Source organism: Parambassis ranga, chromosome 8 (genome assembly GCF_900634625.1).
Source record: "Parambassis ranga chromosome 8, fParRan2.1, whole genome shotgun sequence".
NCBI lineage: Eukaryota > Metazoa > Chordata > Actinopteri > Ambassidae > Parambassis > Parambassis ranga.
In genome coordinates this window covers 8543936-8616024 of record NC_041029.1, presented here as the reverse complement: position 1 = coordinate 8616024, position 72089 = coordinate 8543936, and the positions used below count along the sequence as shown (strand labels likewise).

The 72089-nt window shown below is 41.6% G+C and overlaps 1 protein-coding gene across 4 annotated transcripts; it reads left to right on the top strand.

The window, feature by feature from the left end:
* Positions 1-24889: 24889 nt before the first annotated feature.
* LOC114440228 (shisa family member 6) lies at positions 24890-70503 on the top strand. 4 transcript variants are annotated; one of them, XM_028412556.1, is made up of 8 exons: positions 24890-25449; positions 29235-29392; positions 32934-33029; positions 33389-33457; positions 63019-63081; positions 63940-63960; positions 65021-65149; positions 69829-70503. In XM_028412556.1, exons 1-8 carry the CDS (start codon positions 24890-24892, stop codon positions 70449-70451), a joined length of 1719 nt encoding a protein of 572 aa, XP_028268357.1. In that variant the 3' UTR covers positions 70452-70503. The 4 variants fall into 4 exon arrangements, with proteins under 4 accessions (XP_028268357.1, XP_028268356.1, XP_028268358.1 ...); XM_028412555.1 differs by having other exon boundaries at positions 65021-65173; XM_028412557.1 differs by lacking the exons at positions 33389-33457; positions 63019-63081; positions 63940-63960 and having other exon boundaries at positions 24893-25449; positions 65021-65173.
* The last annotated feature ends 1586 nt before the right edge of the window (positions 70504-72089 follow it).

The window sequence follows — 72089 nt, the reverse complement described above, 5'->3', positions numbered from 1 at the left end:
TGGCCCTTCTCTCCTGCACTTCGGTCCACATCAAAGTGCCGTATCAGTGTGGAATCTGGGGCTGAAGGAATTATTGATCACACTGAGAGCCCAGGCCTCCATATTTACTGCTTCTGCACTGTGGGAGAGAGGGTATTATGGAGCCAAAAGCTGTGCTTTCAGAGTAAGAAGACAATAGTTGTACACTGTATGGGGTTTTATTTATTATATATATATATATATATATATATTATTTCAAATAAACAGCAGGGTGCATGAAAGTGGCTCCAAAACTGCTGAGCAGTAAGCTATAATGGTATTTATTTTGCTATAATAGGTTCTGTCTGTGAAGAGAATAAAAGTGACATTGAGATCTTAAGATTTGCAAATGATGTATATGTTTGTACTGATTTCACAATTGTGTCAGAGGATGCAAGACTTATGTAGTCTCAGAAGTATTATGATCTATATATTCATGAATTCTGGCCAGGCTGGAGTGTATACATGCCAAAGAAGCACACACTGATTGATTTACAAGTTCAATATAACCCATTTTAATTGCATTTTTAATGCAGGTCTCTATGCAACATCTTGATTTAATCATTTTTACAAATTGTGTTTTCACATGCAATTTGTGCTATGTGTAATTTACAGTTCAAATTCTCTGTAAATCAGTGCTTTTATTTTGAAGGATCTATAGGCAATACAATATATTACAGTGTGAAAAGAGTGTGGCACTATTTAACACTTTTAATTACTCTAGGGTATATAAGAAGAATCAGCCATCACTGAGCTGTTAATGAAGAGCTGAGGACAACAGCAGACATTTAATGCAGAAATCAATATTAACATTTACCCGCACGCCTGTGCGCTGTGAAAGGCTGTAGATCTGTAATCCTATATAGTTCTACAGCCTTCATTGATCAATGATTTGTACTAAAAATATTAAGCATATATTGAGCCAACAGACCTCATCTAATCAACAGCAGGTATCCTCTGCTCCTTTTACATGGAGCAGGTGTGTATAACATCCAGATGTGGTCTGGGATGGAACTGTCAAATGACCACACTGCAGAGTTCACAGTTATTTTTTATTCATTTGCTCTTCTAGATTCTCTTCACTCAACATGCCCGACAGCGTCAACACCAGGGTCAGCAATCTGTCCACACACTCACCCACTATACTTATAATGAGGCGGACTGATGCTTCCGGTGTTTTCTGTTCATAAGTGGAGATTTACAGAAGAGGCCCTTGACACCTAACAGAGTAATGAAAATGTAAATCTGTACATGATTCGCCATATTGCAGGATGACAAGGTATTATAGCAGCATTTGGAACATAATGAGGTTATGTTAATAGACCTCATATAGCAACAATGGCACGGGTATGTCTTTCTCTGCTGTATATAACAAACCATATCAAACAAAGCTGTGAAATGCAGTTATAAAGATTTAATGAGAGGCTGTGATTGATCAGGCTGATTCCATCTTTTCAAAATAAGAGTCTATGATGTTTTAAGGCTGATATATTTTGATTTATTTATGAAGGCAGTTCTTTGTGTTTCTAGTGTTTTATTATTTATGTATTCACCTCGATATCTATTTATTTGTTACAGCAATTATTGACTCAATCAGCAACTTTTGCGTGCACTTTGTGTTGAGTTTAAAGATACCTCTCGAACCCAGTGTCTCCACTATTTCACTCTCAATGCCAAACCTCTACCTGCCCCCCCACCCCCGCCCCCCGCTCGCCGTGCCGTTTCTCACTTTCTGTGGACAGAACATGTATTTGCATTTTAAAGATATGCTTATTCCATAAAACATTTATGAGTCCAGACGGACTGTTCACACAGAATTCAGAAGGACTTTCAGTCCGACATTAACACTCCCAGACATTTTGTCTTTTTTTTTTAATAGGGATTGAAAACAGAGAATAGCACATTGTTAGAAAATAATATTCAGACAAAGTCATACAGTACCTTCTCTACTGTGCAGAAGGGTTTTATTTATGTGCACTCTGGGCTAGAGAAAAAAAATACAGCCTCATTCATTACCTGTAAAAAGTTGAGAAATGTCCCCTCCATGCTGCAGAATTACTTAAAGGAAACCCCACTGAGCATGAACGGTTTCAGACTCTTTCTCACACACAGCATTTTTAAAGCACTCTATCTTCTTTTATTGATTTACAATAAGACAAATCATTAGATGATCAACCTGCATTTCCTCCGCCTTCATGCTTCGTGTACTCAACAGGACAAACGTCTCATCTATCCACATAATAGTCAGAACCCCCCCCCCCCCTGTAACTCACTTTCAGATTATTTTCTTCCTTTGGAGATAAAACAGGGAGGCATGAGCATTCTCTCAAGCACATGTCAGCAAACATGGCAGCGAACTTTAAAAGTAATTTATTCAGCAGACGGTAGGCTGAGAAAGATTGATGTTCATATTTCATCCATCAATGGTTTTCATAATTCACTAGCCTGGTGGACGGGTTCTAGTCAGAGCTTGTCAAGCAAGCTATGGCAAGTACATTCCCAATTCAGCTGGCTTATTGATAATCAAATCTTGCCAGTGAGCATGTCTTGTGGTACATTATGATGAGTGCAAACGCTGGTATCTGGGGACTGCAGAAGGAAAAGGCAGCGGTGCCAACCCTGCAGTCAGGGACTCTACTAAAGTCCTAGAGAAAGGCTGAAAGCTCCAACTCTACAAACCATCGCTGCATCCGTCACGTTCTACAGGTGAGAAATACCACGAATGATTAGTCCAAAGTTTTAATTAGGAAACTGTTCAAATTAGTTCAACTCTAATTAATAATTTTTCTTATTTGGCATATTGAGTTTGAATTGAATTGAATTTGTGACCTGATAGGACTTTGAGTCCAGGACAAATCTTTTAAAGAGAAGTACAGGGTGCGTTTCAGTAGTTTTGGTAATAAGTAATACATCATCATCATTGGCAGATATCAGCTTTCAAATATAATTAAATATGAAAACCTCACTAAATAATGTTCACTGTGTCCTCGGTGTATGCACCAAAACTGATGCCAGTAAGGACAAGTATGTCTGAGGTGTGGCAGTTTCTAGTGTGGAGGCATCGTTGTTGTCTGTTAGCGTTGGTGCCTCTGCATTCCTTTAGCACAACAAGGTTAATTACCCAGTGTGATAAGTTACAACATCAACATCAATATCATGCATCCCTACCGTATTTGGATGTACAGTTGTGTGAATATGCTTTATTTTCAGTTAAAGCCAACGTAAACATCAGAATGGCAAAAAAGTTAGCGTGATCCCGATGACTTGAGCTCAGAGATGATGGGATTGAGGGTGCCAGACGGACTGGCTTGAGTGTTTCTAAAACTGTTAATCCAGGAGATTTTTACACACACACACACACACACACACACACACACACACACACTCACACACACATACAATCTGTATTAGAATTCTGTGGATAGAAACCATTGACACAACATAAAGCAGGAAATATAATGAAACGAAGAAATGCTGTTTAGGGAAATAGAATTATAATATATGATAATTTATTCAATCTATTATTTATGTAATTAATTTATACATTTGACTAATCCGACTGGCAATCAGTATCACTTCCTGGACTCCAGTTCTGGTCTAGAGTCAGAAATAAGTTATTTCAGGGGAATTATAAAGCAGTTATAATTCAGAAAAACATCTGATTGTTCTTTTTCAGCTTTTTCAATTTGCATCAATTGAAACGCTCTTATTGAAATTCTCTCGACTCGTCTTAACCTGTCAGCCATAAATAATTATATAAAAAAGAAAAACAATCAAAATGCAAGGAAGCGTAGGCCTGTCAGTTAATATTTAATGAGCAATATGCAGTTTGCAAAGAGGAAAATGGAATTACTGATGGAATTGTCCCCCCCTCCCCCAGCCCTCCCCGACCCCCACTCTTAATTTCATAAAGGGCAAAGAAAGTAGGTGAGAGATGGTTCTCCTCAGCTAAACCTGGATTTGGGGGAAAAGAAGAAGAAGTAGAAGAGAGAAAACTTTGCAGGGAAAAGTTTGTCAGAGAGGTCGCCATTCAGACCCGAGCTGTCACTGTTTTGGCGATGTCACCACGGGAACAGCCTGGACTAGAGCCTCATATGTTCACCGGCAGCCTGTTGGTAACAAGCAGCTACCCGGGGATTCTCCCACATAAAGCTGCATTGATGCAATTCTCCTTGACGTTACATGACTAATTGCTTCCCAAATGTTCTGCCTAGACGCTTGTTTCGATTTGTTACAGAGGCCGGTAAATTCTCACTCTCTCTCTCTCTCTCTCTCTCTCTGTGGCCGGCTCAGACAGTGCACTGCCTATGGGTGACCATGGCTGACAGCTTATCATGGCCCACAAGTTTTGTCTTCCTCATTGTTGAGAGTTTTGACAGGGATGGATGTCTCAGTAAGGCATGGAAGACAAATGATGACAAATCCTGCACACAACACTGAACATCCTGGAAACTGCAGAGGATTCTTTGGATTTCCTACTGAGGTGTTTTATTCTGCAGAGGACATTTTGTCTCCTTGCTTCGTCTTACTTTACTTTTACTGTGATACATGCTTATATGTCAGTTCAACTCTGCTGGAAGTTTTTTTAGTATCATAATCTGAAAGGAAAGGTTCCTGCACCACCTCTTCTCAGGGCTTTATTTGCAGTTGTTTCAAGTTGTTATCAAAATATTAAACACACACACAAAGTACAACAACCTACTTATGTATGTTTGCGTGTTTACACTACATACCATCTTTTTTCGTCTTCAGCCATAAATCTCCTTTGGGTAAGTTGTGATAACAGAACAGTTGAGGCTGACGGCGGGATGACTTCCAGCTGCAGTGTGATTGTGCTTGTTATGGATGGAGAGCCTCTGTTTCAGTGCAACACAAGACCTGTGAAAGAGGCCCACAGCGACTTCTCAAAGCTTAATTTGCACATTAATTCTTGCTGACAAGCGTACAGATAAGCTGGCGAGTAATGTTTCAGAAAACCTGCTGGATTTTCTAATTGACCGCTAGCATGTTAATGAAAATGTAAATATTACGAGTACATGGAACATTCATGCAACCTCAAATCATCAGTTCAAATATATATGTATAAATATGTTTCCACCTTAAACCAGCCAGCAAAACAATAAAAAAATGGCCCCACGTGTTGTCTTTTTTCTTTTAAAAAGCCAATGATTTATACACACTGTGCAGCGAGTCATTGTATTAGCTGTGCCTATTACGCCCACACGTAGCTCATTCATAATTAAGCCGCATATCTTAATAGCTCCAGTTGAACTGTCTCACTTTACTGTGTGTGTTTTTTAATGATGGGTGGAAAGGAAAGGGGGGGGGCTTCCTTCATGTTTCATCAATATTAGCCTGTAACCTGGCTGTAGAATTAATAGAAGTAGAGGCTAATAGAGTTACAAAAATAAATTAAAATGTACATGTCAGAACATGACGAATAAATTATTTTACTTACTCAAAACAAGAGCTGCTATAAAATCCCTCGGCTTGTTGACTGCACCGCTGCTAAATAAATCAAGGTGTTTTCCTGCTGAATACTGTGCTGCATGCTAAAACAAAACCTCCATTGTAAACAGGAAGCCTTTGAGACCTCCTCTGTCATTTCCCCGTGCTTAAAAAAGCTTCCAAAGCTTGTTTATGTGTCTACCTGCAGAATCGCACCACTCTTCTTCGGCCTGGCAGCTGCAGATGCATGAAGGTGCAGCATTCCAGTGCATGAATACCATGAATGAAGCTGGGAATGGAGTAATGGTGTAAGGGCGGGTGGGGAGTTGGGGCTGGCCCGGGGCCTTTGTCGCGACGTTCATCTGTCTGCTATCAGTCTAAGAGAAGTTGCCCTTCAAAGCTCTCAGAGGGTGAAGCTGAGAAGACATGCCGATGGATAAAGCCAGCAGCTCTACTGCGCCTGTCATCAGACGCCCATCACCGCGTGCTTCCTGGAGCAGCGATAAAGATGGATGAGGTTGCCACGCCAAGATCCCAGCCAGGCAAATCACACGTCGGAGTGACGCTGATGGAGAGCTTGTTGAAGAAGATGGGAGTGAACTCCAATGTGTGTTTACTTCCTCTGTTCTCTCTATATATCCTTTACTGCACTGACACCACTAGTTTGCAGCTGCTCTTTGGTGCCAAGGCTTTGAATGTCTGGTGTCTTCTAAACTGGCAAACCTTGTACCTCTGTGGGTACCAGTATGGTGTGATTTTACGTTGTCACTATTTGTAGCCTTATCTGTGAAAGTGCATCATCCAAATAACATGAAATGAGATGTAGCTCTCTGGTGCAGCTTCAATTTCAGGTGTAATTTCACATAAATATCCTGCCTACTGCACCTGTAATTGACCACGCAGCTTTTAAAGGAGGTCATAAGGATGACATATCAATCACTAATCCAGTACACAGAAGGGTATATAGTTTGTCAAAGTCTTTGAAAGGCAGGACAGTGGCTACAAAACATCTTTCACACAGTGTTACCATGGTAACAAAACAGTGGCTAGTGTAGGCAATAAGGCTGTCTAAGCATGCAATTTGTTATCCATGTTGTGTTTGTAGTGAGTTTACAAGCTGCAGCACACTACAGTCCGTGCATTTTTAGAATTTTCGCCTTCTCCATAGTGTGGTATTAGTATGGAGGTGGAAACTCTGCATTCAAAACTCTCAGGCCCCGTTCACACTGGGGGAAAAAATGTGGCTTAAGCAGGATTTGGCCGCATCCAGATCAATCCAGATGTGTTTTTTTCCGAGTGTGAACACCTCCAATCCGGCTGAATCCAGTTTGATTTCAAGCCGGCTAGATCCACCCTCGAGAGGTGGATCTAGCAGGATTGGCTCAAATGTTTGGAGAACAGCAAACATGCTGGATGAAGCCGGATTGAGTGTGGACACAACTGTGTGCTAGCCAGATTTGAAAATAGGTCTGAACGCATCCAGCTTAAAGGCTGTCTGGGCTCAATCCTACTCTAGCTGGAATGACTTTCTCCAGTGTGAACGGGGCCTAAGACTCCAAATGTTCAGCATCCAAATTTGTTTTGGTGTGGCCCATGTTTACAAACCAGCCAATCAGATTACAGCTTCCTGTCTGTCATGACACACACCTTAATTCCAACATCACCTATGGCTCACACAGAAGCCCTTTTTCCAGATTATAGTCCATTCCAGTCATTTTTTTATTATGTGACCAACCCACCATATTAACCTGGTGACAACTGAGGCATCACTGTAATGCATAGATGTCTGTTCTTAATGTCAAAACATCCTTAAAGTAATGCTGAATATGGAAAGTGTTCCACTAATTGATGGTGTTACCTGTGTGTACACACACACCTGTGTTCACACACAGCTCAGCCTCTGGGTTTAATTGCAAGGCAGTGGATGTGAATGATATAAACTCCCGTAGAATCAGGTTCTTTTTATTTTTGTGCCATTCTGTTTATGACAGTGCCATGGGACTCATTTTCTACAAACTGGTTCTAACCTGAAGCACCAAATGGAGGCTGTTGAGCGGGTTGAAATGTCCTCTGACAGAGATCATTAAAACTGTTGTTTCGAAGCATTACTTTTATAGCATTTTCCTTGCAGGGGAAAAAAGGGGATTCATGAGGAAAATTGAATCTTTATTTCGAGTTTATAGTCAGATTTTTGTTGTGCACACACTAACACTACTTTTTTAAGGTTGGAAGAAGAAACTAACTTACAATCATCATGAAAGACTCATAAATGGTTTTTTTATGCATAAATGTCAGACTTTTTCCTGTAAGTTGGTGAAAAAACACTAGTGGAATCATCTCTGAGCACATTCCTGCCTAATAATGAGAATGCAACACTATTGAAAAGCTGCTTTCTGTCCACACAACATCTGGCCTGACCTTGTGTGCGCAGAGTCGACCAAATAAAACCCAATGATAATGGTGTTTTTACTGGCCCCCTGTATCCACATTAATCTCTGTGAGCAGGTGTTCACACAGACAGGCCCGTGTTTACCTTCGCTTTGTTAGCATTGTGCTATAGTCATCTAACTGCTGTCTTGGGGGAAGCGTTGTTTATTCTGCTCACATAATATACTGTGTGTGTAAGCTGCACTGTGGCACTCTGCAACAAGCAGAATTACAGAACTTGAGGGAGTTAGCAGTCAGACGTCATTACTTCCTGTCAGGCAGTAGGACCTCAGTTTAAATAGATCATGTGTTACATTTGCATAAAAATGACACGTGTGCACATTTAATAACTATAATAATAAATAAATAAATAAATAATAAATGTAATAATTTTCTGTCATTTGTGATATGTTTATCTGGCATATATGGAAATCCAGCTTTGTACACCTTTTCAATAACTTTACATGCACGTTCAGACTGGCTTCATTTGTAGTGCTCAGTCCTTGATCATCCACATCACCCACGCTGCAGCCTTTTAAGACTGCAGTGACCCTTGAGCTGCGAGATATACTCCTGTTTAACAAGGCATTCTTTAATAGACAGCTGGTTACATCTATGAACACCATTTCCCATCAGCCTCTATCTTTCTGACTAACAGCCTAACAGAGGAGGCACGTCCACAGGTCAAGGTGTGACTGTTTTATTGACATGTGTGTAATAGGAGCAACCAGCTGTTTAGATCTCGATTTGCTGTTAATAAAATGTAAAAAAAACATTGCTATCAGTCCTTGAACAGCCTCTAATGTTGCGACAGTAACACACAGTAGTATACAGAGTGTGGCATGTGAATGTCAAACTGTTTTAATAAATCTGTCTCATCTACTGTAACTACATTCTCTCTACAGCTGATCTAGACGTTGTCATTCATGTTTTTATTCCTGTTGTCATGGCGACTACAAAAAAAATGAGAGAGACAGAAGCTTACAGCTGCCAGAGCAAGCAAGAGCCGGGTGGAAATGTGTGCCTGTCCTGGATCTGCCAGCTCACTGTGACAAGGAGCCACATTAATCAACCCCATCCAAGCAGACAAGGGGAGAGTCCAAAATTAACATGTCACCAAATTTAGCCCATTTTGACGACAGAGGGGTCCTAACCCCCCCGCCTCCGCAGGAATACCCTGGCCTAAATATCCCCTCCCTGGGATGTTGAAGTTCAAAGAATTGTGCATTGGTTCAGTCAAATAATTAACGGAAAGCTAATTAAATACATCTATTGTGGTCGGGTTTATCAGCTAATTGCAGTCACCTCTTTAGAACAGCACTTCTTTTCATACAAAGGAGCTCACTGTATTGATCTGGTATTGATTCAAGGTTGAAGAAATGGGAGGTTCTCCATCCAGAGCTTTATTTCCTGGGAGAGCATTGTAGCAAATCAGATAGCGCTGTTAGAGAGTGAGACGGGACGATAACCCAGTTAAGATGCAGCAGGGAGGGATTTTTTTGTTTGTTTTTGTACTGGTGATGCTGTGATTTCATCTGCTCTCATCCTGCCAGGCTTATACCAGATGTAATTTGGTCACACCGGATTGAGCACCTTTCCACCGACCCCGTCGGCCACCGGCACTCTGTTAGATACCGTGACAGAGAGAGTGCAGCTATTTATCAGCCCAGGCGATTCCTTAAATGAGGCCATATTGGCAGGTGCCCAAGCAACATGAAGGAGCGAAGGGAGTGAGGGCTTCATGTCGGCTGAGAGTGCTGAGGTGACAGCGGGAGCCTTATCCGGCTTTAACGGAAGTTCAATGTTGGCGGTCGCAGACATGAATTTGCATTTGGAGTCTTGCATGCTGAATGCTATTTTAATTGGAGAAAAGAAACAAAAAAAAAAACACACAGGGTAGAAAAACAAATGATAAACAAGGACTGTCTTGTAGAAATATTTCAGAGACACACTGTTTAAATATGATAACAAGACATTTTTGTCTGTGTAAATCAATAAAGTTGGCCTGTTATCAATTATAATCCTTTTTGCAAAGGATGCAGTATATCTGCAGGAAGACACCAGCACCTCGACCACATAATGAGAGATGGGACAAGCTCAGTGATTAATTTATAACAAAAGAGTCAACAAAGGAAAGAGTATTGTATATCACCTGCCGCAGACAAGATAAGTGCAGGGTCTAAATTATATTTGTTGAGATACAAACATAGATGGATTACCTCTGCTCCCAAACAGTAAATTAAAATGCAGTATATTCACCTCAGCAGGCGCCTCCTCCTTCTCCCGCTGTGGATAAAAAAAAAAACGTTTCTTTTTTTAAATTTATTTGCTTATTTATTTATTTGTTTATTTCTCATTTAAGCAGGCAGGAGGATGGAATAATAAATAGGTCTCTTTGGTGGTCAGTTAAGACTCATTAAAAATCCTCTATAAAAGCGTCGGAGTCAACAGAGGCCATGTACCATGTGAATAGCTTGGAAAGTAAATATTGCGCCACTGCCATATTTTCTTTCAGGGATTTACATTAATAAGATAGTGGGTGTGCAGTAATCAGCTAATGGGCAAGCCCGGGCCACGCGGAGGGGGCTAGCAGCTCCGGGGTTGTGCTACAATTAGCTGGTGATTGCGGGCAGCAGCTAAACAGACACCGAAGGAGGATCAAGATGTTGGCTTAATGAGAAACCATTTCTGTTTTGCTTGAAATTGTTTCCCCAATTTGTAAGGATGCAGCCAAAAAGATGTAATTTGCATGTGGTGTGATCGGTTACTCTTTATTTTCCCTTGGTCTCATTCTTCCTCCCCTTTCAGGAAGTAGATTAGGTCGTCAGTCAGAAGATCTTCAGCTGTTCAGGTGGAGAACTGTTAAAGCTGCTCAGTCTCTCTCTGCCATATTTGTCTTTGATTCAGTCGATCAATTTGTCCAGAATAAAATATTTCATGCCCGATCTTTCCGGCATCTTGATTTCGCCATATAAATGCAATACACTCCAGATAAGTAGACCATACATTGCTTGCTGGCATGCTAACATGCTAAACAAAGTTGGCAGGCATGTTTAATTTTGATGCGTCTTAAGCGCTAATTGACATGCTTTTATTGTGAAAGAAGGAAACAGGCCTCAAAAGCTGAGGTCAATGTGAGTGCTTGACGTGTGTAGCAGATCAGATCAGGCTGAAAAGAGGCATTAAAAATAAGCATCTGTTTCCTCTGCCTTCCTAACGTGGTGTGCAGCCTGGTTCTGCTTCCTCCTGTCAGCAGGGCGGAAGGCTGATTTGCAGCTTTTCAAATCTTCAGATTGGCTTCCAAAAGACCTTTTGGACCTGACCTCTGTAGACCTCCACATTAATGCTGATCAGGAAGATGACTTCAAAACCTTTCTCAGGTATGCGGTCACGCTTTGGATTTGGCCATTAATACAAAGAGTGCATAAGAGCGTGACTTAATGACAATCTGGGCCAAGAGTTATAGATTATACAAATTTATAACCTGGGTGTCTGCGTCACTTTGGCTCTGATTCGGTGATCTTTATTCCCAGCTGTAATTGAGGGCAAGACAAAGTCATTTAGTGCCAGACCTCTAACTCGCTAGAGCCGAAGCTCGAAGGGAATTAAATTGTATTAGTTTTGCATATATGAATTATTGAAAGGGGAAGTTCACTTTCTAATGTTTTAGTGTGCATCATGTGTTTTTTGTAAAATTTTCTCTTCTTGCAATAAATACAGTTGGATCAACTTCCACTGATGAATAAAACAAAGCCGGGTTGAACCTGTTCAGTTTTGCCCTCTTTCTCCTTGGAAAGCCATTTTTACATTTTTCCTCCAGACCATATTTTCTACTTTTTCTCCATCTCCAGAGGGCCACACTGAGGTGGCAGACCTACAAGCTGCAGAGCCATACATCCGCCGCACATTCAAAGACAGGGAGTCGTTGCCTTTCCTGTACCAGTTTCCTTTTATGGTGGATTAATGATTTATTGCTCTGACTTCTCGCTTCTTCTCATCTTGCTTTTTGGGGTGGGTGGGGTTTGGTGAGGAGGGAGACAGTTTAACAAGCATGCTCATTTTCGTCTCCTGGCCTTCAGAAAGTCCTCACTCACACAGAAATGTGCCATGGTGCCACTGTGTGTGTGTGTGTGTGTGTGTGTGCAGCACAGCTGTGACCCAGTTCAGACACTTTTTTGCCACAACAGCCTCAATGGGCAGAGCAATAAAACCAAACCTGATGGACACAGCTCACACTCCAAATCCTCACACATGCTTCCTGCCATTTTGGTCCAGCAGGTTCAGCCCAGACCAGCGCACACACACACCAGACAGACTTAATAATGAACACTAATGTCTGAGTTTAATTTAACCAATTATAAGATTTGGCACAAAATCTCTTCAGACATCTTTGTGGATGACCTCTTCAAGCTTTTGCCAGCTTAGCTCTCTTTATATGACTTATTTTATTTTATTTTTAGTTTTACTACTTTGGAGAAAACTTTTTTTTTAACAGCAGAGACTTTTTTTTTTTTGCTGCCATTGTATTAAAGCTGCAATAACCTTCGGGATGTTATGGGTGCTTTGGTGCTGCACCAGCATCATAGCCATAATCCCAGAGAAGAACACCCTCCTGGGTATTTTTGCTAGAGGCAATAACAAACTCATAATCAATACAGTTTGAGTTTACACCACTTAGTTGCCTGCCAGGCGATAATGGAAGCATATGCATCAACTTTCAGATATGGTGACTATGCCTCTGTTTGGGTTGTGCTGCCAAGTTTGCCATATTTAGGGTCCAAAATGCAGTTTAATACATCTGTGGAGTGACTCTTAGAAAGTTTATTTATTTTTTATAAATAAAATTGGTCTTTAAATCGCAATCTACACCTGAGACCTGACAATGAGTTTATAATGAACCACAGTGGGTGGTTTTACTCTCCTGGATGTTGAACCTGATTGTTAGTTAGGTAGGTGTGTTTGTGTTGTAAATGCAGAGCGATAATCCAGATTGAACATCAGTGCAGCTAGCTGCCACACACCGTTTTGGACTCGGCCTGGTGGCGCTGAAACCATTCTAGATGTACAAAACAAACAAATGCCTAGAATGCATAAAGATATAAGTTAATAGTCTGAAAAGCAGACATGAAACGAAAAGTTGTAAGGCTCATTCTTTTTAAGACTCTGACACATGGATCTTTGAATCTTGTGTCGAGGCTGATGATGTGCATGTTGATGTCTCCATTGGAAGAGCAGTTCAAAGGCAGCGTCAAGTGTGTTTGTGTGTGTGTGCATGAGAGACTTATTGGTACAACATCCTTTTTTCTGGTATCCTGCATACGCAGTCCCAGAGTTACGACCAATCATGTATTACTATTATTTATGTTGATTAAACAGTACCATATACGTTTGCTTTCACTAACTTCACTCTGAACCACATGTCACTGTTGTAGTTGCACAGATCACTTTAGTCAATCATCATGATCAGAAATCAGCAGCTTGTTAGAGCTTCATATTTATAGAAAATGCTCTTTTTTACCACAAATCAGGCCTGGTCAGCTGGTTTTTACTTTAAATGGCATGTCACGTGAGTTCTTCTCATCAGTAGACGTGCCTGTGTTCATGCTGACGTCCTGGTATGCTGGAACCAAACGTGGTCATTGCTGCCTCTAAACTTTTTCTGTTTTGTCTCCTCAGCATCCTCCTCCATCTTTTCTCCTCCCCTTCTCAGATGGTTGTGTTTCATTGTGAACACTGTATCAGTGTCTATCATGTCTGGGGCCTTTTATTGGAGAACTCTTGATGGGGGTTGGCTTTTTTTTTGCCCTCTGGACGTCTGGATTATCTATGTTTTCCAGCGGGTACAGAAAAGCTCTAATGTTGTCACATTGTTTATGCAATCAAATGTTTGTAGGGGGCTCAACCCTTCTTAAATGCGAGAGAGGGGAAAAAGTAATAGGTGAGTACACACGTGGTTGAAATATTAAAATATGGACTCCTTTGTACACAAAAATCAGAATTTTCTTTTGATTGACTGTCATGTCGGAGCCATTTTTGGCATGAAGAAGTCCCACCAGGGATGGTAGCTCAGGTTTAATCAAGCTGGTCAAATACAGGGGTAACAAAAACACACACACACACAACAGACCTGTCACATGTAGCCAGCCCACCTGGGAATGATGCCATCGGCGTGGGATGTCCCGGCTAGGATACTTGTTCAATCACTGCTCTCGGCTGCTGGCCGTGTTGCCCGTGGCATTTTGATTGAATGTTTTCTATTCACACCCAGAGCTCCTCTTAATGGCCCTGTTCATGTGACAGTGATCTATATGCAGGTAATTACAATTGGCTATGATGGATAGTGCTGTCACATTTACCATGATTATCCTGAGATTAAACATGTTTCAGAAATTCCAAATGTCAGAAACTATTACAAGGTCACACAGGAAGAGTCGGCTCTCCAGTTCTTCAGATAATTTATTTCAAGTGATATAATTGCAGGAGTGAATGCTTCAGGTAGGGAATTCTCTACTTTTCATACAGTTTGGATTCCCTTCATGTGAAGCTGCACGCGGCGTGTCATGAAATCTGACAGTACGTGTCTCACAAAGCATGTGTGCCTTGTTTACGATGATTAAATCTCTTAGCATGGCTGTCACACTGCCGAGTGTGAAAACACACTCATCTGATGTTTAGTCAAACAGGTTTCCTGTCTGACTGACTGAAGACTGCCAGGACGGCGACGGATACTTGACAAAACCATTCATGTACCACGATTTGAAGACTTCAGTTTATGTGAAGGCGACAAAAGGCTGAAAATTAAGAAAATATTTGTAGGTCTTTTCCTTAAGTGGTTTCTTTTTTTGGCATTTGCTGTACCGTGTGCTCTAAAATTCTCTTTACAACTCCCCAGAAGGCATCTATCTTGACTGTCGTCATAAGAATTTGTACTTAATTGACCTCCCCTCTTAAATAAAGGTTATGCAGAGTATAAATATTAAAACAAATGCTCAAGGTTGTTCTGTGGAAGCTTTGCTGGGCCTCTGCCAGCAGCTTCCTCAACTATAAGAGGACATTTGCCAGCAAGACAAGGCCTGAAAGTCTAATTGGTCTGATTAGAGGGAGTCCTAAGCTAGCACTTCTGATTAAGTGGAGTGATGGAGGTGATAAAGGCCAACTGGCAGGTGGCGCTGGACCATTAAGTGTGCAAAATGAAGCAAAGTTCCCACCAGACTGGATGGGGATCCTGTCTTATATTTTATCCTTTTGTGAGCAGTGATATGCGACCATATCAGTCATCATCTTAGGCCTGCGCCTCCTTCCATGCATCTCCCTGCTGCAGCCATTCACAGCCTGACACATGCTCGGTGTGTGAACAAAAGCAAGAGCGCAGGCAGGAACATTTCTGCTCCAAGAGTTTCACATTTTTGTCCTCAGTCGAGCTTTAATCATCTCATTCTTTTTCATTCTCCTATGTTTATGCTGCTGGACCCAACCCCCCCCTGCAATGTGCACAATTCAATATTTGTACTTACTGCGTAGATATATAATAGGCAGATTAGATTTCACTTTTCCCCTGGAGACACAACAACAAGTTAAAATTCAGTTTAAAAACAATAAAAGGAGAAAGCAAAACCAGCCGTGTAGCTCTGCAGGGAATGTGCCGTAACTCACTTTACCAACCGCAGGAAAAAAGCAGCTCTTTTCTTCCATTTCTGGTGACTTATGGCTGTTTTGTACTCTGCGGCTTTGGCAGATTTGCCTCAGTGTGTTCACATTGGTATCTTGAATGAACACACTTTAGCACTGTCAACACTTCAGAGAGTACACACAACGGAGGAGCAAAAGTAGATGTGCTCAGTTTTACACAAAGAGAGGAAACCTATGTGATAATAAATATTTATTGCATTTTGCTCTGATTGGCTAATTATTGTAGATCAAGATCTAAACTTCCAGCAAACACACAGCAGCAGTCATGGAAGACACACACTCATGTATGAGCGTATATTGACTGTATGGTATAGGCTAAAATCCAGCAATAATCTCACAAACCTCTGAAATGCCTGCAGTCCCAAGCCAATTGATTTATTGATAGCTGTGAGTGCTTATACTATACGTTTTAAGCAGCAGCAATGTTTGCAGAAAAAGGTTAGAGAGCAGTGACAGCTCAAAGCAGGCTCACATGTTTGTTTTTTCATGATTAAAAATTGAAAAAAAAATAATGCTAATAATGCAAAGCACAGCCGTATAAGCAGTGCACAGCTGTGACAGGAGATACTGTGCATGCATTCAAAGGCTCACACAATCTACTGGCCTATAGCGACACGCTACAGTGAGACAATATCACATAAACCAGGTTAGCCAGCTTTGCAGGCTGAGTCTAGCTATAATATCTTTGAATAAAGTCAAAAGAAATGATCTATCTTTAGCATGAGTCGCTCATTTTCTTTTTCTTTTTTTTAACAAACACTGCCCACTAACCATGTCAGGAAGGAGGCTTAAGAGATTCCTCCTCTCATATACACACACACACGTCAAGTCCTTATTGCCTCGAGGTTATTAAAAGTAAATGTTATATTGACATTTCAATCACTCAGCCTTATTGCTTTCTCCAAGACACTGACAGTGAACTGAGGAAATATTCTTTTGGACTTTTGTTTCAGGTTACAGAGCTTATGTTTTCTGAGCAAAAGGTTGTCTGTAGGACCGCTGAACTGGCTGATTGTGGTCATTAATAGAGTCTTTGTGAATATGCTGTTAAATCCAACACAACAGTGTGCTTTTTATTTCCTATTTTCTGACTTTGCACCTCACATCTAAGTGTGAAGTGATCATTTTATTGGAAATATGTCATCTTTTTTCACTTACAGTGTGTGTGTGTGTGTGTGTGTGTGTGTGTGTGTGTGTTTATGAAAACCCTGAGAATTCTTAATAAACCACTGGTTCCTCTCAGTCTCTGCCCAGTGACAGTTTCCAAAGCTGTGACATTTATATCCAAATGGTAATTGATTCAGAGGAAGCTGTTAGTATGCAGCTACAATTTAACAACTCTCCTCTTGGGGAGGTGGAGGACGGATCAAGCTCTGGAAAGAAGAGCAAGTATATGTATTTTTATTTAAGCTGCTGCTGCTAGTTGTTGTTGTTTTTAGCCCCCTCCATCCACCCCCCACCCTCCGCCTCCTCTCCTCGAGCAGACTGGATAAAGAGAGATGGCTTGTTTTCCAGCTTTTGCAGTTGGAATGCTGCTGAGGCTGTTATTGATTGGATGCCACCGACTGAATGGACTTTGTCACAGGCAGCACTCTCCGATCAGGCTGCAGGCTGTGTTTACTGGTGCGTCTCACCTGCGAAGCTCTGGTACCACAACAACAACAACAACAGCAACGCAAGGGACACACACAAGCCACAAGTAATCCTCCCCAGATACTGTAAAGCCTGCTGAACAGAAATAATGGCCTCGCGTCCAACGCGCTGACCGCACGCAGGCCCTGCAAAATTGCCCGAGTTGTCACTCATGATTACCACTCGTGAGCTCCAGCCACGGATGCTTACAATTATGACACACTTAACGAGAACAAATGAAGCAATGATTGGCCATATAATGTGACCTCTAGCGAGCTCATTGTGTGTTTCCTTCAGCATCTGCTAACACAGATGAAGGTAATCACTTATCGCTGAAAGGCTGTTAACAGCAAACAACAAAAAATTGCAAAAAAAAAGAACAAAAAGGGGAAAAAAAGCCTTTTGAGCTCAATGATTACTCGTTTATACTGCAACTTGAAAACAAGCGACGCTCAGCCTGACGTTTGGGTTAGAGCAGGGGTGAAATGAGTTTAGCTTCACACTACTAGCTGAACATGAGGAATACACAGTGTTCCACAGTTCATTTAGCCCATTTCAGTCATTAGTGATGAAAAGGAATATATCAGCTCCCTCTGTTGTAAGGCTTCTTCTTCTTCTCTTCTCCCTCACAGTCGTGCAAACCAACATTCTCATGATGCAACACTTAACTTTTCTTAAATTATTTGTAAGACTGTCAGTTTAAACATAGTGCTCCAAACATTCATTATGTGGAGATATAACAGTAAGAATGCTAAGTCAATGACATATTGTGTTATAGCTTACACTTGCATCACATGAGACAATGGGACATAGTTTATGCACAGTCCAACATGTCTTTGGGCACCGCACAGAGAGCTAATGGCTCGCCATTCATATTAGACATATGACTGAATGAACAAATAAATGAATGAACGAATGAATGAATGAATGAATGAAAGAACGAATGAATGATTATCCAAGCACAAAATTCGTCTTGCTGCACTTCTACTTTGCATGATGAGTTGAGGTCAGGAGTCTGGTCCTGACAGCAGGCATAAAGACCTGTAGGTATTTAGGAAATAATTGTTGTTGAGTGAGGACACACACACACACACACAAACATCTACAAAATCTACACAAGAAAAACCTCAACATCGCTTTTCTGCGATGTTGAGGTTTTTCTTGTGTAGATTTTCATTCATTCAAACTTGAGACTTTAGTTCATCTTTTAGCCTCTAGGGGGGGGGGGGTTCATTCTTTTTATCTTGGCTTACCCTTTGACCCCTGTAAGCGGCCATCTTGTTTACAATGGATTTGAATAGAAGGCACATGGTGGACCTGTGTAGTCATTCACTTCCATCCTCAGTTTGGAATCACTGATTAAAGCATTTAGTGTGTAAGTATGACTTCATAAGAAACCTGGATTAGTATGAATGCTTATATTTTGTGTTTTTGTACGTCATATAATAATATCCAACCAATGGTTGTTTGTGTATGTTGCCCTTCAATGGACTGTAGATAACAGGTGACCTGTAGATAGTTGGGATAGGCTTCAGGCCCCCTGCACTGCAGGATAGAGCGGGTTCAGATAATGGATGGATGGATCTGCATAGTAATAGCGGTTATAATATTTTTGTATGTGTTTTACTCTATTTTAACAAGTGGTGGTGCTCAATAAAGTCGGAGCAGAAATATACTAGAGGCCACAATGTTCCTCTTTAAAACTGGAGAGCTCACTCTTTAAACAGCTTTTCATTCGTCTACAAACTGACGGCCAGATGTCTCCTCATAACAGCGTGTTTGTTCATATCAGAACATCTGTGATGGTGTTATGCGCTCTCTGTCACACACAAACACTCGGCTTACTTCTATTTACTTTGCAATCATTGCTGTAGTCTGAGAAAATCTCCTCACTTTCTGTTGCAAACTTTGTTTCTTTACCTTAAATCCATTCCCTGCTTTTATAAAAAAAAAAACACACACACATAGAAGCTGAAGGTTTTAATTTCCCTGGACCCTACTTTGCATTCTTAAGAAATTCATTAAGTATTCTTAAAGGTGCAACTCATCCGGTCATGGAGGTCCAAATTAGAAGTTTTAGTGTAGCTTTTAATCCTCTTCTATGCATCACAGAGCAGTGAGGTGTGTCAAATTGAAACAAATTACAGGAATCCAAATGGTAAAAATTCTCTCTGGCCACGCAGATTTACAGACAGGCGCAGCTTCTGGAACTTTCTTCTTATTTATCCAGTCTGATGGTTGCTTCTGGTCTCATGTCGGTCTCAGACTCGGCATCTTTACAGAAGTTTAATCAACCGTAGCGCAAATGTTTTCCATTTAATTTAGTTTGTTCCCATCATCACAACATCATTTAACCTTTGATCAATATGTACTGACGGAACAGAAGCTGGCATTCACCCAAACAACATTAAGTCCTACCAAAATAATTTTTTGTATGCATATTGTTTTCATTAGCGTATAAATACATGTAACAATGAATAGATGTGCTTTATTGAGTAAGAATGAGCCCTTCATAAGCTTACAGAGCCTTTTTTTCTTATGTCTTAGAGGGATTCAGCTGATTGTAATCTACAACTTCACCACTAGATGTCAGTAGATTCAACACACTGGACCTTTAAGTATTCAAAGGCGATTTGGTTCTAATGACTCTTGTTTTTTTTTTCCTTTGGTTCTTCTCAAGCTCACCTCAAACACAAAAGACATGTGGTGGGTATGCATTTCAATGACTTCCTGTACATTGTGTTGGACATTACAATCTGGATCAATGATCAATATATGTATGTCACCAGTGAAACCTGTCACCAGTGAGATGTTTAAACTCCATTTTAACATCTGCATAACATTGGTGTGAAGGGGGAGTGTTGGTCAGTCATTATCTGACATTATTGAAAGGTGTGATTGGAAAGTATTGAACAATCATTTGTGACCGACTGTACTAATACTTTAACACCTGTTACTATTGATTTTCCTCAGAGCCTAATCCCCCTTTTACTCAGAAGCATCACTGTATTCTAATGAAGGGAAGGAGTCTACATCTGAGAAGATGGAGGTCAGTAGGTTGGTGTCACACTAGTATTGGTGGAGATGGTGAACTGAGGAAATTAGTGTTCTCTTGACCAGTCTGTTCTCATGCTTGTAATTCTAGTTCATCCTACGCACAAAATCAAATGTAATGAATTAACCCTTCAAGTTATTCCTCGTGTTTACACGAACAAGTATACAAGCAAGTGTAAGAAAGTGTTTTTTAATTCCCTGCAATGCACAAGCTCTTCATGAAAAAAGGGCAACAAATCGGAAATTTTTTCTCATTTGAATAATATTTGGTAAATAATTCATCAGATCATCAGGAGCTCTCTCACAAGAGAATAAAAGTCTTGGTGACAGGTGGCTTGAACAAGCTCAGAGTGCAGCAGCACACTGTCATCATGTAAAATATTGCGTTTACTGCACTCTTTTGTTCCACCTCAAAATAAAAGTCCAATTAATAACATTTTGCATGTAACTTTGTCAGTGTAAGATGTTTTCTTGTCTTTCTATGGCGTGCATGTTTCATCAAATATAGCATCAGTAAAATGTGTTTTTTTTAAACTGATAAATAAAAAAAATAAAAATCTCAAAAACAACCACTGAAAATTGGCATTTAAAAAAAAACACTTTACCAATTTAACCAAGCATTTAAGCTCTGTTGTGGATCTGACAAGCAAGGTGGACAGATATGAGCAGCAGGCCCTCATTAGTGACACCAAACCAGTGCTGAGCTTCTCTTTGCATTCGGTCTTCAGCTGCTGAAACATGTTGCAGCTGCCTGGCTCATTAACAAAGGCGACAGAACGAACCCTTGAACAGGGCCGGTGTCAAAGGAGAGCAATTCCCTCCTGCACTGTGCGGAACTGGGGCAGACATTTTGGTTGGTGCTTTCAGCTAAGCCAAATCAAGACCCACATAACATCCCTGATTGAAAGGCAAAATATAGACCAGCTAGACAGAGAATGTGGGGCAAATTTCTGTGATACTAATCAACATGACAATTACAAGGCGAATGCTTTCAAGAGCCTCCCTCCTGTGGCAAAGGGGGCTGCATTGCTTTCCCTGTGTGATTGTTTAGTGCTTTTGGCAGAAGACGACTCCACATTCTGAGATCACTTTGGTGTCATTTATTATTTCATTCCTCTGTTGAAAATATGGTCTCATTATTCTTCAGCCAATGCCGACCCCGTCGTTACCTGTCAGCGCTTTTTGCTGAGACTAGCTTTGCACGCTGTAAGCTGTTTAACACTAATGGACAATCCCTCTTCCTTTTGTGCTCAACATGCCATCTGATCTGCCATTTTGACTGACAGAGGAATGGAGGTCCAATTTGCAAATGCTGTCTTTCGATGCATCCACTGTGGAAAGACATTCATCAAATGCACTGTGCCCCTTTTCTTGTCTCCTTGTCATATTATCTGTACTGTGCTGTCAGGGGTGCTGTGGAGTTGATCACACTTTATCTAGAAGGCCTGCATGGTGCAGATCACTTGAATGATGAGAAGTGGGGGGTGAGCAATTAACGTCCACCTTCTCTTCTTCTTCTCTCCAGGATTTAAAATTAGCAGTGTGCGATAAAGTGCTTTAGACATGAGTCAAGTAAGCAGGAATCCCTAGTTGCAGAAAAATTGTGCATGTGTTTAATGTTATGATGCTGCCTAACTGTTTTTTAAATGTCTGTTGGAATTGTCAATCTCGCTTTCATATGACACCTCGTTTGTTTGTGTAGGATGAAGTATCAGAGCACTAACAATAAAAATGTGGCAAGTGGGTTGGCTTTTAAACCTGACTTTAATTTTGATATTTAAATTGTTTAGTATTGGAGTTGTGTTTGGTGTGTGTAAATATGGCTTATATGTGCTTGTAGTGGAGTTTCTTCTGTTTAATTTGATATGCAATATCTTATTGCAATATATGATATGATATGCAATATCAATATTTTTTGCACAATTAGTGCAATATTTTAGATTAGATTTTTTAGGAGTGACTCCAAAATTCGGGGACTCTGGAGTAGAACAGGTTAGCCAACACTTTTTTTATGCGAAGTTCAGATTAGAAATCAAATTTAAGAATGAGCAAAAACAGAATCGCTGGCAGTGTTCAGGAACTCGAACCTAAGACTCCTGAATAAATACCCACCACTTAGAATCCACCATCCGCCATCCAACTCCATAATCTGACTTTTGCACCTCCAGTGACCCAAACATAACACTATATGTTAAAAAACATGTCCATTATTTGTGTTAGCAGAAACATAACCATGAGTTGTATCTGGCGGGTATACTATTGACCAAATGTGGTGTTTCTCCATTAGGACATGTTGCAAAACATTGTATATCATTCTGCATTCCCAGTGCTGGACTTTGAATTCTGTGCTGACAGAGTCCCTCTCCTCTTTAGCCTAGATGACCTAGCATCTATAACTTTCAACATGAACCACATGACACATTTCAGGATAATTCCATATCCGTATGTTGTAGTGCTGCAATCACACAGACGAGTGCTGTGTGTATGTGTTTCCTCTTGTAACAGAACAAGTGATACTTGATTCCCTAAAGCAGCAGCAGCAATCCTTATTGTTGTCACCACTCTAACTAAATATCCTCACTGATGGAGGCTACGTGAAACCTCTCTACTATAAAAGCAATGGCATCAGACCTTGGTCAAACAGTATTCACCTTGATCAAATAGCACTCAAGCTGGCTAAAACAAATAAATCCTGGCAGTGGTTCGAGTGTGCACACCAGATGGATGAGTTTTGACACGCAGGATAATAAGTGAGTGAATGAGGACAGCGGACTTCAGGCAATGACAGCAAAATATTTGAAAGTCAATTTGATATGGCTCCCTTTCGCTGTCAGATCACCTGTCTGGGTGTTTTAATGTGGTAATTTTCACCATCTGCCGTGCAAGATTTTACCAGATTAAAGCATGTTTGTGAATATGATTAAACCTCCAGCAGAATGGAAGAAGACTTTTTCTTCATTAATGCTCTCAATTTCTCCTTGGCATGTCTTTGGAAGAGATGCTTCAATAAATTCAGTGCTATAATTACTGAAAAATACAACATGCTTAACAGGTTAATTTTTGTTACAGGGAGTTTTCCGTAGAAGATTCAGCAGCCATTTAATGAAAGAAAAGCAAAAGAACCGAACTTTTAAGTCACAAGAGTGAAATATTCAGGTTCCATGTGGAGCACAAATTTTGGATTAAAAATTTCCAATTTCAAAAAAATGTGACTCTTAGAAAATCTTCACAGAAGGGGGGGGGGGGGGGGGGAGTCACACATCTCTCTATAATAAATCACAACCCTTTCAGAAATAGTGAGATGTATGTATGCTAAATAACCAAACTCTTCCCCATGCAGCTCTCCATGCATCTAAGTAAAAGCTGGATTTACTTTGAAAGTCGAATTAAAACTCCTCCCTTGGCTCCAGACATTTTGCAGCTCCCAATTCCCATTCACCTCCTACTGCACTATAGGACGGCATTTGATTTATAATTCTAGGGTAAACCAGTTTGGGCATGTTTACACACACACACAGGGAGAGAGAGAGAGAGAGAGAGAGAGGGGCAGGGTGTGCGTGCACTGGTGCGTAAATGTAGACCAACAGCAGCGCCTCGCTTCTTACAGACAACTTCTAATACACTGTTATCTATTTTTTTCCACCTCCGCGAGTTATCGAGTGAAGCCTGGAGGCATATGACCAAAGCAGAGGAGAGGGTGGGGGAGAGATGCCGATTGATAATTAACTGAAGTACCTGAATCAGTGACGTGGGCTAGAGAGAGAGAGAGAAGGGAAGGGAGAGAGTGAGAGAGATGGAAGGAGGCGGGCCGGAGAGGAGGGAGAGAGGTCTTGGCTCTTGTCTTGCTGAGGCTCTTTGATTCAGTGGCAGTGGCAGAGACTACCGTGTTACTGGCCACTGTTAAGCTGGTAAGTCCTCCTCCTCCTCCTCATCATCATCATCTTGTCTCTTTTATATTTCATTAGATCTGAAGTGGGAAAGTTTTAGAATAAGGTGCATAGACAAAACGCTCCACAGCAGTTTGAACCCGTGCAACTCAGGACACTGAATGTGGGTCTGTTTACCAGTTCAGTAGCCACATGTTGTATTTTATGTGTTATTGATAAGAGTGGATTTGAACTCTGATCGGTCCTATTCAGCCAAATGGAAACTTGGGCGCTGTCCGTGGTGCTGAAAGTGTCCGCAGGCTCAGAATCACTCCGCTTCTTCTCTTTGTGATTATTCATAAAGTTTCTTAAGGCTTATTTTTCCAATGTAAAGTAATGTTTTACCGACCAAGTCCCTTTTTTTTCTCCACAGCGCAACTACGAGCCTCAGTCACAGGATCCACAGACAGACTCCCTCGGATGATTTCTGTCAAAGAAGATACTGGCAAGAGCGAACTTTTATAAGATCACCGGCTCTGTATCGGATCGGCGCAAAGTCTCAAGATGCACTGTGTGTCCGGTGAACGCAAAAGCTGCCAGTCAATGATCGTCGGTGAAAGCTTGGCACAAACAGGAGTACCTGCTATGAAGAAACCTGCAAGAAGTTCCACTCGGTAAGAAGTGGACGAGTGGTAATCAGAGAACAGAACTGTAAGAGAGTGGAGGCCAGCAAGTAAACACCAGCGCGTCCTCAAATGATGGGGATAAAGCACCTTCTGCTTCTTTTGATTTACTTAGACCCGCTGAATGTCCTGTGCGCAGCCACCACCAACAAAAAGAGCAAAATCCCGCCGCGGAGGAACCCAAAGTTGAAGGAGGTCAACGGCAGCACCACTGCACTCCCCGTGGCCGCGGCCGTCCCGGGGAAGATTACGCAGGTCCAGCCTCCAATGGTCCAGCACGACACCTGCATGGGCTACTACGACGTGAGCGGGCAGTACGACAAAGAGTTTGCCTGCAACAACACGGACCACCGGTTCTGCTGCGGCAGCTGCTTCCTGCGCTTCTGCTGCGCGGACCGGGGGAAGCGGCTGGAGCAGAAGAGCTGCACCAACTACAACACCCCGGACTGGATCAAAACACAGCCTCCCTCACCGGCACCGACAGGTGACACGTACGACCCCGAGCTGGACCAGACCAACACCACGGTGTACATCACATGCGGGGTCGTTGCGCTCATCATTGCCATTGGGATTTCTGCTAAAGTTGCCTATGATAAAGCCACCAAGCCCCCTCAGGAAATGAATGTGCACAGGTAAGACCTTTTCAGTCTGGGTGATGAGAGAGTAGGAAAAAGACATTTAACTAGATTTCACACAGTAGGGTCAGTTTTTGTCCCCAAGTCCCGTTTAAACACAGCCACTGATTGAAATCTGTTATTAACTGGGCCCATTGCCAAATTTTAAGCCAACAATGGGACTTTTTGTACTGTCAATTTCCTCTAGCAGCATTAAAAATGATGCACCTTTGGCTCCTGTCACTGCAAATCAACCACACTGCCTCAATATCCTTAGATCGGTCCATCTCATGACCCTTTAACACATGTCATCACTCTGCTCCCCTTCTAAAAACCATTGAGCTGCTACACATCCCATTCTGTGTCAACCCCTGTTGGAGGGGGGAGTAGCTGGTATTTTATGTATGTTGAACCTCAGGGGGGTATAAAGCAAATGCCACTGAGTGATCATTCTGATGGGAGTGGTTTCTTCTTCTGCAATGACAGCATATTTAAATCCCTCCAGGCACAAGTCACTGAATTGTGCGACAACATAAAAAAAACACATCCTGTGGCCATTTCAGTCAGCAGCTCAACACACTGCTGTACTGGAGGAGAAAACCCAAGACAGACAATAAAAACAAATGTTTCTTGCCATCAAACAAATTTTATTTGGTGACATCATCATTTCTCAACTGAGCCCCACCCACTTCAAGTCACTGGGCAGAGCACAGCTCTGTTCCTCAACTGTTCAGTTCCTCTGCGTTTTTTACCATCTTTGCTGGTGTGGCCCAAAAAAACTGCTTTCTGTTTTACAACAACTACAACATCACCAAGCACAACAAACTATAAGTCTAACATCTGAGAATTTAACCCACTGTGACCAGATATAATCTCAGTGGTGCATGGTCATTTTTTTGAGCTAAATGTGTTTATGTCAGAATGTGCCCTCGTCTGGTTATGTAAGTAAGTCTTGTATGTAGAATTTTAAAATCTACAGTTAAGGATGGAACTCATTGTCATGATGACCAAGGAAACAGGAAAAGCTTCACACAAACTCCAGCCTCCAGTGTGAAAGTCAATATTAGTCATGGACATGTTGTCCTTTTAGGGTGTATTTTAGAGACAAATGATATTCCTCCAGAACCCCATAACATGGTTGATAGATGATCCTTTATCTTAAAATACACCAGTCTGCACTGCCCTATGTCTCTGAGGCATGCTGGGAAACCCTCCTCCTTCACTGCAGCAGGCAATGAACGTATAAAAGGTATTAAAGGATGTTTAATAGAGGTTAGGTTTGACTAAAATTGCATGTTTTCCACCCACCAGTGAAGAAAAAAAATTATAGCCACTTAGTCACTGCTCTTATTCAAAAGGCGCTTGAGTCACCTCCTGTTATCCAGAGTCCAATTTGGACAGAGCAGAGGAGGACACCTCAGCCGGAGCCCTGAAAGTTGACTTAATGATAATTGAGCATTGTTATGCCTCGGTCATGAAACTTTGGTGCCTGCTGCTTTGAAAATGTCACAGGGGATTACTCAGCTTTCGTTGTCAGACAAACACAGTGACTAGTGCTTGATAGAAAATATCCAAGTCTGTGCACTGACAGCACCAAGGAGCTCGTACAGTGGATGGCTTATACATTTAAGCTTCAGTGATGGAAAAATTGGCACAGGCTGCTTTTAATATCCATATGAGGCAGACAAAAAGAACAACAAACATCAAAATGCAGTGATTTTCCCCATCTCTGCTCTGAGAAATGAAGAGACGGAGATGTCTTGTGTCCTAGCCATGGGGCGTACTTTCAGTGGATCTGCTTAATGCCACCACTTCAATCTGAGTGCTGGCATGAGAGTTTAGAGAGAGGGCAATTAAACGAGGAGGCAGGGCTTTCTGGCTGCTCAGTGGCGTTTTCCTTCTTTTTATGATTTGTTTATTTTCAACGACCATTTGGCACATAGAACAGTCATAATGATGTCTACTGGAATAGACCTCAGAGGCTGGCAGCAGACGTTCACGCTGACAGCCGTGACCAAGAAGAAGTGCTGGAACATGGGATTAGCTTTATATTTGGCAAGGGTCCGCTTGTGAAAAGCGGGAGTGTCTCTGTTAATTTCAGGTGCTTCTCTAAAGTGATTTAGAGTTCTACCTCTGTGACTGAGGGAGCAAATATGAGCAGAATGCTGAGCTGTTGGCAGACCTTTGCTGTTTGGTCTGTGACCTTCACAGAAACACAAGAAATGTGAGTGAGAGCTAAAGCCAGTGATTTGAACAGGTTGTATTGATCACCCTGTGCAGAGCAAACTGAGGTGCAATTTATGCCAGTGAGGTGGTGAAAATAATGCTCTGCTGTCTGACTGCAGGATTGCAGTGTAGAAATGCCAATGATACCACATGTGAGGTTAAACATGTGGCAACACTGACAAGAGACATGCATATGCATGTATTAAAGAATAAAGCTTTATTATGTTGTCATAATTACAACAAAATGAATATTTGTTGTTTAGTCTGGGATTATATTACCTTATGGATAATCTGGAGCTGCAATATGGATGCAAGTTGTTTTTTTATGGTGATCAATACATATACAATACAATACAATACAATACAATACAATACAATACAATGGATTTAACTTCTCTTCTCCAGCTGCATCTCTGCTTGTGGATGTTGGCCAATACGACCGTATGTATAAATGTAATGTCCCCTAACTCTAACCCTGTCCAAAAATAAGTCCATATGTGTCGTTTTCCAGAAACATAACCATGAGTCATATCTGGCAGGTGTATTATCGACCTCGATCGTTGAAAATAACAGACTTGGATAAACTGGTAACACTTGGTCTTCTGCAGCTGAGGTGTTCCTCATAGTTAGATTCTTGCTCCATTGCAGTTTTTGCGACTATAACAGAGCCATGCCGTCTTCTGCATTTGGATGATATTAAATGGCCTCACTCAAAAATATATTAATATATATATACATATAAAAACTTATTAAGTTCTTAATTGAGAAAATCTTTATGCATATTGAATACATTTCTTCTTGTCTTGTCAGTCAAAATGCTTCTTTTGTAAACTTTTTTTAAATCCTCTTCTTGTTTTTACTTTGAATACCCAACATTATAAATGCATTTGAATCAGGTCTATGAAGATAAAGTTCAGCATCAGAAGTTCTTCTCTTCTTTGATAATTTATCTTTTTCAATTAAAATATATGTTGAAAGTCTTCCTGCTACCTATAGCTTCTGCTGCACTCTACAAGGCACTCAACTGGGACAATGCAAAATCAGGTCGCCACTGTCTGCGAAAAAGAAACAGCTAAAGTGTGTGTGCTCATCCTGGAAGGGAAATGCTATTAATATACTGTATATCTCCCAAAGTCACAGAGTTATGGAAAAGTGGACTGTGTGGTAGCTGTAGGTTGACATTGACACAGTTAAATTGCCCTTTCATTTCCTTTAAGAAATCGCAGTGCTGGCACTCCATCTCACAGACCAGAGCTGTGACTGTGTCGGAAAAATGATACTTTTATTTCACAGACTCAAAGGAGAGGTTTAAGCGCAAAATAAACGGGGCTTGAGCTTAAATCCAACACATATAATTGTGTGTATCTTGTGCACCGCCTTATTGAAAATCATAGTCCCTGATGACTGTGGGTGTAATTAGGATTTCCTCTCTGGCCTGCTCCAAAGCTCAGTGATTCATAGTGGAGCTGTAGCTAAACAAATTAGTGAGACCTATAGGGGGATGGCAATGAAAAAAAATGTTGGTAATTGGAAAAGGAAACATTTTAACAGATTTTTTGTGTGTGATTCCTTTCCAGAGCCCTGGCAGACATTCTGAGGCAACAGGGACCAGTTCCAATATCTCAGTATGAACATGAAAACATTGCAGCGATTGATGGGTCTCCCAAAGATGAGACGCCGGTCAGAACCTCAAAGAATCATTACACACCTGTTCACGCGATTTCATCAAACCACGGTAGGTGACGATGCTTTTCTTTTATGGTGATCAATACTTCATACTGGGAAATGTGTGAAGGCTAAATAAACTGACTTTATGTTTAGCTTTCACAGTGTGTCCATGCACAAAATCCAACTTTATATTGTTATGATGGAGGGAGCTTTAAGTGCATCCTTTGATTGACGTCCACTGAAATAGATGCGTTTCCCTCAATCCTTCTCATGAGGAAACATATAAGGAACTATACAGTGAATTAATGCAAGGCTCCGTCTGAGGACTCCCATAAGCCTACTCAACACGCGTTCAAAATTGAGATGCAAATTATCGTCTTCTGCAGGCGACGCAAGCTTTTTGTCCAAAGATAATTGTGGTGTGCAAATGCTGCTCCTCCTACTTTTATCCATTCGGTCTCCAGATTCCTGCTCCAGGGATCAGCTCGTTTGCTAAGTGCCCTAGTATGGTGTCCCAGATTCAACAGTGGTAATGTGTTACTCACCCTGCCGGCTACATCAGCACCCACCACCCAACATGGAGTGGATGTGTCAGAAGAAAGCTGATGCAGACCATAGTGGACTGCAGGATATGAACAGATTGTCTTACTCTTCTGCTGCAGAGTGACTTCATTTATATTGGCGTGTGTGTGACTAAGAGAGCACTGCCCCAGACATCAGGAGAAGCTACAATAGAACATGTGTGTTATCATTAATCACTATTATAAAACCATTTTCATTTGTTCCCTGTTAAAGAGGGGTCCTGTAAACTTATCTGAAGATTTACTGCACCAGAGAATAAAGCAAACAAAACTTTGACGAGGAGTACACTTTTAAATGTCAGCATCAGCTGTAGCTGTCAAGGTTGCTAGGTGACGGAAGCAGTGTGCGTGTGTCGTGAGCAGTCCTCCCGCTTCAGGAAAACACAAAATGAAGGCGCTCTGCGGTGGCCACATGAATAACGTGCATGTCAGATCTGTTGCTCACAGCAGAATTTGTCACCATGGTGGCTGCCAGGTGTGCACGTTTTCACAACATAGGCAAATTTGACACAGCTTTTAAAGGATTCACCACTTGAAATAAAACAACTTAATACAGTTTAGAAAATCCTGCTATCCAGATGGTTAGCTTTAATATATGTTTGTCTGCAATTAGCATGCAGTATTAGCATAACAGCATAGCACGGCATGGGGCAAGACCCATTTTTCTAGAGATAAATTTGATTCACAAATCCAGCAACATACAAAAAAATGACTGTATGCAGACGATGTCTCTGTATTCACAATCAAATCTCCTCTTTAGATGGCCCTCTTAGATGAGGGCAGTTATAGCAAGTACTTCTTTAGCAGGGTTACAGCAACAGATCAACATTTTTTTTGTGAGATGTAATGGCATAACAAAGCCATATATAATTGATGTTGTTCTATAATGTGCAGCTTGCTCCCTCTTCTCATTACTTTTTTCATTTGTCCTGATATATTCTGACTAAATGTGGCCCCTCAAAGGATTACATATAAACCTCAAACTCAAAATGGTCAGAATGAAAATAGAAAAACATGCTAAAAGGAGACTGAGGATGTGCAGAGTCTAGATTTGAGCCCTAAACATCCACAGATAAGGTACTATATCTTGTCTGATGGAGTTTGTCTTGTGGTGAGGATGGTACTCCTCTAGAACTGTCCCAGAGTAATGAGCTCAGCCTTTTTTTTGTTCTGCTCTCTTCTATCATTTTGTCCTCCAAAGTTTTGCTGTGAAAACGGGCGACAAATGTCTCCCACACTTTGCAGACGGGGAATGAAATGATCTCTGTTGGACGTTCGCAGCAGCTGGGTTCATCTTAGCGTAGACCAGAGCGACTTTGGCGTGAAGTCTGCACAGGATGATGTCATGTTGCTGATGTCTGGAAGTCTCAGCTTGCATTCAGAGGAACGATGAGAGTCTGTTTGTAACTGATACTGCAATTTGACATTGAGAATTCACACTACAAGGCCAACAGTATATGGATCTGTGTTTACTTATGTTGGAAATCTGCATCTGTAGGCAGCACTAGCATAGCTAGAAGGTAAAAGTGGAAATAAGGGGAAGCTGCTTCTGTGGTTGTACATATTATACCTGTTTGTTTTTGTTTCTTGGCGTGACTCATTGCTTTTTCATAATTAATGATTTTGGACACAGCCAATGTCATTGCATGCTAAAATAGCTGTCACTAAAAAAGGCTTTTCCTGCTGTACACACCTTTAGTAATGCCAATGGATTTTAACTGGATTTACATTATGGCATTAACTCTGAGCCTACAATGACAGAACATGTGTGCTCAGTGCCACTAATTTGATGACTGTCTACTTTTCCCTGAAGGCTAATTCAAACATTACTCTACAAATCGTACATTTATTAAGGTTCGTTTTTTAGCTAAGGAGCATTTCCAGAAATAAGAGGCTATATGTTCACATTGCCCCAAGGGAGCAATTTATATCACAGTCAGCATCTTCAGCTGTACGGTGTCGTCCTTGGAGCATGTGGAGGTTATGAATCATCAGCACCCCCCCCCCACCCCCACCCGGAGACAAAACACAGAAATACTGTATCATACAGATACAGCACTGCACTGTTATAGTCACAAGGAAATGTGCAAGTACCTCTCTTTGAGTTTTACTGATTTCTTCTGAGGTCCCAAACTAACAGTCGTGGTCAGAGTGCGTCAGTAATCAGTTTTTAGTCGTCCTCGGGGTTTGATAAGGAGAAACAAATGAGCTGTGTTGCTGAGGCTTGAGTGCTAAGCTTCGGTGTGATGAAGACCAGGCCGAAGAGTCCCAGGTGTTTCTTCTCATTATGATAATTTGAAATGCTGTTCGATCTCAGCTCTCCCAGGCCCAAAGGTCTGAGTGATGTTATTGACTTTGAAGTGGTTCCTTGGAGAAAGAGGCATTTAACTGTTCGCTGGTTAATGTAGAGTGGGACTAACAGAGAGAAACAGAGAGGAGGAGAAGCTGTTTGATGAACCACCTCTACAGATTTTGGATGTTTTTGTTCCTTTTTCTCAGTCAGTTGATGTTACATTCTTTAATTTCCTTTTAAGACTGGCCTGTGATTGACAGCACAATTGAACACTGCCCACGGTGCTAGCAGGCACCTTGTCTTGCTCCTTTTGTGTTGGTACTGCACTCTCAATTACAGCAGTGGCTCAGAGCAGAGTTAACAGTGATGCGGTGCAAATTGCATCACAGAACTTTCAACACAGGGGAAATCCAATGGAGTGTGTACCTGAGGTTCACAGCATTACATTCTTACACCATCCTCCGTATGAAATCATAATTATCTTCTTACCAAGAAGCCAGAAGCACTGCAATTTTACTGTCCAATTAAATTTAATATTTAAGTTACTCTGGAGAAAGAGAAGAAAAAATCTGCCTATTCTCTCCTTCAACAGTGGATATTGAGATTTAGATCACCTATTGAGGGCTGGGAATCCAGTCCAGATCCTCACACACTTTATATTTTGTTCAATAGTTTGGGTCAGACCTGGCTCACAGTCTGAACTAGCTCTTAATACATTTCACTTCTCTTCTCAGGACATTATGGGAAAGAAAACCTGCGCAGCGGAGGCCAAGACATGCACAACTTCATCTCATCTGGGTTTGTGACACTCGGACGTGGCCACTTGAAAGGTAGTTCATCCTCATTAAGTGTTTTTCACTTGAAGGAATAAGGATCTCACATAGCTACAGTGTCATGCTGTCCTCTTCATGCTGCCAAATGACTGTACAGTAAAAAGAAGAATCAAAGAGTCAAAGAATGTGACTTTTGTTTCAGACATTTAAATTCATAATGGCTTGAAGTGACACTTTTCTTATCTATGATTAAATCCACACTTCCAATGACAAAGTAACACTTCCACACTCTGTGGGCAGCCAGTGTGAATGCAGCATGGCACAGTAGTAGCTTTTCCTGCTATTGTTCTAATAGATCAGCAGTGTTGGATTAAGAATGAGCCATAAACAAGAGGCTCGTTGTTGTGTGTTTACAGCGCAGCACTCCATCGACGAGTCGGGGCAGATGTCCTGGCAGGGGGATCTGGACATCCCCATGTCCTACGGTACGTTGTCCAAATGTTCTGTTTCCAAGCCTTACAACCTGCTTTCTGCCTGCACCTGATAAGAAGAGTCGCTCACAGTTCACACTTCACACACACACACACACACAGGAATCAGTCAAGTGCCCTTGGCCGATAATCACAGCACAGTGTAAAAGCAGCAGAGTCGTAATTCTTTATTTATTTGTGTTAGAAAGGTGCTTCTGTGAGCCAAAATATTCCACTGATGGCTGTTCAACAGCAGGTTTGAGTGAGTGCATTAGTCGGCTTTGTTTGTGTGGCTTCTGTGTAGAGGTGAGGTGTCAGGCAGTGACAGGGCTGCCCTTAAATGTGTCAGTGCAGGCTGCAGATAAACACGCTGTGCCTGCCTGTAAGGTAAGTGAAGCATTTTAATCTCCTGCTGCAGTTTCAGGATACGATGGATCATCAAACCTGGGTTTGATTATGATGTCTGTGAGTTGTTCAAGCCGAGATCTGTTGGAGTGCTGAATGCTTTGCAGAAACCTAAAATGCGTATCTACAAACATGAGAGCATGACTTGGGGCTGTTTAATTTAAGTGTCAGTAATTCGGCGTTTTCAATCTCCACCATTTTCTTGAGTAGAAACTGATGCCACTTGCATCATTCGGTGTTTCGGTGAGCATCATAGCATCATGCTGGAAAATTAGTAAACATACATTAGCTCATTTCTGTTACTGTGATTGCCGCAGGGTCAAACTGGGGATGAATGCAGATTGACAGGAGCCAGCTGTTGATGGGTTTTGTTGTCTGGTCTGAAGGGGATCAAGTGAGGGATGATCTAGATGAGTGAATGTTTTGCAGATGAAATGGCAGAAAACATTAGACTTCCTTATTCAGGGTGAGTAACCTGCTACTTAAAAAAAGGAATGAAATGAAAGCAGAACTGAGCTTTCAAATCAATGTTTTTGTTTCCGGAAAGTAATTAAAAAGACCCAAATTATACATCTAAAATTGTGACATTTAAGCAAACACACACTCTGAAATTTGACAAAACACCCAGAAGCAAATGCTGAGCAGCAGCTCTGAAAGTAGCCGTCAGCCTTCGTGAGCTAAATGAATCCCTTCAACCAATATTTCAGATGTCGTCTGAGGCGGCGACCCCCCTCCTGACTGTACCTGTCACCCTCTCGCTGCTCCTATTAGGTGACGTGCCTTAGTGGCCTGATGGCGGTCTCTGTCACTTCAAAGTGAAGGTCCTGTCAGCCTCCGTCGTTCATGTCTTAGTTTAACAGCTGGCTGTTGGTAGGCTCTCCCTCACACACCTCCTGTTAGGAGGAAGCAGACTGACAGATGTGCAGTGTGTCACCGCTGACTGCATCCTGCCCTCGTTCCACAAACACCTCCTCATGTTTTTTAGTAGATATCATCTGTTCCACCCACACATGTGGTTCATACTTCCGCCGATGATGTCCGTTTAAACAAGATTGGTGCTAAAAACACAAACACTAAACTTTTCACTGTATTTTAATTTTCTTTTAATGCCAGTTTTCCTTTCCTTTCCTTTCCTTTCCTTTCCTTTCCTTTCCTTTCCTTTCCTTTCCTTTCCTTTCCTTTCCTTTCCTTTCCTTTCCTTTCCTTTCCTTTCCTCCCATCCTCCCTCAATCCCTCCCTTCCTTCCTTCCTCTCTTACCATCTCCCCAGTTTTTTTTCTTCGTTTTTTCTTCTTTTCCCTTCAAATGATCTGTAAAAATTGTTCCAATCTGTATAAAGGTTATACGTTTTACTACAATCTTCTTCCCAAATTCATAAAAAATATCGTTTTCTGTTCAGGAACATCTGGGCTACTTTTATCTAACTTAAAAAGCAACTTTACAACCCTTCTTGTAAAATCCGGCCCTGACTATGAACTCAGGCTCAGCTGTGTGTGTGTGTGTGTGCTGTACATCTGTTTGTGTATGCAGGAGCATCATAGTGAACAGTACAAACAGTACAGATTCAAAAGTACATCAGTTTTAACTGAGAGATCCGAGTAATGTCATTAATATTCATGCACCTGTTATATAACAGCAGCAACTTTGTGTGGATCCACAGAGGACATTGCTGTTCTACCTGCTGCATGTAGTAAAATGTGTGTGAGGGTATCGGCGAGGCAATAGGCTGGATTTATATCTGATATCAGAGAGTGATGAGTGAGAGTGGGGATGCTGGCTGGCCCGGTCTGGGCATCTTTATTCTCTGTGATGGATTGTAGTGATGGAGCTCTGGAGCTCTCTGGGTTCTACGTGATGGATGGCAAACAGCTGTCTCACATTTTTGAGATGACATGGGATTCCTGACCCTGAATGTTAAAATGGTGTGCACTGATGATGCTTTAGAAGCAAAAAATCTGGACAACTTTCTTATGGGAGGTTAAAGAATGCCGTTGTTCAGCCAACATCTCCCAGACGCCTTGTGTACCAACACCTCCCTCGCCCTGTGGGCTTATTCATCTCTCTCCTTGCTTTCTCTGCCTGTGGCATCCACTGATGTGCATCCTGCTTAATTACTTTTTCATGAGTTGCTCCCTGTTTTGGTCCCGAGGGAATTGCTTCAACCCCCCCACCTTCATCCCAATCTACTTAAGGTGACCTTGTCTTATTGGGAGGCACTGCTGCAGTGCTCCCCCACCTCCTTTTGTTGAATCTCCTCCTGGCCAACAGTGTGTCTGTGCATCGGCATGTTGTGTAGGTGAGTGTGAGTGCAAATGGAGGGGTGTTAAAGAGTGCCAAGTAGGTATTGCTTGCCATTACTCAGTCCTGATGCGTCTGCTCTCAGCGGCTGTGAACTTGAGCAGACAGTAACTTTGAACATGAGAATCATTGATCCTTTAAAGTGACATCATCGGCATGCTGTACACTGCTGTTTACTAAACTCACTATGATGCTTTATATTGATTGGAAGATGGAACAGTGGCGAGTCAAGCTCTCTAAATCGAGATTAGTTCACTGCTCCTGCTGAAGCTTGTAACTTAGTCTGTGAAGAAATGAAAAAATGTTGGGTCTCTAGATACAGCCGGCCTTCCGTTAAAGTCCTGGACTGTTCTTTTTAAAGTTAGCCAGTAGCTGCCCCTAAAATATGACCTTGTAGAGCTGTAGGACTTGTATTAGTAGGGCATTCTCTTTGGTAGTCCTGCTGCCCAAATCCACTGAGGTAAAGTCTCCACAGGTGGTCAAATAGAGAGAGGGGAAGGCAAAAAATAAATAAATAAAGATAGCCGTTCTACCTCTCTCCTAGCTGGCCAAATTTATACAGCACAGCAAAAATACCAAAGGAAATGGCAGATCTGACGTGGGAAACAGTCTTGTGAGATGATCAGAGCATTCAGATGGCTCAGGCTCAAAGACAGAAAGAAGGCAGCATTGAAAGCTTTACCCCTTGCAGCTTCCTGTCACCGAGCTGCAAATGTTTCATCCTGCTGGTTTGTGTTAGGCTCACTACAACCCACGCTGGGCCAGATATGAACCTGGACACACACACACAAATCTTGTAAAGCTGGGCATCTGGACCAAAGGACATCAGTCACAAGTCTAACTACAAGTCTGCATACTGAAATATTCATCAAGTTGCCAGGGTCATGCAGGATAGGAGGCATTTGTGCTGTGCGGATTTAAGGAACAGGTGGTAACAAGGTTAAATGGGATAGTTTTGCATTTTCTGCTTCTGCATGTTTATATATTCTGTACTGTAATTGGAGCATTTGCATATTGTTGTTGGGTTACCGTGGAATTATATTTTCATAAAGATTTTTCTCTCAGAAAACACCAGCTCCTAATAACTTTATTCTAACATACAGCTAAGAAACAGCTGGGACCTACAGTGTTGGTCATGATGATGGGGTGATGTGTCATTGTGGCTGATTAGACTGAAGTGCAGTACAATGGCCCCTCACACTTAGTCCTGGTCAAGGATAGGAGGTCATATTGTGATGGCTTGAAAAAGCATGAGAAACCATGTGGCCATGTCTGAAATCACAGGTCCTTATTCACTATAGGAGACAAAGTCATGGGATCATTGGCTTAATATATTTGATTTATTTGATTTTATTGGTGCCTGTCATTATTTGCATAAACGTTTAGCACAATGCACATAAAGCTAATGTTGCAGCTGTCGGGTGTACACTGCTTTCATTTCGATTTGTGGTCCACTATAGGGTTTATTGATTCTCACTACAGGCTATGCATTAGATTATACAGTGAGTGAAGAGTAATTTCAGACACAGGCAACATCTCTGTTAGGCGCAGAGACAAATGAGTGCAGATCAGTAGAATTGTAGCCTGCAGAGGCTGGCTAAACAGACAGCATACCGTCTGCAGTATGTGTTGATGTGTAGTGTAGACCAAAACCTACGACTAGTGAAGTGCATTGTACATTTTTTATTGTTTTACACCTGATTATTCAAACAAATGGTAGGATGTATTGGCTTGGAGCTTGTGTGTCACCATAGACACTCATGTAGAAATACCTTGACAGCCTCTGTTTTGGTTGTCACACATATTTCACAGTGACAAACATTAATATTTAGAGGTGGAAGGTGACCTCTGGAAAGAGATTGGAGCCCATAATAGTTTGCCCTCATCCTCATCAAAGCATATCTGCTGTTTAGAGTAGTGATACAACTTGGAGGCTCTACAGCCACCAGACTCAAAGTAATTTAAAGAGTTAATTCTGCTATGTGACCCTTTTGTTCTGTAAAAATCTATTAAACTCAGCAATTTTCAGCCACCAGTGAAACTGTGTCTGGTCTTTATCAGGTCATTTGAATCCAGCACAGCGTTCGCCGAAGTGGTAATTTCCGCTTCTTCCCCAATGAGCGTGATTCAGCGCAGCAGGGACACGGTTCTCTCACTGCGCGCAGATCTGCGACTGCCAAACGCACAATATGAATTGATTCGTCTCCTTATCTCGCCTGTCCATTAAATAGGGGACTAATGAACCTGATTAGGTTGGTGAGATGAAACTCACACTCTGAGAATCCCACATGGCCTTCCGACCACATTGCCAAGCCTGAATGCTGAGATTCATTGTTCCCATCCTGACACACACACACACAGATAGCCTCTTAACACCTCGTCTGATCCGGCCTCTTCTTATGCATTATGTAGTACATGCTTGTACACAGAGATCACGTCAGAAGAGCTCACCGGATATAAGGTCAACCTGAGCTATCTCACCACTCACTCCAGACATTCTTTATCTCAAATTGGAAATATATACTGAACTTTTTTCCTTTTTCATATCAAGTGTATCACATATACCTGTATATATTTGTGTCAGGCTATATTCCTCTGAATTCATCGTCAGGTGTAGATATATATTCTTAATTCATTCTGGGCTGCACTGGAAGATGAAAGCTGGAGTTAGTGGCTTCATATGGTCCATGCTGGCATACAGTGTGTGAATGCTTGGCGTGTGTCCTGTTCATGCGGATGTGTAACATCAATTCCCAGCTTTAGAAGGAACAAAAGGAAGGTCACACATGTACACATTGTAGACTTAGGTCTGAGAAAGGTGGTGACAAGAGGAGGGAAGAGCTGGTACAATCATTAGTAAGACTGTGTAGATCCTTAGCATCTTCACCACAGACAACTTTGTGTATTTTAGTGATTTTTACCATCTGTGTTCATGCTGTACACGAGGCATCGGTGCACCTGCTCCGCCACAGCTCAGACAGCGATCCAGGCTCCGCTTTCACATATCTTCCCCTGCAAAGGCCGCGGGGCTGTGCCACCGTGAAATGCTATTCGCGGCATAACAAAGTTGTGAATTGAATGCTGCGCCAATGAGAACGCACTATACGACATGTAAAATCCTGTTAGGATGCAGATTAGCGTTATCTGCGCTGCACCTGTCAATATCTATTATGAGCGGAGGGTAAGGACAGGGCAGAGCTGGACATGGAAATGCTTCTGTCAGCACAGTGTCCAACACCAAATACCAATACTTTAAAAAGAGGACAGCTTGAATTGGTATGCAAAGAATTAGCTCTGATACAGTAGGAAGGCCAGCCCGAGGCAGCGGCACTTTTATCATGCGGGGAAGTATTCTCCCTTTACAATGAGGAGGGGTTGCATTGAAACCAGAAAGCTGCCAGAACGACGGAATAATTAAAGAAAAAAAAAGCTGACAACCAAGGATGAGCAAAGAGTTGTGAAGGACAGCGTCTCATTTGGAAAACAAATGCAGCTAGTTGCACTTGTTTATTGCACAACTAAAGGACACACACACAACTTCAGAAATCTCCAGTTATATGAATGAATCAGACCCAGAACCAGTCTTCTTATTGAGCCTGTCGGCCATGTTTTCGATGGGATGTCTCACATAGGTCAGATGGAACAGATACGCTGCTATTTTAATCAATCCAACTGTGAACACAGGCTGAAATGAGCCATGATTTACATGCCTGGCATAACTTTATCTTGTGACCCATAATTCCATACAGTGCCTGAACGCCTCCTGTAAACACATGCAGAGCTGAAGAAGTTCTAGTACTGCACTTTGATCTTCATGCCACTTTGACAGTCATTGTTGACACTATCATGTCAGGCACAGTAGATGGACACCTTGTGCAGCTTAAGCATGCTCCTGGTATGCCTTATTTTTGAAGATGTGAAGTCTTAATGCTACACTCTACTAGATCTGCTGCTGATGGTTTTTGCATTGCTGATTAGTTTCTCATCAGTATATTCTGAAGTTTTATGCAAAAATTAGTGAAATGCATCCTGAAAATCTCTCTATTTCCAGACTAATAATTCCAAACTTCCCATCATTGGCTAGTTGTTGCAGCTTTAGAGTTTAGAATGAGTATTTGGATGTAGTTTGTGCGTCTGCCGGCTTCTTGTTTCAACATAAAAGCCTTCACAAATGCTAAATATAGCAGCAAATAATGCCATCAAACACACATGATTTCACTATAGAGTGACTTGTTGATGTTTTTGTTTTCTCAAGGGGCAAAGTGTAACTTGTGTGCATCACAATGACCTCATCTGAAGTGCTCACACATCTGCAATCAGAATCCACTCATACACATTCCACAAAGGACTTTGTAAAGGAACAATGAGCTTGTCAGAAAGACAATGCAAACAAATCAGTGACCAGTTGAGTAGAGACGTGACTTACATCACTCTACATCACACCTCCCACTCTTCCACGCTCCTCTCTGCACAGCACCGGTGCTGCCTGAGTGCCAAATTGCGAGCAATGGCGAGCTTTCACTGCCGGCACAAATGGATGGTAATTGTATGCAAAACTGCACCAGAAATTACAACGCATCTGCAGGTTGACGACACCGGCGGAGTCTTCTCCTCTAAATGCTTCATTAGTCAGTGGCTCTGAATGTTTCTGTGAATGGGAGAAGCTGAGCCACCCACAGACTTCCTGTGACCCCTTTGGGCAGACCTGCAATCGCTTGAATGATGCATCCCACTCACACCAGGCTTCATTCATAAATCTAGCTCTTTAAAAAGCACAGATGTTGAAGGAGCCTGAGTAGAAAAAAAAGCAGCAACAAGCTGTGATGGTAAGATCAGGGATTGCAAGGTGTAGGTGTACACATGTGGGTACCACTGATTAGTATCATCCCTTGTGGGTTGTCCTGACAGGGTGAGGAACGCTGAGAATGGAAAAACCAAAAGGGAGTAAGGTGCAATCTTGTATTCTATAGGGGGCCTTTTTGCACATAATGTGCAACATCTATCAGGGATGATTCAACAAGCTGTGTGGCCACTTTTCCTCCTGCTCATTAGAGTCAACGCCAGCTGGGTGCCTGCAGGAATACGTGATAGTTCATTATAATATTTACGCATGTTGCTTTAATTCATCATAGGCTGTAATGTTGTTTGCGGCATCCTACCAGAATCAGGTTTTTGGGCTGATATTCAGACAGGCATAGCTGTAGTCCAGACTGTAGCTCCATGGCATTGAACAGGATAAGGAATATAGGAGATGGATGGAAGGATGATAGACAGCGGAAAGTCTGAGGTCATATCTGCTTTTTTTTTTAAACCAGCTGTAAGGATATGCTAAGCAGAAGTGAAACCAGGTCACCCTTGAAACAAAGTCAGTCTCAAGTCCAAGGAAGGCAGTATGGATGTGTGACTCATGCATTAGATTTCTGACAGTATTGATAGATGTTTTTTAATCATAGTAATTCAGTAGCTTGCCCAAACACCTGCAGATGATAACTTTCATACTCCTTATGATTCCTAATGAAGCCATTTCTTTGATAATACCCCGGCATATATATATAAAACAGTAAACTGAGGGTGGAATATCGAGCTTTGTGCTGTGCTGCTGTTCCAGTTGATGTGTTTGAGACTGTTTAAAATGTTTATGTGCAGCTGAACCTGGCTTCAGGTCATGTCTTACTGTTTTATTCATTGGAGATGACTTATCTGCAGATGGTGGATTAGTTGGAACTGTGATGCGTTTTCTGGTAAAATCCAAAATTTCTGTTGAATGAGATGGAAAGTAGATGTCTTTACAGAGCAGTAATGATGCATGCATCTCATCTCCGCTTATCATTGTGATATGAGCTTTAATATGCTGCTGTGCCGTGGCCCTATCAGATCTGATGTGTCTGCGGGCGATTGGAGCCTTCATGGGTGGAGGGGATGGAGAAAAGGAGGGGCTGAGAGGGGCTGAGTGACTGCAGCTCCGGGTGCATCATATTCTTCCCATTTTTCTGCAGTTCCAGACAACAGGCCCCAGCGAAATGACTGTGGGTGCCGCCAACTGTGAAATTAATTGAACTTGTGATCCGAAGGGTAGAGACCAGCATCCGGCCCGAGGAGGCAAGTGTGCATCCGTGCTTACATTAGCCCATGACAAAGGAACAGCCAAGCCCAGAGGCGCTGAAAGGATCTGTGGTCAGTTTCCCCGACAAGATGTCTCCGGACGTGGCTGAGCTTTACTTGACTTGTGTGACATTGCAGCTGATTGTGTGAGACATGCCGTCGTGCTGTTGGCTCTGGTTAGAGGCATTATTTGGGAGAGAAACCGGGTTTGTTCACAGATCCATCATGTCAAGCTGATGAGAAGTCTGTAGATAAGGATAGCATGTTTCAGGACAGATTTTCTGACCCAGTTTGCAGAGATCTAAAGCTGGTTTAAAGGCACAGTCCAGTTGGTTAAAATATGCATCTGATTTTTATAGTGTTGGCCATCTTTTCTCTCTATCATAATTCTAATGGTCACGTTTGCTGGGAAGAAAGGCATAAACATTGCAACTAACCAACAAATAAACAATAATAAATCAAAAGAGAAGCAGCATTGTAACGTGTATGACTGCATCCATCTGGAGGCTGCACAGTGACACAGTGCTGCTTCACACCAAGAGGCTACAAATGTGTTGGCTGACTGAACCCTGTGTGCAGTGTCTACATGACTCCATGTGCTGTATAAAATAATCTGATGGGAATTTACTTTCAAAACAGATGTAGTGTACTAACCTACATCACATTTTCTAAGATCATCCTTCCTAGACATGCAATCTCTCAGTCACACCCACTGTAACTGGCTGTATGCTCTCACTCAAGGTCTCTCTTAAAATCATTCACACTTGTGTCACTTTTTGTTGGTACAACACAATGACCAGACTGTCTGAAAGCATGCAGATTTTCCCTCTTGTACACTTTGCCTCATGCTACCTCTCTCTCTCTAAGGAAGATAGCTTTTTGTAGCAAGCACATCTATTTGGATCAAGATGATATATCCCATAGATAAAGCTCATGGTAACACAACATATGGACGTATTGCCTGATGTTATCTGAGGACCAATGCAGCTGCAAAAGTCTGGTTAGAGACTCCAGTTTGAGTCTCTAACCAGATCTTGTTTTCACTCATATGAGTGAAGATAAAGATTCATAATATTAAACACACAAGGAAAATGGCTGACTATAGTGGTTGCCCCACACCCCTAGAATGAAATATGCATGCATGTTTCCAATGTGAAATATAGAACTCATTATGTTATATTTTCCTGGTGAAGATGGGCTGTTCGATGGTTGAAGATTGATTTCTCTTGATTTCTCTTTTTATTCAACAGAGGTCAAATGGACTAACAGGCAATTTATATTTTTTAGAAGTAGTTCTTCAGTTGTTTACTCTTCTCTCATGTGCTGGTTGTGTTAATGTTTGTGGCGTTTCCTCCATGTAAAGACTGGCCTTTCAGTGATTTGTTTCTGGTGGCCTGAGGTCACAGCTGTGTGCATGTAATCTCACTAATGAGCACCAACACAGGTGGAGGTAATTCATCTCATTTAACTTGACTGCAGTCAAAAAGTAACAAATACATGTTGTTTTCATGAAAGCTGCACAATTAACTATTGAAGTCAGATGTGATTTGAAGTGTAAAAATAAATCAATAAAATCACGACAAGCGGCCAGGTTAGGCAACATCTGCCTCCATGTTCCACGCTGCTGTAATGTATGAGTCCTAATCAGTAGGGAGTAAATAAATCAATTACATTTGTGAACAGGCTGGAGGCTCTCAGCCTGGAGAGAGTCAGAGAGAGAGAGAGAGTAGGCCATCTCCATCAGAGTTCTGCTTTAAGCACTTTGTGTCCCTGAAGTTTCTCAGCGCTGTGGTCCCCGGCCCCGTGGATACAATGCAATCTGTGCTGCCCCACATTAGATAAGTATCCTCCAACTCTCATCCAGGTCACATTGCACTGCAGAGTGCAGCAGGGCTTCCAAGATTCAGGTGGGGGGGTGGGGATAAATAAATACTGCGGTACGTGACAAGCAGCCTGTTGGTTTCAAGTCAGATGAATCACACAGAACAGCAGCTACAAGTTTTAAAGACATTTATATATATATATATATATATATATATATATATATATATATATATATATATATATATATATATATATATATATATATATATATAATTTTCCATTTTAGGTCTGATGTGATGAAGGCTCGCCTGTGATGGCTGCCACAGAGATCTGTCTATATATCTGTAAAAATGTCGCAGAAGACCAATTTATTGGAATTATTAATGGTGTTTTCACCATTCTGAGAATCGTAACAAGCAAAGAGTTAATATTGTGAGTGAAATATTCATATTATATGCAGATTTCCATTTTGTATAGAAAAAATGCAACAAAAATAATTTTTGACATTCATACAAGTCAAAGTGTAGTGATACTTAATAAGAAGTGGTTAAGTATGTCATTCAAATAGCACAACCTTAAAAAAAATATTTTTTGTTTTTTTTTTTTTAAAGCCTTCTTGGTTACAAAGTGCTATGGCTGCCTGCTCAGCTTAATCAATTAAACGTGTAAGCTTTTAAGCCCATTCTCTTGATATGTGCGATATGCATAATAATGACCTCATTACTGGAGGCGTCAGCATTGTGTTCAGGAGACTGGATGCAAAACACACTTTTATCATTTGTAATTTATCCTTCAGAGGGGCTGAGGAGGAAAAAAGAGACACAAATACTGAGAGGAGACTGTGAGGCTGCGACAGAGAAACCAGACACTGTGTGAAACTGAAACCTCTCTGACTCATTCCAAGCTTGAGCACACACATCCAGCCATAGTAAGTGGCATCTGTAGTCTACTATCTGCCCATCACTGGTAGCACAAAAGACTTGATGAATACAACATGCCTTTTGGTACCTTTTCAAAAACAAATACAACAAAACAAGTCCTGAAATAAAAAAAAGAAAAAAAGAAAAATGACCGTGACAGAACAGAGCAGACTTTGGACGTGTTCTGTGCTGACTCCATTTTCGAGATCTGTCAAGGTTTTAGTGCGAGGGCTAAAGGACAACCTGCTTGTCTTTTTTTTTATTTCATAATTGGCTCTGGGGCCTGAGCAGTGTCTTGAACATGGTAGTACCTGATGTGTTTTCTGAGCAGAAATGTCTGTAAAAACTCTAAAAGAAATAAAATACACATGGTTTGACTGTTTATGCAGCATTAGCTTACATTTCTTTTTTATACTGAGATATATTAATGAGGGGAGCTTTTAACTGGAAGGCAATTTAATGATAACTTGTTCATGTCTGGTGGCTGAATGTCAAATAGGTGTGTGTGTGTGTGTGTGTGTGTGTGTCTGAAATCCCCTTTAAAAAGCAGACGAATTGAAACTAATCTATATCGGACCCATTTAAAAATCAGACGGCTGCACATATATGGGTTAAAGTGTGCACATTTTAATAAGAATGAAGGGCTTCTGCACTCATTTTGATGCATTTACCTTGAAAATGCTATTTTTTTATAGCATTTTTTAAGGTTGGTGCCATGTGTATACATTTCCATTCGAACATCCAGTGTGATGTGGGATATTTATTTTGACACTTTAATTTTGTGGCAGTGTATACAGCAGGTTTTATACAGCAGTTTTTGTTGCTCTGGTTCCACCTTATCTCCTGTTTCCATTCCAGCTTTTCTAAGCAGCCCCTTTCACTAATGAGGCCCCGCGCAGATGCTTGAGATTAGTCTCATTTAGTTCAGAACTCCTGTGTCACCGCAAACTTATTTATACAGCCTTTAGATAATTATATGTCTTTTAACTGTTTTAACTTTTCAGACCTTTAGAAACATCTCACAGATCAATATCAGAGCCGTGTTCTTTTTCAACACAGAGGACATGTTTTTAGGGGCCTCCCTGGGGGCTGAGGCTTCATTCTCACCTCAGTGGCCTTGTGGTTTACAGTTGGGGTGGGTGGCAGCAGCACAGTGCGGAGACGTTAACAGGTGCCTTTAAAGCTCGCCGTGTTTTCCCACCGAGAGCTGCCTGCAATAACTTCCTCCAGAGGGTCTTCACCTCAGCACAGACCTTTAATCAACAAGAGATTGAGCCAATGATCAGTTTGACAGCATGTTAGCCACCATAATAATCTGTTGTTTGCTCAGCACTGTGGATCTTTGTGTGAGCCTAGAAAATATAAACTCCACAGTTAATCTTTATTATGTTATTGTATTTGTTAATTTAATTAAATTAAATTTTTCAGGCATGTTATATGTGGAAATAAATTTGATTTCCTCAAACACTTGAGAGCTAAAAATATAGATATGCAGGTTTTATTTCTTTGAATGTAACCTCTAACCTTAAATAATCTTGCACATTTCCTGTTTCCTGAACTTCAATCAAGAAAATTACCCTTCTTTCCAAAACCTCTGGAAACAACATGCTTTCTCATCATGGAGTCAACATATTCATTCGTCAGGGTTCTTATGTGTTTCAGCTTTTGTTCCCGGAGAGCGTTTGGGACGATTGTTTGTTTGTTTTCTTCTTTTCTTTCTGGTAAAGCAAGTCATTACCCGCCGTGTAACTGGTGTAAAAGGTATTAAAAGTTAATAGTAGAATACAATCTATCATGCTTCTGGTGTTTTCTCTCCAGGAAATGTAATGTAATACATTTAAATGAAAATATTGGAAAAGAAGCAGTTTAATTCATGGTGGTTTGACTCCGGTGCACTCGGTGTAATTATTTTCTCCTCAGGTATATTACAAAGGGCTCTTTGCAGAAAATGATGAAGGTTTTGTGTAACCAGGAGCCATGTGTGCGACAGTTGCACTCGATCATGAGAAAATGTTATGTGAATTCATGTGTTTGTGATTATTGCAGCAGGTGGAGGGCCATCTATCTGCTACTGTGTGGTGTTTAGGTAGAGAAGTGAACCATAAGGTGTTCCTCTCTGAGACTCTGTCGCTTCTGTCACTCTGTTTTTACGTCATCCTGATCCATTCAACAGCAGCCAATGATGTCAAAAGACATCTCAACATGTCAGATCGTCACTTTCACTGATGTAAAAACGGTGATGTGTTGCTAAGTTTGCTGCATTTTTCTAAGGGTTAACATAAATTACACATAAAATTAAGAGTTTACTGCTTTGATATCAAAGCAAATTGAACAATGCTCTGTTTATTTACAAATCTTAACACTTCACCATGAACATTTCAGTAAGCGTAATTCTGCACACTTCATTTGTGAGACGAGTCGTTATAGACCGTAACTCCTCTGATGTATACACCAAACATCTCCTTCCTGCTTCCAGATGTGCGTTTTCTAACCCCCCTACATAAACTCCATGTAGCTCCATACATACAGAAAGGGAAGGGAATGCAATTAGCCGAGCAGTCAGTGGGGATCATAAATGAGAAGTCATATTTTTGATGAGTTCATTAGATTTCTGGGGAATGTGGTGCACACAGAGGAAGACATCAGCAACAAAGCGGTGTGCATGCAGTTTAACGGCGCGGAGTGATTAAATATATTCGGAGAGGGTTTACAGAAGATTAAAAGTTGCTTTACGGGATCAATCAAACACTTAAATGTTGCATCGGAGACTCACGCAGCTGATGGAAAGACAAATATTGTAGGTGCTGTAGGTTTAATTGGCTTCTTTTCTTTTTATTTGAAGATCAAAACTTCACTGCTGTACAGTAATGTCACTATTGATACATATTTTGTTTACAGATGCTTATGATGTTCTTCTGCCATAATTAAAATGAATTTGCTAACAGATGTTGCACTGGCAATATTTATATCAGCAGCTATTGAGGCAATTAAAATGTCACAGGCGGGGGGAGGAAAGAAAAGGCTTAAGAACACAGACAGGCAGCGGCACACAGATCAGGGGGAGATCAGAGAGGAAATGAAATTCACTCTGAGAGGCGGCATATTTAACACTTGACCCAATTATGGAGAGTGAGCAGAGAGGTGTGTCTGTGCTTTATTGGCCTTTGCATTGATGATGTTCATTTCACAAAATTACATGATTCGTGGCCTACATTCTGCTGTGATACCCACACTGTCAAGATCAGACGCTGAATTAATAACTTTCATAGTCATTATATTGCTCATCTCTGCTTTCATACAGTATATTTAATCTCTTTTTTTCTTTAGATTATTTCCAAATGTGACCTCAACACCCGGGGACCAATCAAAGCTCTGTAATTCATCCTCCAACATGTTAATCCGCTGTGGAAATTCCACTTTAAATGATGATGGGTATCAGTTGGAATATCAACCTGTGGCTGTGAAAGGTTTGCTGTACCATAGGGGAGATATTAGCAACCTGTTGACCTTCCATTGTGTTATGTAGCACCAGAGAGGGAATGCTACCTGTCCCATCAGTTTGACCTAAACTATTTGACCCAAAGCATCATCAAAGAGTGAGACTTGATGCATTATTATGACCTTTTTATTATATATAAGCTCAAAAATGCCAAGTTTGTGCACATATATACCACAAAATGTTTTTTTCATGACATGCTTTGTCTGTATTTGGTAACCATGGCAACACCCTTTTTTGTAAATGGAGTTGCCTGTAGTGTGTAGGACTGAAAAAAAAACAGGATTAAAAGCAGGAGGAGGTGGAGGAGGCTAGGTATGAGGCACGCACACACGGTGTGTTATGTACAGAAGCTTCATACTGCGCACGCATGCTAATGTCCGGCCACGGCTGGAGATGCTGAGCAGCCCCCGAGGCGTTGTCTCTATCTGCTTGTTGACAAGCTTCCTGTCAGGAGTGGCTGTCTGACTCTCATGAAACCTGAAGGACTTGAGAGTGAAAAACAAAGAGGGGGTGGGGGGGTAAGGATGGCTCCCTGAATACTGCTGGAGCAAAATAAATGCTTTACAGTCAGGTAGGTTTAGGTTGTTTGTGGCAGAATTGACCTGGTTGGGAGGGGAGGAGTGGGTGGGGGGTCAAAGAAATGAGCACGAATTGCTGAGCAAGCTGGACCGAGCATGGCAGGCCGGTGTGTGAAATATATTCTGAAAAGTTACCCCAGGGTTAAACGGGGAAATAAATGAGCTTGACCTTTTTTTTTACAGCACTTTATTTTAGTGACTCATGATAAATGGCTCCAAGTGTACTGATCCATATCTGAGTGCAAAACCTGTCCCGAGCCTGGTTACTGCTGCTGTAAACTAAAATCACAGTTAGTGCCACATCAACACATACATAAGTTAAAACCAGCTCAGGTTTAGTCCACTGGTGCCAGATGGGGAATCCTGATTTACCTTTTGAGGCAGCTGGATTCCTGTATGAACCCCACAAATGCATTTGGCTAGCTATAGGACCAATCAGGATTCCTAAACACTCATTTCCTAATAAATTCTTTGTTAGACGGTGACTGACAGATGGTTCATCCACTCACCTGCCAAGTATATTCTTGTCAAAGTCTTTTCAGTTTCCTAGGGCGACCTTCCAGATGGTTTGGCATAACAAACCATCTGGTGTGTCAGGTTGGCATCTTGACAGACTACCTGAAAGATTTCAACCCCCTTCAGTTGATTAAAGAGTGCTGCAGATCCATTTTACAAGACAGAAGTGCCAACAAATGCAAAATCATCACCATCAGCTGCCCCTATTTCCACCTGATGGACTGGTGCAGCATAAACGCTTTGTTGTTGTTGTTTTGGACTCTTTCCCTCAGTGTAAATATCAAACAGTTACAGTAAACAGAGCGAGCAAGCTGGTAGAGTGTCAGGAGAAATACACTCTGTGTTAGAGTGGAGTCTATAAGTGTGGGTACCCCCTGAGACGAGGAGAAATTGAAAGAATTGTCCCCACAACACCCTCCTTTGCTATGGACCTACTGTTACACTGCGGACTACACAACTTTTTGGAGCTATGATTTGAGCAAATTATCACAATTAAACGTATGCAGAAGTTGTGAGTGGTATTTAGTTATTTTAATGTAATACTAGATGTACTGACAACTTGTCATTGAGTAGCTTTGTGCCAATTTTCAGCCAATTTCTGAAGAGAACAATGATGAGGAGATATTTAAACTATAAACTGGTGAATAAGTTTGGTTTTATAAATAAAGTGAAACATTTGTTTTCTTCTGATCGAACAAGGCACATTTGGCAATGATTCTGCTACTGGGCAGGAACCATTTAAAAGCCTCCAATTAGACCAATTGATTCCATGTTTAAGCTTGGTCACCAGAGACCACCACCACCAGCACAAATAGAAAAGGAGGTGATTGTGTCTTTAATATTTGGGTCAGTCCTGCCTGCACTCAGAAATGAAACCGTTCTATTTCAGCCAGTCGGTTTGAACGTGAAGTCGTATTTGTGTTATTGCCTTTTTCTTTGGCTCGGGCTAATATTTTCACAGTGTGGTACAGAGCATCAAGGTGAAGTGATGAGAGAGAAACACTGGTGTTGCGTTGTATAATGCAGACCATTACCTAGGCCAACAGGAGCCACAGAGCCTATCATGACTCACATTAGATTAGACCAGGCTTCCTTCATTGTTCCCCAGGGCCACATTCATCTTGTGGCAGTCACCAAATATTGACTGTAATGGTGACAAATGTGGGCTGTATAGTACAACACTTTACAGCTTATATTGTGCCCTCCTGTATAAGGCCAGTTCATTACTGGTATTCATTATATGTGCAGGACAGACTGAGTATTGCTGCAAGATTTGAAAGGCACCAATTTACTTTTAACAATATGCAAGCCCCCCTCTCTCCCTCTAATCCCTCACTATAGACCTCATCAGTGAAACGGATGGCTGCGAATATAGAGCCCATGAATCCTTAACCAGCCCCTTTCACTTGTTTTAAAACAGCCTAGCTGTACCAAGTTGCTTCACTGGCAGAGCCAGCTAATCCCTGGCTCAGTCATCTGGGTCGCCATGCAGCAGGTGAGATGATTTCAATCCTGATCACTTTTATTATCAGAAGCTTCAGTTAGCAGGATCCTGCGGTGTCTCGTGTTGGTTTATGTAACTTGTGTCCCCGTCTGCGTGGACAGGTTCTCCATGCGGCGTGCTACACCCCGAGCCTTGTGCACTGCCCTAGTTAAAAGGGTATTTTAAGCCTGCCACACGGGTTTATTTGCCCTTATCTCCTTCTCAAGTTCAGCTTTTTTTTCTTTTTTCCTCTTAAAGCATTCTTTAGTGTCAGACCTCTGCAAGGAGCTCAAGACAGTTGTTGTACAGTGAATTGAGCCCTGCATGTAAAGGCTTCCTGCTGCTGCAACATGTTGCCAAATGGGTCTTTCAACTTGTTTAAGTTAAAAAATTGGGGACATTAGAGTACCCTGATGGTGCATGTTCTGTCAGCCAGTGGACAAATCTTCCTCAAACAGAACTCTTAACATGAGGTCAATATAATCCAGCCATTAAAGTTAACAGCAGGTAAAAACGAAGCTTAACACCTGGGGAAAACAAAACAGCCTGTGTTGTCGTGGGGCTTGAACCTTGGTCTCCTAAGTGAAAGTCTGCTGTGTTGCATGATACCCCAACCATCCTCTCCTTAGTGGCTGTAATGGTCTCGTGTTCAGATGAAGTCAGACAGTACTATGATATGTTCTGATAACATGAACATAACATAGTGTGGTATGTCGATTTGTTCTGTAACCATGATGGTGAATATATTGTCAAACGTGATCATTGAACAGCATCAGAGCAGCTACTTGGATACTTGTATGGATTATTTATGGCAATAGATCCAATGATTCCTTCAGATTTGTGCTTTGGAATGATCAGTCCCTTTTTAGGCTCTTGTTGGTCAGTCTTCTCCTCAGTTTTTTGGCCTCTGGTAGTTGCACATTGTAGTCGTAGCGGTTTCTTTATGAATGAATGAACTTCTCATTGACAATATATATAAGAGTTTGTGGCCCCTTGGGGTTGCATGGATCAGAATCATGGACTTCATGTGAGTGTTTAAATTGAAGTTGACCTTAAATCATGCAGTGTGCATAAAGTGAAACAGTCACTTCTATGGAGGAAAGCAGTAAAAGTGATTTAATGATGAGACCCAGCAGTGGCTCTTTTTTTCTTATCACCATGTTTTATCATTTGATCAGATGAATGCAATTTCAATGCCGCTCCTCTTAAGCAGCACTGAAGTCTTTTTAATGGCTTGCAGAGAAATTTAATTAGCAGGATGTGATTTGAAATCTCCCTTCCCCTCTGTGCTGTGTTATTTGTGCTTCTCTCTGCACCCTGATTGCAACTTTTGCCCCCTCCGCGTATTGACGCCGCGCACTCAAGTCAGGTTTCGCTCATCAAATGCTGCACGCTGGAAATGAATTATGAATTTGGAATGTTTGTGTTGGATTGTTTTAATCTGCTGCGGCGATAAGAGGTTTCTAAACCCTGTCAGCAGTAAAAGAGGTGTCTGCCAGTTCATAATGGAGGCTTATTATTTCACACACTCCTCCTCATCAGCATTTCTGAGAAGTTCTCTTCACCCCACTTATTTGATGAACTTAGGTTTGTCAGCTGGATTGTGTTAAAGGTGACCTCTAGAATTAAATGACCATTTATCGTGCAAACATTTTGAAAACAGACCAACCTACAGCATGTTTACGTTCTATATAAGCTTATGGCTAAAGTAAAGCTCCTCGCTGCTCAGCCCTCATTCCGACCTCCGTCCCCAGAGCAGCTGAAAATTCAAGGCACTGGCAGGAGTTCATTACTATCAGCTAATCAATCCCCTGCAGACACTCTGATTTATGGTCGATATATTTTTCTTTCTCCGCGGTGCAGCACATCAGTGCCTCCACCCTCATTTGTAAAACACTCCAGCTTATCTTCAGCTAAAGCTGCTGTTTTGACATTATGTTTCCCTGTCAAGAGCAGCAGACGTACGCATCATTACATGGATTCCAGTCATGCGATGCCCACCCGGATTTCATCTCCGAGCAGTCATAACCTGGGCGAACCCTCAGACAGATGCGTCTAGCACCCAAAATGAACAGAAACAGCAAGAGGTGGAAAAACGAGCCGCTCTGAGGGCTTGTTAGTGCATCGCTGTGTTGTGAGAAGTGGCTGGATGTTCCACAGGTGTGTGTGTGTGTGTGTGTGTGTGTGTGTGTGTGTGTGTGTGTGTGTGTTTTAACTCCCTCACACCCCCCAGTCTTCCTCTATTGTTTTCATCTCTCACTTTTGGCTATCAGGTTTTATTTAGTTTTCATCTATCAGGCCCTCAAAGCGTAATTTCATGTTGTTGTTTTCTTTATATGTCTGTGCTATTGTCACAGCGTATTAGCCGAGGGCCCATATTTGCAGTAAACACAGAATCTTCCCACAGACTGAATAATGAATTTTTTTTAGGTTCAATTTAACAAAAGAAAAGTAAGGCGACTTGTTCCTGCACTTCTAATTAAAAAGTGGGATATGTTTGGTTAGAAGGGAGAGAGAGAGGAGTGAGAGGCATGAAAGTGAAGATCAAAATGTGACGGGTGGAGGCGCGCTGACAGCAGGAATCTTCAGATGGAAGACAAGAGGTAGCAGGAACTTCATTTACTCCACCATGTGCGACACTTGAAGGCAAATCAATCTCACAAATAGTTGTTTGAATTTTTCCTCTTCATCTCCAGCTGTATAAATGAAGCGCCGAAAGGCCTCCCAGTGTACACCCTGCTTTTGTGTGATTGTATGCCTGGGAGTCTTTTTAAGGCAGAAACTGTCACACCGACTCCAGTATTTGATTGAGAAAAAAACGGGGAGGGGGGTGGTACTACAAATGTCAGTACAGCAGGAGGTGTAGATGTTTTTTATTCACACACCAGCTCTGGAAAAACAAGCCTTTTTAAGGCACCCGTTCACACTAGAGAAAGTCAATCCAGCTAGAGTAGGCTTGAATCCGGATAGCCTTTAAGCTGGATACGTTCAGACCTATTAAATCTGGCTATCACACAACGTGTCCGCGCTCAATCCGGCTTAATCCAGCTTGTTTGTTGTCCGTGTCGCTCGTTCCTTCTTTTTTTTTTGGTTAAAAAGCAGTTTATTCCTTTGTAGCCCTGTCTAAAATAAACTCGGGGCAAAGCTGTCATAGTGTGAGGGTTGTTTTCATGCGGCTTTTGTACGCAACCTGGACACTGTCCCCGTGAACCGGAAGTATCACATTGCTAGCCGGATTCGCCAGCTGCATTTGAGTTCAGACCTGAGCCACATTTGAGCCAATCTGGCTAGATCCACCTGCGAGAGGTGGATTGAAATCAATCTGGATATAATCGGGATTCGCGTTGTTCAGGCTAAAAACTATCCGGATATATCCAGATACGGCCCGAATCCTGCTCTAGCCGGATTTATTTCCCCAGTGTGAACGGGGCCTAATTTAGGGGTTTTGGTGACTGATCGATCATCTGAGCAGCCAAAAGAGATAATAATGTGCTGTGAAGAGTTAGTCTGTTAGACGTTTTCGTAAAATAAAAGTCAATGTGCAATTCTCTATCATTGATGTGCTTAGACTGTTGAATGATTGAACAGAGCACACTTTTTTTAGAGAGTTGGTGCATTTGACAGACAAAATTGCACCAATAAATGACAAATTTGTAGATTATAACAGAGAAATAATCAGTTATCTTTTGATAGACCTACTTTCTCTTGCTGTTTGGTTTAGATACCTATGCTGTGTAGGCTCTTCCAGAGCACCAGTTGTTTCACTTGTAAGCTTCTTTTGCTGCTCCTCATTTTCACTTCTTCTGATGTTGTCAGAAAATGTCTCCAGTCCCTTGGAGGGTTGCATCCATCCCGCGCTCTCGTTTATATTTTTCATTCTCTTTGTTTTGGCAGCATGGGATTTCTCACCTGTTCCTATGACAGACCACCTATTCTACCCTTATCTGTTCACTGACCCTTCTCTTTTGTACAAACCAGACGGCTCTTCAAAAGCTCCCATACAAAGCCCAACAATCACTTCACTGTTTCATACACGTTCATTCTCTCCCAGGCCTCCTTTTCATCTCACCTGCTGCTTATCGCTCCTTGTTTCTTTTACCTCTTATCTGATCCAAACCTTTCAGATTTGGTATTTTCCCCAAAACATCTTACTTGTATCCTTCAAAATAAACCTCCTCTCCCTTGTGATGTTTCACCTCAGTTTCTTTTGTTAGTGGTCTGCAACAATGCACCCAATCACTTTTCATTTCCGTCATATATCTCCCACACATACCTGTAAATATCACATTTCAAGCAGAATAAATGAGCATCTTCTTTTTATTTATTTTTTTTTTTGTTCAAGCTGTGTGGCTAGCATGTTACCTTTTCAGAGTGTGCTTCCCTGCTGTTGTATAATTAGCAGTCACTCCTGCAGTCAGGGCTGTGGGGGGGTTGTGCTTCGAGCTGGAGGTATAGACAACCAACCACTGTGGACACACAGAGAGTACAAAAGACCTCCCTGAGAAATAAGTCTATTACATGTTTCATAACAGGGATGCAGTGTGGTTACCTGCCACTGTAACTGTGCAGTTGTTAATAGCTTTTATGCACTTTTATGTTTACCTTTTTTAAAACAGAGGGAAAATTGCAGGGTACAACATGCTGTTATACAAACAGTAAAAATGGCTTTAAAGGTCCTCATTCAACAGCATAATTACAGGCTTTACAGGGGGAAATGTGTGGCTGACTTTTATATTTCTTTTTTTGTTATTTTCTGTACATGAAACAACCACTCTATAACAAATTCTTACCTCTAAGGGCCAGCAGGAGGCTTAATATAACCTCACCTTATAGTCTTAACAGCTTATTTCAAGTCTTGTGCAGTACATGATGTTAATTTTATAGACGGATGTCCCCATTTAGAATAAAATAGTCAATAGCCTACCTAAACAAGCAAAGAAATGAACCATACTGTGGAAAATTATTTAACAACAAGAAAGCATCCATTTGTGATTTCCTGTCAAACAAGTAGTGTGACATTTCTTTAATGTGTTGGGACACCTTTAAGGGGTCATGAGGGGGAATACAAAGCATATGGTTCATTTTACGTACGCTGCCTTCAAGTCACACTGGTTTCTTTGTTTTTTTTTTGTATCTCTGTTTTGTTCTCCTCCTCGACCTCGGCCTTTAATGAAGCTCTTGGCTATTTTTAAAAATTTCTGCCTGGCAATAACAATCTTATCAATCAGTAGCTACAACTATAAAGCCAAACTAAAGGCTTTCATATTTCAAAGAGATACTCTGAAATACATGCGTCAGAGGGAGAAATAAAATTTCCAGCTACAACTCTATCAAATCATGTACACAACACAAACAAACATGACCACGTTTTTCTTCGTGGCATGCGTTTTACACAACAGTCTCATATTTTTTTTTCAGTTTTGTGCTAAAATCTTTTCTAAAGATGAAAGGATACATGCTGAATATTGACATTGTGTGGCTAATAGTTGTGTTATTTATCCAAAATAATTCTTGTCTTCTTACTGCACAAGCAGTTTACGCAGATTTACCATGCAACATTATCATAAGACGGATGGTGTGCTGCTTTCCTGTTATTGTTAGAATGATAGCAAGGCAGCAATACACCCCCTCGCCCAGCTAGAGTAAATGAAAAGCTAGTGGTGTAAAATGAGTTACATCAGGTGTAGGTAGGAGGAAATTTAGAATTTAGAATGCTCCTGGATGAAAGCAGCACCAGTATTTACTCCTCAAAAAAATGTCTCCTGTTTATAATACCGTGCAGAAAACCACTTCAAAACATCTCACAGATGTGACACTTCCTCAAAGGTCATTCATAAAGGCCTGTCAGGATTATTACAGTATGTCAAAGGAAGTGAAGGCTCATTCTGACCTCGGGTCAAATGTCCAAACCGCACACCATTGGCTTTGCACCTGCAGCCTATTGGCAAGCTTGCAGGCATCTTGCGGTTTAAAGTTTATATATATATATATAAAAAAACACCCAGAAGCTCTGTGGGCTTGAAGCCAGTGTTTTAATAAGCAGTCTGACTGCGTACCTGTTGAGGCGCAACCTGACCACAGGGCATGTTTGACACAAGGCTACACAGTGTGAGCAAATGTTCTCAGCACCTTCACCCTGGGACTTCACAGGCACAGCCCATAAAAATTAAAAAGCTCAGCGTGGGAGATGGGACAGAATTTTGATTATATATCACAATAATTAATACACAGTCTAAGTAGTTATTATGAAAATGGGGGTTTGTGCCATCTATTTAAAAAGGTCCTCCTGTTTTTGAAACCATTTGGGTTTGTCTTGACATTTCCAAAAGTCCCACTGCGCTCAAATTTTAACGAGTGCTGGCATTATCACCCGAGTGTTCATTTGAGATTCTTATGAGGGCGGTCGATATTGTGGATGACAGCACCTAATCAATTAAGCCTGCGGCCTCTCAGACAGTGTGCGGTGCTGCAGTCATTCTGAGTCTATCACTAGAGAAAGGCGGGGGGGAGGGAAAAAAGGCACATCCAACTCCGACTCCTCACGAAGCCGCATTAATCACAAGTCTTCTAATAAACACCATTAGATGAAATAGTAGCGTCTCCCCGCACCTCGCAGTGTTCAGCCATCGTTAATTATCATCATCATCATCATCCACAATTGTTTACTTGTCGCGAATGATCATTTAATTAGGTAACTTCAGATGGAGGATCCAAATATTATGGATAGATTATAACAAGATCAGTAGCAAGCAGATCAGGCAGCAGCTTAAAGAAGCTTAACTCCGTAGGACAAGAATCAATCACATTTATATGTAAATAGATGTAATTATCTGTTGTAATCATCACTCATTACTCATGAGGCAGGGAAAGAAAAAAAAAAGGGCCGATTGTTGCTTTAATTCTGTGAAAGTGTGAAGGAGAGACAAAGCCACTCAAAGACATGCAGCGCCCAGCCAAGAAATGCTCCACTGACGGAAACGGCTGTAAAATAACACCCACTTCACTGAGAGGCTTCCTGATGAAAGATTCTCTGAGCAGTCGGTAACTGATGCTGTTTCTCTCTGTTTTCCAGCAGTAAGCTGAGCTTTGACTGTTGTGGAAATAAGAGAGAGCCAACACATCTACAGATGGGAATTCATGTTGGTCACAGCTTCTAATACAGATCAGCATTCTGTCATCCATCCATTTCTAATATCTTGATCAATACTTCTCTTACTGATCTATCACATCGTATCGCAATAGATCAAATCACAGTGTGTTTTTGAATGTGGTTGCCCCTGTATTGATAGACTATACTGATCAGTTTAAGACTTTTTGGCCAACGTTCTTCTAGCCCACAGCTCTCTATTCCAGTAAAACGTCTGTTGTCAGTGAAAGAGCTAATATTGATCAGAGGATGGTGATGATCGAAGAGCAGTTATTAAATGTACAAAATGACACAAATGATCATTTTAGTCTCCTTGTCTTTTGTGAGTTCAACCCAGCATATCCTTCATCCCATTGTCCCTCCACACATATATCACTGCTCCTTTGGCTGCAGGTCTGTGGGAGTATCATAATTTCTGCCACAAGGTCAGCCTGAGAGAGGAAAGCAGCAGCCTGTGCCTCCTCCTCTTGACTGGAACAAAAAAGCATGTCAGGACTGCGTGGTGTGTCCAAGAGCTGCGACACACAATCCTTAATCAATACTGGAGATACAAAGATCCCCCGGCCTCAGGGGCCACCAGTGGGAAGCTGACATGTAATGCCAAGACAGTTGCCTCCTGTCTCTGGTCTTTTTAGGGGAGAGAGAGAGAGCACATCTATTCGAATTGTGACTGAAAGAGTGAGAAACGCCCAAAGGCACACCTGGACCTAAAAAACTGCCCTTTTTTGACTCTATTTTAGCTGCACATCTGAAGCTAAACAAGAATTATTCTTCACTTCTTCCTCATCCACCGTTTGTTCAGAGTGAATTTCTAGTTCACTATAAATTTTAGATGACGCCTGACTGAGCAGATCAAAGTCTGAACTGGCGTGAACCAGAATTAGCTGCGTGTAAAATGAAGCACGCTCCCTAACTGAAGTGAAAGATGCAAACATTTAGTTTTAGCATTCTGTACGCTCTCTGTTAAATGCCAACAAGCAGCTGAGCCTGGCTTGTAATTAGAAAGTCATTAAAAGATCTCAGTTGTAATTTTCCAGTTTGTGGTGTCCTGACAAAGCCTGCCTTTTCTCCTCCATTTAATCGTTTCATCAGCCTGCTTATCAACAGTTGCTTTGTGCCAAACGCCCGACATAATTACAGGAAAACATGGAGCGTAATTATGGAAAATAACTTGCTGGATAATTCATTTTTTTGGAATACTCTGCTGGTTTTCCTTTACACCAGTCTTGAAATTCTTGCTGCGTCTTCACCTAATTGCTTCTGGCACTGATTGTAACACGAGTCTTATTAAATTCCACTTTTTAGGCTTTCATCAATAACTGTTTCATTAGCGTGCTGCTACTCTGATGTTTCCGGCCTTATACACCAGATTTCAGGAGCTACGTTTGCTCTCATCAATGATGCCCAACAACTATTGATTGTTTTTATTACTACAATAACCATCAACATGTACAAGCACATGCTAAATATACTTGTAATATGCTGTTAATGTTTAGTTTTCTTGCCCTGTAGGCTCCAGATCCACCCAGCATCCACCAGGGAAGCTGATAACTTCTAACTCTCTGCTGGTCTTTGGTGGTTTTTCTCAAAATATAATCACTAATAATCCATCTTTTTGAGCAGTGTATTGCTCTACATAATGGACAGTTAGCAGAACTTAAGGGTCTTTTTTAAATAATGGATCATCACTTTGTATTTCATGGTCCATGAAGGTGTGACTCTTGGTGAGTTCAACCCAAGGGAGTTGTATAAAAAGGTCAATGCAGGGACAAAACTGTTAGATCAATATATATCTAAATAACTACCGGACTAATTATTATTATGATTATGATTGTTGTGGCTAATACTCGTCACAGAGCTCTTTTCCAGCCTTCCTCTGGGTTTTTCCGCCCGCTGATCCACAGAGTCGTATATATTCCACAGCGAGGATAACGGCAGCTTTGTGTGATGTGACTTCTGACTTATCAAAGAAGACATCAGATAAATCTGTGCTTATCCTTGTTAGTAATTCACAGACTCCAAGAAGCTGCTGCTCTCCCTGAGACGCCGTCGGCCCAGCTCATGGCGGCGGATGGGTAAGACTCAGACATTTTGTGTTTGTGTGGCGATCGCTGTGCTTTCTCATCTGGAAACGTGCTAATGCCCTAACATGAGCAGGATAGAGTAACTTATCTTCTCCACAGCTGTTGCGGTTTGTGAAAAATGAGTAAAGTGAATCAGATCATGTTGATATCAGTCAGATGTTTACTTTTAGACTAAATTAAGTTTAATTTATGTGCAGAGAAAAATGCCATAATTAGGTTGAGTGCACAAAGTGGAAGATACTGAGAGATGGTTTAAATTCCCAGAATCCTGAGAGGGTTTAGAGAATGCAGATGAGATGCCAGAGTCATCAACATAAAAGCAAAGGAATGCATGTTAGCACACCCGTTTTATTTTGAAAACACGTGTCACAGTGCTAATCCCACTTATGTATACAAGGATCCTTATACAGGAAGTGATACTGAATACATGCATGTTGGAGTTGGCCACACTATCCTATACTGAAGTGTGGAAAACACACATTATATTATGATGGTTATCATACTTATACACTTGCATATTGTGGGAAATGGTTTAGAAGCTTGTTGCAGATATGACATTGTGAAAGAGTCCATTTGTTTTTGCACGTTTCTTCTTCGTTGGTTGCGCAAGGGCAAGATGAGGTGATCTGTCCCACCAAGTCCACATGGTACTTCACACTCTGCCAGCATAATGACATAGCACGGGCTGTCTCCATTGCCAGCGTCTGTCCGTCAGCTTCCCCAGAGCGAGGCGTTTAAAATGGATCTGGGTCACAGTGGGATCCCCTCTGTCCACCCGCCGAAACCTGGAAGCGTTCGATTCATTTGTGTCAGAGCTGTCTCGTATTACTATGGCCAAATCCGTGTGACACACTTTACTGTCAGCGAGAGCTGCTGCATTATGTATTAACACTTAGCAGGTGTGTTCTCCTCCATATTCCATCTCATATTCCTGATCTCTGTCAGGTGGATTCAGCGTGTCGGTATGAATGACAAAATTGATATGCAGACATTTGCTGCATATTTTTTTGTGGTCAGTGCAGCTCCCAGCGACAGTTTAAGAGTTTTTTAGAGACACACTCTTAAGGACTTTGACAGATATGATTATTTAAAGAAAATAATGTTTTCCTGCTTGGATTTGACTGCAAAGTCCATGGAGAAGTGTGATTTGAGTACTTGACTACAGACATTTGCCTGCTGGGTGAGTGGTTTTGATTTCTTTCTCCCTCCCTGTTGGTGTATTTTCCTTCTCCATGTTGTTCAGGGTGACTGCATCAGACTGGGAGCTAAAGTTATAGGGGTTGAAAAGCAAAGTGAAAGCAGTTAACTTCAGAGCATGCTCACATTTTCAAGCTGCAGCTTTTTTGGCTCATTTTTTGCAACTGATCAAACAGAACCAAAGGGATGAGCTCTGCAGCCTCAGTAATGACTCTAGTATTTGTTGTGTATATGTGTGTGTGTGCTCCCTGCTTTATGCTAAGGCCGGTCTGGGACCAGATTTTTACTTTCTTCACAAACAAATGATTATTTTCATCCTCAGTCTGGTGCCAGAGCTGCAACACAATGCTGGTAATAATGTTCACACGTGTCACATAAAAGGGGATAATTGGATCACACAACCTGAACAAGAGATTACCTGAAAAGAAAAAACCATCCTCAGAGGGTGATAAACTTTTGAACCTCGGGTAAACACCTGTGATACATTTTAATGTGTGAGATTTATGTAGGGACGTGTGAGGGAAGAAAAGCAGTTTGTGTAATTATTCAGATAGTAAAAAGGTCATTTATTCTGGCGCTTTCATTTCAAGTTCATAGCTTTGTTTTCTGTTGTCGCTGTAATTGGCCCCCTGAACCAACCTGTGTGATGGGAAAAAGCTGAAGAGTGCAGGTACAGGGACATGGAACCAGAGGCTTGTTTTCTAATTATGCAGGATCTGAAACCGTCTTTACATTTCAAAATATCACTTTCCGGCTGGAGTGGGGAAAAAAAAGAAAAAGAAAATCCACATCACACACAAGTTTGGATCTTAGCAAAAAGTCAAACAACATTTGTCAGAAAGGTCACATCCGCCCGCTGGGAAAGCAACATCATTGACACGCAGGCACTGATCTTTAACAAAAGCACAACTCAGCCCCCTGTTGTCTGTTCGAAGCTTTTTAAAGAGCTCGTACGAATGCTTTTCTAGTCATCAGAGTGCTGTTTGTCTGTCTTTATTATACTCTTATTGGATGATAGATGAACATATTTAAATGCAAATAAGGCACAACTGCCACCATGCTTTGTGTGCTGTTCAGAAAAAAATGAGTGAATAAAGACGTTATGTTCAAGCTGCAGCTCGGTGATGGAGATCGTCAAAGATGCTGCTTTGTTCTTTCACCACTCACAACATATTAGCGCGACATGAAATGACTCACTTACAGCAAAGATGGATCATGGTGTGAGTGTAGCCGTGTCCATGGTCTGGTGAAGCAGCATTGATGTCATTGACAAATCAAAGCTCTCCTATCTGAGGATGTAGCAAACACTGAGTGGAGTGGATGGAGAGGCAGACTGTTGAAATGTCTGTCAGACTGTGTTATGGCAGAAAAAGAGACATAATTTAAGGGTCAGCAGTTCCTCACTTCCCCTGGGGTGACACAGAATCAACATCATACACAAGGCGTAAGGACCATCAAGGCTTGAGAGGACAAAATGTCCACACAGAACTTAATGCTGATTTCTTTATGTTCCTCCTCTGATAGGAAACCACCACCATGACTACCAGCACAGCCACCTGGATCTGACTGCGCTCACACCCAAACTAGGTAAGAAACTCCTTAACCCAAGATAAAGATTTTATATACTCTGATTTCAATGGCGGTGATTGACCTTACTTGACTCTACAAAATGATGTGCATTACTATGTGTCTCTGAGTGAAAGCAAGCCAAATAATTCTTATCATTTTTTTTTTTGCTTTGTGAAATTGGAAATAGTCTATCTTGCACAGGGAAATTAAAATCTAAGAGAGGCTGATAAAGGAATCCTAAGAGAAAATGAAAAGCAGAAAGAGTGTATGATAATCAAAGGATCATCTGTGCAGTTTGCTCAAGTTATTGAAAACCCAATTACTGTTATGGCATCCCATATATTTCTCTAAATGTGATTTTGTGTGAAGGGAGAGCAGCTTTCAGTGTGGAATTACAGACAGGTCCTGCATCTAAATGACAGTGAAATGAAACACTGCGTAATTAAAGAGGGAACGTGGACTTACTTGTGTACAAAAATCCCCTCTACGATACTCTAAAATTGACGAGGCCAAAGTTCTGCAGCAGTCTTTTAGGTTAAATCTAAGAGATCGTCATTGAGTTATTGCACAAACTCTTTCTCCATTAATGGAGTGCCGGAGTCCACATCCTGCCTGTGCTTGTCTGCCTCTTAAACAGGGCGGCTTTTCACTGGGAAAATGGGTTTCAAAAGTACTTTCCGAGCCAAAATAAAACTCTTCAAACAGCACTTTTGAAGTCTATTTAGCTTGTGACGACGATCGCAGAGATGCGATGCATAATTCAAGAGTTGGATTTGGTTTTGACCAAGGGCAGCCCTTTAGTTTGGAAGGTTTGCTTGAAACATGCTGTGCAAATTGATTATCATTGATCCTTTCTTTCTCACTTGGATTTGTTAGCCCACAGACAAATGAGATACGGTAAGTAATACACATACACATGGTGTTTATGTGTATTTTTTTCATCACCCTTTTCTTCTGCATTTATCACAACATGGGATCGACATTGTTTTCCTGCACACTGGGGGTCATTTTTTATTATTTGATTTATTTTGTTTTTAAGTGCTTGTGTTAATTTTTGCAAAACTTCATGCCGCTGCTTTCACAATCCATGACCTTTAGGTCTAACACTTCACGCATTTTTTTTTTACCTCTTTCCTTCCACCACACACACACACACACACTATCTGATGCGATGGATGTCTTCCCTCTACACCATATGTTCCTCCGTGTCATGTGTCCCTGTCCTCCTTGCTGCAGTATAGTTGCCCGGTTCCTATTTTTAAATCCGGCACCAGAGTCCCTGCCTGTATCCCAGCCCCTTCCCTCCCGCTGCGCCTCCTGACCCATGACTGGGCGTCCCAAATACTGCAGCCACAGGAGCTCCGATGCAGTGCAGGGGAGCCTTAATGGTGTCAGACCGATTTGAAGTTGAAGGCACCACGATGAACCGCTGAGACACAATTGACTGATGCAGTGTACAGCTGACTCAGAAAGACAAAGATTAGTCGAAGCTTTAACATTTTTAAAGATGGAGGGAACCAGGTTCAAAAATCAGGGGATTTAAGGGGACAAACACTGTTAACTGTTTGGATGGACTTGTTCACCTTCTTTAACACTTAGGTAGAAAACAAACTGTTTGATCGTTAAAGCTGGACCGAAAGAATAAAGCAATTATATCCAGTTTGCAGAAATGACCTGCACATAACTGTCTTAAGTGGCTTCCTGCCTGCAGTCATGGTTTTAATACTCCTAACACACTAAAATACCCCCAAAAGCTGAATCAATCTCAGCACGAGCTGTCAGACATCTCTTTAATGCGCTGTAGTCCTGTTCGATGCCCCACCCACCCACCCACCCCCTGCACATTTCCTAGCCTAAAGACTCCCAGTGTGTAAGCCATCTTTGTGAGTGACTGTATGCTGACTTCAGTGCACCACTCCCTTCTTTGTCCCTCCTCCCTCCCACCCACCCCCCGTAGAGAGACCTCAGCGGATGAACAACATCTTGACCTCAGCCACGGAGCCCTACGATCTGTCCCTCTCCAGATCCTTCCAGAACCTCAGCCATCTGCCACCTGCCTTCGAGCCGGCCCTCAAGTCTGACTTAAGTAAATACTCTCTCCACAGATTAAGTAGGTGGTCCTTCATTTGTCCTCCGTCACTGTGTTTTTGCCTGGCGTGGTGCTGAAAAAAAAAAAAAAAGGCAGGGAATGACGTCACCTTCATGCCCCGTGCATTAAAGGGTTGCACGCGTTCGCCGCCGCGCCTGGCCTGATGAATCATCTCAGTGTCCATTACAGAGACATGCATCATGATAAGTATTTCCAGATGTTTGGTGGCTCATCATACAGATAGTTCTTTTCACTTTTTCACCTTTTTAGGGAGATAAACTTCTTAAAATGCATGACGACGCGCTCAGCGCCTCCATGCTCGTTCCCATCAACTCATCTATCGGCTCATCGACTGACATCTAATTGGCGTGTAATTTGGCTCCATCTGCAGCCCGTGTCATGTTGCTAATGTCTCTTAATGACATATTAAGAGAGTTTTTTTTCTCATCTGAATGGCTTCTATATGCCAACAGGATGGCGCTGTAATGCCTGCAGTTCACTATCCTTGCCGTGACATTTTCATCTTTATGATGACATGGATGCTGATGTTTTGACCTTATGACCAGTGCATGCTGAGAGCTTGCTTGCATGGTTTGTGTGATCTTTAGCAAGGCCTAGCTAGACAAACAAAATGAAAGACAGAAATTGATGATGACACCCAAAAAGGCATATGTGCGGGTGTAGTTGTTGGTGTAGAGGATGCAGGGTTGATGATTCTACTGATCAATTTTTTTGAAATGTTTGATTAGGTTTAGGAACCAATGCTAAATTTAGCAACCTTCTACCATCTGCAACAAGCTTTGCTGCCCTTTTTTTGGTCCTACATGCACTTCTTTACACAACCACAGGAGGGCGCTAACCTATGTAGAAAGTGGTCATTTCAGTTGTCCTAAAAATGTGGCAGAAAGACAAATGCAAAATGACCTGAGGCACAAAACACAAAGCCATTAAAAACTCAATGTATTTTTCTCAAAACAAGTTTGATATGTAGGCAGATTTTCCAAATAAAATTAAAAACTGCTGCTTTGCCTGTTGATGGCTCTTTCAAAAAAAGAGTGTTTTATGGAGATAGACAAAATGTTTCAGCAGCCTTTTCCTGCTGGTGGGGAAACATTTCTCTTGATTTAGCTGAATCATACATATGAGTTTGTATGGTAACCATGGTAACATATGCATACCAGCACTCAGATCAATCAAAGAGTGACAAGAAGTTGTTGTTCTTGTATCAAATTAATCCTTAATTAGGTAAGCGAAGCAGACAAAATTAAGTTTTTTGCTTGTTTTTTGGATGTCTGGGTTTGAATGAAATTTTGTTGGTAAAGTGAAGCAGGTTTTAAAGAGAAGATGTCTGATTCAAACTCCGCAGGAGCTCCTGAGGATTTTTCAAAAACGTGGTTCAAAGAAAACCTTTAAAGTAACAGGAATAAAAAAATGTCTACACTTTCACTCTGACTTCAAATCCTTCATTTGGGACCATCTATTTTTCATGCTTCAGTTTTTGAAATTCGGAATTATTATAGAGCAATGAGAACACCGGTGGAGAAGAGCGTCGCTTCGGTCGGACTTGCCGTCTCATCAGACCGTGAAAGCTTTAAATGAACTTTTTTTTTCCCTCACTAGCTTTAGTAGACTCAAGTAAACAGACCTGAATCAACAGTAACCTGTGCTAAGTTTGTCGTCTTGTCAGCGAAGTGGAAACACACTGCACACTTTGCTGGTGTATTATGTTATGGGTTTATCACATCTAACAGAAAAAACATTCCCTTTAGCCTGAAGAAGCCATTCAGGGTTTGACATGATTTCTCAGTGAAAACATTGCAAAAGCCTTTAATCCGTAAACAGAGTACTTGTGCTGTTCTTCAGAGCATTAAAATTGCAGGAATGAATGTAATGCAGATTGCTTCCACTAAAAGTCCTTGAATCTGAAGTTACACACACATAGAAAGCAATTTAAATGTGTCATTGGTCCTTTTTTTTGTCGTGTGGTTGGGTGTTAAAAAAACATGCATGTGCACAACCTTCTTTCAGCGCATTCAAAATTCTCCTTTCATACGTCCGCCTTTTTATTTCCCTTATCTACTCAGGGCTTTTTGCTCTTATCTTAGCCGGAGTCGTGGTACACGCTGAGATGAATCATGAAGCAGCTTTTTCGAATTTGAGACAGGAGGCCGGCAGAATGTGTCAAACGAACGAGCAAAGTCGCCCTGAAAAAAAATAAAATTACAGGTTCAAGCATGAGTGAGGTCTTTTGGAAATGAGCCTAAAAGCGATGTAATTAGTTGCAATTTTAATTAAACCATCTGGAGAGATTATAAAATTAAATTAGCATGGTTTATTTGCAATTTAAAATTTGAAATTTTAAGTGAGACACTCTTCCCATCCTGCTCGTCCTTCACCGCTGTCAATGAGGCAGAGATTGAGGACGCAGCTTTGAAATAACCAGCTTAACTCCTCCAAGGAGGCAGCGAAAAAAAGGACAAACTAATCTTTTTTAGTCTCTGTTTCACCTTAATCAACCTTACAGGAGATTTTTCAAAATAAACACGCCATGTTTTTAATCTTACAAATAAATCTAAAGGATTTTAAACTCCACCACTCTTGCTCCAGACCTCTAAAGATCACTTTATAATTGATGTACCACCAGTTTCACGAGTGTTAGTGCATTATATGATTACGGTCTTCTGTGATCAATAACTGACACATAAATACGCCAGCTGTATTGAATGCAATCTAGCTAAGTGGGAGCTGGGGGGGTTTAATTAGCCGTTGTTAGCAATTTCTTGTGTTTGTAGCGCCGCTTCACATCGGGGACCTCTCGGCTGATCATGTGCGCAGTAAAGTGCAGCATTTTATCGGCACTACAGATGATAAGATGGCAAAATGTGTTGCCCCTTTTAAATCATTTCAGTCACTTAAAGTGTTAACAGTGTACACATAGATAAATCAAACAGGCAGTTCGAGTTAAAGAGGCTATTATTTGACCTCATACACACATTTCAGCATATTATAGCAACAAGAATCCCCTTTTTTGATATGTGTTTGATGCTGGCATGCCTAATTTATTAGATATATGATGTGTTTTCAGAGTATACTCACCACCGATCTCACACAGCCACTCAATACTTCAGTATGACCTATTAAAGCAGCTCTGGGCCGCTGCTTGTCCACTGACTGTATACTCGTAGCCTGTGGTTGAGTTTGGTTGACATTTTCTGCCATAATGTCACATCTAAACCAAACCATCAGGGGAAAAAAATGGCCGGATCACATCGCCACAGGCCAGAGTCACAAGCCTCCTTCATTAGGAATGCACAGTGCGCGGTGGACATGAACACCCCGTATGGGCGGACAATAAGGTGACCTTCTGTATTCAGGCGTGACATCTCTCCCAGAGAGACAAGCATCCAGACAAAGAATTCCCATCACCCCTTTTTCTCTGGGACTCGGCGAAGCGTGGTACAGTCCCGAAACTGCAGTTCGACCTCTGTGTTCCCCAATAATTAACTACTGCGGAGGTAACAACCCCTCAGCTGCAACGGTTAATCAGAGAGCTACTTCGGTAGCCTTCCCCAGTGTGCCAGCACAGCCACAAAACAGGTAGGCAGGAGTCTGCAGAGAGCCGGCTGTGGTTAATGTACCCATAATGACTTTACCATTTGGAGTGTGTCCATACAGAGGAGTGGTCGTCCTGCTTTCTGGCAGTGGATTCAAATGACCGCCCCCCCCACACCTTGTTCAGGCACCACCAGCGCATTCACTGTTGAGCATGCTGATGAGTAGCCTGCTCTCTGTGCTGAAGGACGACCAGGCTGATGAGAGCTCTGTGTTATCCTGTTTATCATGGAGAGACAAAAAAAAGGACAAAACAATTCAAAACAGTCAGAAGGACACTCCAGCTACTTTGGCATTATCACTTCTTACCGCCGCAGGGATTATGGGTGTCCATGTTTCATATTTGTGTGGGCGAACGGTTTGATTTGACACCACAGATGATGATCGGAATGTTTTGTCACTTGACTTAATAATGTCACTAGAGATACACTGCACAACAGCTCGTCTGTGTACTCTCAGAGTAATGGATCAGATTTAACAATTCTGTTCTAAAGTTCACACCAACAACAGTTACAATAAAAGGTGAAAGAGATAATTCCTTATAGTGGCTTCAAGCAAAATGTGTGCCACCGAGAATAAAGAAGTGCTGCGATCAATGTCCCACCAGAAGTGTCTCAGAAGTGACCCTGCACGCTGACCTGCTAAAAATACCTACCAAGCTAATTTTGGCATTCAGTCATGACCAAAGCTGCATCAATTTTCACCAAGCAGATTGAGCAGGAAGGAAGACAGACACATCAACAGCATAAAGAATCCGGTCGATTTTCTTATACACTTATAAACACAGAACTTGAGGTTGCATAGAATATGGAACAAAGCAGCAGAACAGCAAGACCATGGAGTACAGGTTTTTAAGAAGTCATAAAACTGGCTGCTTCAAGGTTTGTTATCATGTTAGAAGCTGTGTTGGAGCCAGCCTCTAGTGGCCATTCAGGGAACTGCAGGTCTTTTTTTGGTGCTTGCATGTCATTTTTTTAGGTTGCTGCTTGTTTCTGTATAAAATGGCCACACCACTTGTTTGCGCTGCATCTCTCCCTGATTAGTTTTGTCTTCAAACTCCACAGGTGATAAAGACATCGATGACTCATACTACACGAGGAAGCATCATCAGCATCATCCCGACTTTGGCGGCCGGGGTCCAACCCACATGGTGAAGCTGAACGCAGAACCCCAGCAACACCAGCAACACCAGCAGCGCCAGCGTCCCCGTCGAGTCCAGAGGGCCATGTCCCAAGACCACGTCCTGTCTCCTCCCAGGACACCGCGGCGTGGCGATTATGGCTTATCTTCATATGGCGTTATGGCGGCAGCTGCGTACGGGAGTAGCCGTCACCTCTCAGAGGAGCAGCTGCTTTCGGCAGATCGCCTACACTCCCAGGATCCCTTGCTGTCCCCAGCGATGAGGCGTGACAAGTTCCGGGAGAAGGCCATGGCACGGGCGATGTCTCACGCCGACATGCTGTTGCCGACCACGCCTGTCATGGACCGACACAAGATGACCAAGATGCACTCACAACCCAGTGCCTCTAACGACTCCTACAACACGCTGACAGTCAACCACCAAGTGTCCACGTCTAAGAGGCAGGCGTTTGCTTCCCGACGAACACACACGGTGGACCACCTACAGTACATACCTGGCCACCACCACACATACCGCACTGCCAGTAAGAACGAGGTAACTGTTTAACTCTCAAACATCAACAGAAATATCAGCAAATCTCTTCGGCAGAGCTTCTTCAACCTCCTACATTAAAAACTCTATCTGCTTTTTAGCACAACGCTTTCGGTCTCATCCAGTTTTTTTTTTCTTTGGGAAGGGAGGGGGGGACTCAAATCAACCCTGGCAAAGACATGTGTCTCTTAGAGCATCATAAGGGCTTTGCGCGTTGACACAAAGATCCTATATGTTGGACGTTTGACAACGTGAAGATAATATTTTTTAAACTGGACACAAGACATGTGAGGGAATTGTATCAACTTTATAAATATATATAAATATACTATATTTACTATTTGTATTTTCAGTCCTTGTTATAGCTTTAGAGATTCTCATTAACTGATGTATAAGCACTAAGTGGTGCCTCTTGAAAATCGTCCCATTTCAATGATGAAGTGGATTTGTGGGTTAAAAAGCACAATTAATGAATTCCCTTTTTTGATTAAGTTCTCTCTTCTTCTTCTTCTTTGGTGTACAGCCAGGACATATCAGCTTGTTAGTGAAAACAGAGGCTATTTCTGTTACATTACAATAGATGATTGTAAATAGGCTATATTAGCAGCATTAAAAACAAGAAAAGCTGGCCCTCTGGCATTATTATTATTATTTTGTTTTTATTTCCTGGATTCCTTCATGGATTCTGAATTAATAATTTTGATTTTAGATAAGGCAAAATTCCCAAAATTGATATTATTTCCACAGATGTCTGCAAAAATATTGTGGATCTAATATGTACGTGGGAAGTGTTTGTTTTCTTTTTTTAAACTGTGTTTGTAGCATAGAATGATTGTGTATGAAAATGTCGACTGGCAGCTTCGGTCTGCGGATATATATCCACAGGTGAAAAATGGAGCCTGTTGGTCATTTTGAATTTACTTAACCTCCACTCATACATTTCCTTGCTTTTGTCTGCCCTCCCTGCTCAGTTTGTAATTGGCCAGATGCTTCCATCTTTTACACATCAGGCACTCAGTGCTTAGGAACGTGTGGGTCAACTCATACTTTTGTGTTTGTGTGGTGACTGAAACAATCAAGAGGACACCATGATCGCTAATATCGTCAATCAAGCATTAATTAAACTGTGAGATGTCCAGATGTTTTCATTAAAGCAATGCCTTATTGTATGGAATCCCATATGCTATTAACTGAACTGTAATGCTTTTTGTCTCATGTCTTGTTGTCTTAGCTTTATGTGCAATATTGCTAATTATCATTTACCAGCAGTTAAAGCCCGTACAGTGACAGATGATACAGTAAATATACCTCAAAAAGCAAAATTCTTCTTTAAAATTGTTAATGGTATGGACTGAAGTAGCAGTCATCATTGGTTCTCTTGGCTCTTAGTAATGTAAACCCAGTCCCAGAACTGAACTGGATTGGTTCAATGTTGTCCAATTGAAATTGAAACTCTGGTTAGCACATGTGCCTAATAACAGGGAAAATTCAACTGAACATTAATTAATGGAGCTGCTGTGTGTGTTACTTTGGATTTTCTCACATTGTGAGTATATAACATATACTTACATCATAGACTGTATGATGAGGATGGACAATGCGACAGCTCCCCAAAAGTGAGGTCAAAACGTCTCCATTGCCCCCTGGTGGCCA

Bases quoted from the DNA above. Each gene is read 5' to 3' on its own strand.
- LOC114440228 (XM_028412555.1), top strand. From the start codon at position 24,890: ATGATGGGGATAAAGCACCTTCTGCTTCTTTTGATTTACTTAGACCCG. The intron at 33,458-63,018 runs GTACGTTGTCCA...CTCCTCTGATAG, and splicing joins GGACATCCCCATGTCCTACG to GAAACCACCACCATGACTAC. The intron at 65,174-69,828 runs GTAGGTGGTCCT...CAAACTCCACAG, and splicing joins ATACTCTCTCCACAGATTAA to GTGATAAAGACATCGATGAC.